The following is a 72,089-nucleotide window of genomic DNA, read 5'->3' as shown; positions in this document are numbered from 1 at the left end:
GCTCGACTGTTGGGGAAAATCAAATTTTTGGTAGTAATGTCACAAATTTGTTCCATCGATAAGCCTTTAACAACCAAACTAAATTGAAATCCACTTTCCACCATAGATTTTACTCTCTCTTTTCCAAGCACTTCATTTTCTTTGTCCTCTCTGCCTTGATCTTCATAAAGTTTCTCAATGCCATTTTCCAAGCATGTCGAGTCCAATACATGCTCTTGAGTTTCTTATGCCGGAGTTTTCTCATTTATGGGTGATGATGTACTATAGCATGTGAGAGAAACTATGACTTCGAGCATATAGTTATCATCATAAGATTTGGAATTCTCACGATAGTTTGGTGGAGGTTGATGGGGATTAGATTGGTCATGAGTATCAGGATGGGCTTTAGCAATTGGTTTTGTTATAGTAACACCTTGTTTCTCTTTTCGGTTGGGTTATTGACCGGTGGGAAGAATATTAGTCTCAGATGTGGTATTATTTGAATCGGATTGGAGAAAACATAAGGTAGTTGCCATTTGCTGAGTTAGTATTGTTTGTTGGGCCATTTCCTTGTAAAATTGGTTCGTGATAGATGGTGGAGTGGGATATGAATTTGATATGGATGGTGATGTGAATGGTAATGGGTTTTGGGTAAAACCGTCCTCTGACTGACCATGTGGATATATGAATGGTGGGTGCCTATTTGTGGTGGAACTCCATGAATTGTCGACATGACTGGAAAACTCTTGAGTGTATGGGGTACTAGGGAAGTTTGAAAATTGAAGTTCGTAATCATAAGGATTTCTCGTAGTATACTCGAATTCGGTATATAATGGACAATGAGATAACCAATGACAAGGACTACCGCAAAAAGAACAAGGTTCTGCGTTTTCATTGTAATTCCATGATGGTTGCGATGCATATTGATAAGACATGAATGCTCAATCAATGATGATGCACAACCAGTATAAATTCATTTTTTTTTTTTTGAAAATATTTGCTTGGGCGCGAGACTAGGATGGCTCTACTACACATCTTAAAAGAGTAGGCAGTCACTTCACCAAATCGTGTGCTAACAAGAATCTCACTCACGATGAATCTGGGGGAGGGGAGTGAAGAAGGTAGTTGGTCCACCGGAATCTGATGTTGATTACTCTAAATCCTCATGGCTATATTTTTGTCCTTTTCTGGAGGAGCGTGACTACTTTGGGCTCTAGTTGATTGATTTTAATGTATTTTTTTTGTCTAGGGCTTCAAGAAACAAGCAACGTCCGATTTACTTACATTGGGGAATGACTTCCCAATGGTTGTTATGTGGCTTGGGTTCAGCCTTATGCGTGATTGTTAATTGCAGTGCGGAAATTAAATTTCAAACAATTATGTAAGTATGCTTGAACACACAAGGTATCCTCTTACTTGGGCTTCGAGGAGGTTTAGAATTTACCTCTCAAGCTGTGCTTACACTCTGGAGGAGAAGGCGACGTCGGTTGGCGCGTGATGTGAGAATCAGGCCCAACTATTCAAGCTTTACCATGTTTTAGGTTACAATAAATGGTCACTAAAAAAAGCTCACAAGTTGGATTTTTGATAATTAAACAACTTTGCTTTCAAGGGCCCAAAACATAAAAGTAGACTAATACTAAAACTAATACTAAACTAATCTAATAGATTAACTAGTTTAGATTGATAATCTAGATTAACTAGAGTTAAATAGACTTAGAATGTTGATTACCAAGTTGATTCAAAGTGTGTAAGCTATGATTTACAACTTGCTTCACACACTTGAACTTCCCAAGGCAATGAAAACTCTAATCCCTTGGTAAGCATACAACTTCAATCAAGTTCAATTCATGTTCATCTACAAAAATCAATCAAAAACCATTTTTCCTAAATTTTTTTCGTTTTTCTTTTTATCTCTAACTATTACAAACAAGTTCCACTGATTTATCCTACTTTATTACAAAATTCGGGTCTGGAGTTCAAATAAACATCTCAAAACAACTGGAACTGGAAAAAATCAGGTGCTGGTGTGCTGACATGGGCCCGCGCAGCTAGGGCACAGTCTCTCATTCGGTTCTGGTAAACTTCCATCGGTTTTTGTCCACATCAGTAACTCCTCTCCAGCTTGTTGATCCCGAACCCTGATTTGCAAAAAAGTAAGTCAATAATGAAAAACAACGAAATAAAACAATGAAAAATTTAAAAAAAAGAAGAAAAAGAAATGCAAAGGTGAGAATGGTGCTTCCTCCTTAGATGCTCAACCAAGCACTCTTGCTCCTTCAATCCCCGGCAGCGGCACCATTTGAAGTTGTGATAGAGGTTTGTATCTTCAAAAGATTGTAAGAAGTGAGGTTCACCATAGATTGTTTAGATTTTGAATTGTTAGAATTTTGAAAAAAGGAAGGTAGGATCTTAGTTAGGACAAGTATTTGGTTTTATGTAATGAAGAACATTGAAAACTAAAGTTGTTTTAAAGATTGAAAAGACATAAACTTGAAAGCAAATAAAAGGAAATGATTGATTGAAGAACTAACAAAAAGAAATAAGATTGATTGATTGATTTAAAATGTAAAAACAGGAACAATATTGAATTGAAAAACAATAAAGTAAATGACTTAATTGAAAAACTAGACAAGAAAATAAATCCTACATGACACTAGATTAAGTCTAGGTGCATTCTTTACTCCTACAAACCAAATGGTTTGGACCCTAAATGCAATGGATGCCTTCTCTCTCCTTCACTTTTAGATTATATACCTATACTTTATGCCTTTTACTGATTTGCCCTTCTCTATTACATTTGAGACACTCTCACACTTCACTTTATGTTTTTGCTTTTCCATTTGTTTTTTGCTTTCTTCTTAACCAAGATAGGTTTTGGAAAATGTCATATTTTGAGATAAGGGCTTCCATCTTTGGTCTTCTGAGTTGAGGGCTTTGACCTTTGATTTTGACCGTTGACTTTGATTTTTTCAGCACTTTTTTATAGTAGCTTCTGGTTTTCATAATAAGCGTGATTAAGACGCCTTTTGGTGCTCAGACGCAGCTTTTATAATAAGTGGTCTAAAATTCTTTGTAACCTGAAAAAGGCAATAAAAGCTATGAGTTGTCTTTTCATTAAACGTAAGAAGGGTTGTAATGCAATAGTATAAAGGTAATAAAATGCACATTTGGGAGCTGATCAGTTGGCGGGCGGTCGCGAGCTGAATGGGGGCAGTCGCGAGTCGACTTTGGGTGGCTAGGGTTTGTGATAAGAGCCCAAAACTGTAGTTTCAACCCTTTAATAGTATTATATTTAGGACAATTATGTTTATAATAAATAAGAGTTAGTAATGTTTACATGTTTTTGTGTATTTCAGGTCTTTGAATCAATTATGTGAAGAAATACATCACTTTTGCAAGAGAAAAGAGTCAAATTACTTGCTAGAGAAATTATATGATTAAAGCCCAAGTTTCAAGAAAAAAAAGCCTTTTTAAAGCCTAGTCAAAACTAAAAAGTCAAAGTCAACGCGGGTAGAAAAAGAGCATAAAAGTCAACAGAACTTCCATAGGTCGTATCTTTGGACTCAGACCTCAGAATTAGGCCTATTATATTTCAAAACGACCGGCTCAGAAAGATATTTCTAATGGTCTAAGCTTTAACCCAATCAGAGTAGTAAAAGTGGACGAAAAGTGTGTTGGGGTAAATTCCCACACATAAACCCCATTTGGACTTAAGTAATTAGGTTTTGGGCTTGATTTAGTGGTCCAAAACATAGCTCCAAAGCCCATGCACGAAATTGTAAACCTAACCCTCTCCTATATAAAGAGGTTGAAGGCAAAACTCTATTATCCCTCCCTCCTATTAGTTAAAATAATCCAGCTCTCTCTCTTTTTTTTAGTTTAATATAGTTTAAGTAATTAGGGTTTATAATTGCTGTCTCCATAAAACCTCCATTAAAATACATTTAAGTTATTATTATTATTCAATTCAATTGTTTCTCTTTCTATTATGTCTTATTCTCATTATTTTATTCATGATAGTTCCATGAATCAAAACTAAACTCCTATTAGATGGAGTTTGAATGAAGCTTTGAGAGGACTTGATTTGTTAGTACATATTGTTATTTAGGGTTTCAAGTTTAGGTTTTTCTTGACTTAGAGATAAAAAAGAGTTTAATCTAAACTAGATAATAGTGAGTTTGTCATGAGAATGGGAAAAAGCTTTTTCTCATGCTAATTAGTTTATGACTAGAGATAATATAAAGTAATTAGGGATCATTAAAGGTCTAGTCTTTATATTTTAACCTTGTGTGAGAATATCTAAACTAGGGTTTTCTTTACAAATCTATGCTAGCATGTTAAGAAATTAAAAAGTGAATTTCAATCTCTTTCTATTCTTCTTCATATTTTATTCAAGTTATATTCAATTTCTTTAATTAAATTAGTATAAGTTAAATTCATATATTTAGTTTCGTAGTATAAATTCACATCCATATATATTGCTTTCACCATTGTTTTATTGTGTTTGATTAGTTGAATTCGTTTAAGTCTAGAGAGTTAAGAGTAGAGCGATTCCGTACTCTATATATTGTATGAGTATATATGTGAGAGTAGGAAATAAATAATTGATAATGTAAGAATAAGTTAGAGAAATCTAGCACTGTTTTTACGGTTTTATCAAATGGCGCCGCTGCTATCTTAAACTCACTCAAGACAAGAATTCAATTGGTTGAATCCAAGGGGCAATCCCCCATTCTCTACCCACCTACCCTTTTAATTTTTCAGTTTTGTTTCTCATATTTTCGTTACTGTTCAAGCTTGATATTCACTGTTTTAATCTAAGAGTGCGCCCGCCCTCCCTTTTGTCTTGCACAGAGCGCGCCCGCGCTCCCTTAAGACTGCAGACTCACAGTGAAGAATACTGCGGTAAAGGTATTTTTAAATTTATAATTGAGCGCGCCCGCTCCCCTTTGAAGAAAGCCTGATTTACATAGGTTAGTTACAATTCATATTTTCGTTGGAAATAATTGTTGGTTTAGTATTCCAAGCTTCTACAGGACACTGATATTCATATTAAAGACGTTATTCATAAGCGTAGCAAGGAGGCATTCAGGTTCTCCTCCTTTCTCCTCGTTTCTTCTTTCAGACAAGTTTAATTTTAGTATATCAGGCTTTTATTTGACTACTATTTGTATTTCTTTCATATTGGACATTTGAACTTAGCCTTGCATGAGATTAAGGTCTGGTAATATAAGAAAAAATCATCTAACGTTATATATCGTAAACATCAACACACACGCCTATCTAGAATATCACACACCACACCTGCAATAATGGCTAAAGAACCAGAGACTCCTCTCTCTAATTTTTACAAAGCCCTGATTGATGGACCTAACTTGTGCATCGTTCTTGCAAACCCAATGGGGGATTTTCAAATTCCCCCTAGTATACTTAACTTGTTACCAGTTTTCCATGGTTTAGACCACGAGAAACCTTATCAACACATGCGTAGGATAGAACAAGTTCTCACTACATTCCATCATCCTAGCATAAGTCCAGATCAAGTTAAACTTAGGGTGTTTCCATTCACCCTAGCCGACAAGGCGGCCGTCTTGGTTAACTGCCCAAACGCCAAACTCCGTGGACTTATAGGCTAAACTTGTTCAATTGTTCATGGAACATTTTTACCCACCACTGAAGATAGATGAAATGCTTCAAAAGATTCATTTCTTCCACCAGAATCCTCATGAATCTTTTTTAGAAGCCTGGAATCATTTCACTGATCTTCTCATTGAATGCCAACATCATAATCTTGTGAAAGACACGCTTGTTCGTGCCTTTTTCAAGGGGTTTTCACATCATCATAAGGAGGTTCTAGATATCATGAATGGGGGTAGTTTTCTTAGTAAAAGAGACTTGGAGGCTTATAAATTCATAGAAGATCAATCTAAGAGAAATAATAATTAGGGAGGTAACGATGTCCCTCACTCCACTCCTTCTTCTTTTGAGGTTAAACCTTATCCCGAGCTTAGAACTCTTATCGATGCCCTCACTAAAAAAGTAGATGATATCTCTGTTCAATAACAACCCATTTCAGTCATGAACATAAACTCTACTCGTTGTAATGTCTATTTTAGTCTTGAACATTTCGACTTCTATTGTCCTCTTGTCTATGAACAACCACCACCACAGCCAGAAAATGTCTGCGCTTTTAATAACAACCCTAACATACAATGAAGGCAAAACATTAATTATAATCCACAACACCAAGCTACACCTCCAAGTTATTAATTATCAAAATGTTAGGCCCACTACAGACTTCCACCAATTTAACCAACATCTAGGACAAGGAAACTTAGGTGACCAGAACAGAGGTTTAGTGCCCATGACCCAGAACTATCAACATCCAGACATGAATGCTCAACAAGCCTTAATTCAACTCACTCCTCCTATGACCACTCCACCAGTCAAACTATCTACAGACGAAGTAGTAGTGACCTTGTTGGAAAAACAAAATCAAATTATGCAACAAAACTCCAACTTGATGAAAGATCAGCATGATCAAAACTCTAACATGCTACAACAAATGAAGCAAATGATGCAGTCTTTGTGCCAAAAGGTTATTGACATGTTTCCTAACCAAAATAATAATCAAACAGGAGTGTTTCCAGGTCAAGCAGTGCTTAATACTAAGTCAACAAACACTGCCTTTGAAGTAAACAATATTTAGTGTAATGATAATATAAACCAAGGGGAACTACAGGCAATCACTACTCTTCGTTTAGGGAGAGTAGTTGATAATAAAGTGACTATGCCTGAAGATCTCCCGTAAGCGGACTCTGAAAATGAAACCATACCAAATACTTCCATAGAAACTGAATACCCTACAACTGTAGAAGTTCCCGTGCAACCACATACAAAAGGGAAAACCTTAGAAGACCCCATAATAGAAGTTGAAGAACCTACACCTGTAGAGGTTCCAATATGGAAACCTAGATGGAAAATAGCAAAAGAGAAAGACAAGGTTAATAATATTGTTGACCCTTATGCTAAATATAGAGATAAACCACCGTATCCCCAGAGACTAGTTATGTCTAAAAAGGCCAAGAATTTTGATGAGATTAGGGAAGTGTTTAAAAATTTGACTATAAACCTACCTTTTCTAGATGCTATAAAAAGTATACCTGGACACGCTACATTTCTAAAAGAATTGTGCACTAAGAAGAGGAAAACGAACATACCCAACGAAGCCTTTTTAACTGAACAATATCCCTCTTTATCTGAACATAACGGAATTGTTACATACAAAGACCTTGGTCGTTCTACTATACAATGCACCTTAGGAGATTACTTTATAACAACTGCTCTATTATACCTAGGGGCGAGTGTTAACTTACTACCTTTTTATTTATATAAACAACTAGGTCTAACAAAACTTCAACCAACCAAAATGACTTTGCAGTTAGCCGATCATTCTATTAAGTACCCCAAGGGCATAGTTGAAAACATTCTTGTTAAAGTTCAAGACTTTTACTATCCAGCCGACTTCGTTATTCTCGACACAGAAGTTGCTCATGATTCTATTCCCATCATCTTAGGGCGTCCTTTCTTGGCAACCGCAATGCCCAAATCAATTGTCGGGATGGCTCAATGACTCTTTCCTTCGGAAATCTTTTTGTGGAGGTTAACATGTTTAGACTAAAGCAGGGACAACTAGGTTTGCCTATAGAAGGAGAACTGAAGTACATTGAGAGTTTTGTATCTCACATTAGTGCGGCTGATGCTTTCATCCCCATACTAATAGATACCCTTCTTATGGAAGAAGACAAAGATCATAATTTTGACTCCTTAGACGAGATTGATAACTTTCTTAAAGATGCAGATGAATACTATAAATATATGGATGCGACCAAGCTAGATAAGGAATTCGATCTATGAGTTTCTAAGAGCCTGTGATGAACCACCCTCTCAAGCACTACCTAGAGCACCACCCAACCACCATCCACCTGAGCTAATCCCTTATAGAATCCAATCATTCTTCCCACCCTTTCCTTCTAACACTTATCCACATTCCAAGTATTTTCCACAACCATTCATTTTCTCATGATCATTTACTTGGAGACCCTTTCGTTGGAGGAAAAAGAAGAAAGTACACGCTCGATTAGGTTCTCGGTCCATCAGATCTTGCTCTCATTCCACTAAGTTGCGTCGTAGGAAGTTTTAGTGCTTGATTCTGTTTGAGGGTGATTTCCATGTTAATTATTTATGGAGAGACCCACAACTTTTTCGATTGTTGATATATGGTAAACTGCATGTTAATATATATATATATATATATATATATATATATTAGATAAATATATATATATATATATATATATATAAAGATAAACTCTGAGTACTATAAAAGACTCATTTTATTTTTCGGTATACTCCATTCCAATTTTATGTTATGGGAGTGCATCATTAAGGTAACCGGACCCTCCTTTTGGAGTGCGTGGTTGTAAGTACTGAATCCTTAGTTCACGTTTCATATGACTCACGCATTCATCTCTTGCACTTTTTCTCGTTGTTTGAGTAGTGTTTTTCTATGGAGTGAGTTTCATTTTTATTTCTTCATCATAATTTTTTTTCCAAAAAATAAACATATAAATTTTTAAAAAAAAAATTAAAACCATAAACATATATTAGTAAGTCTAGGATGACTTTAAAAGACCCAAGTTTTTGTACAATACCATCTTTATAGAGTATAGCCCACAAAAAATTTCAAACTTAAAAAGAGTTTTCAAATTTTGTTTGGGGGTGGCGTATTTTGGTATTTCTTTTCAAATCTTTTTGCCACCCTTTGCCTGTCATGTTTACTCTAGTAGAGTCCATGTTAGCTAGTACGTAATATTTTAATTATGTTTCATGTTATCATATCATCTTTATAATATTTCTGTTACAGGTACTGCAAATTTTTGCTACATTTCTATGGTAAATTCTTTCCTTATCTCTTTACACTTTGAGGACAAAGCGTTCGATTGTTTGGGTCGGGGTTGGGATAGAAACATTTGCAAAAATTAGGCAGTTTTAGGATGTAAATTACGCACTTTTCTTTTTAAAATATTAAAAATCATAAAAATTAGTTAGTTACGTAATTTAATTGTGTTGTTGAATTATTTCATGAACCCCCTTCTCCCAAATTGTTTGGGGGTGGTATATTTAATTTTAGCACATTGTACGTTCACGTATTAAAAGTATATGTATAAATATCAAAATATAGAATCCATAGGCCTTGTTGATTTTATTGGAATGCATAGTGTAATTAGGTACCTTAATTTCGTGAAATTCACTATTTCATGAAATTTCGGAAGCTAATCCGATAGGAGCCACGATAGGCGCATGCTTGATTTGTGAACGTATGATATTATTTTATTTCTATTAAAGTCCGCTTATGTCCCAAGTGCTATTTATTATTTCATGTTATCCCCATAACGGGTAGAACCCATATAAGAGTTACGTATGTTTTTATTTCTATATATTAGTATAGGTTAACATTCTTTTTCAAGTGCTCCCATTTACAAGTACGTTTATATGGTACTCTCTATCTTTTATTTTTATTTCATACTTTGGGGACAAAGCATAATTCTGTTTGGGGGTGTGGTATAGAAACACGTTGTAAATGTTTAAGCACATATTAGGTTGTATATTACGTATTATTTGTTTTATATAAATTAGAAAAAAAAAAATCAAAAATATAGTTTATGATATGCACTTAGTGATAATGGTATTGTTCCCTTCTTCATGATGATATTAGTCTATAAATCTTACGTAGTACTTGAATTAGAATTTAATTTTTGAAACTTAGATTAATATGTAGGTAATAGTCATTGTATCTTTTCATGAATATCTTGCATGAGCATCTATGATTGTACTTGGCCGTATTTTTTTGAGACTTAGGTTAGAGTACTTAATACATATCCTGTGAGCATCTAGCCAAAAAGTCCATATAAATTAATATCTGAGTGATGACACAAGGGAGAAGTCAATTCGAGTAGAGAAATCACACATCCACATGCTTGATCACCATACCATATCCTAAGCGAGAACTTATGCCCTCTTTGGATCGATATAGCCAGAAAATCACACCTATATGAAATTTATTATCCGCTAGTCGCCCCACTGAGCCGTTAATTAGCATTTTCACAAACCACAAATCATTTACCTAATAAAACAAAATAAAAAATAAAATTAGCCTACCTATCTGGATAAGTCTGAGAAATAGGATGAGTGAAGAAAAGAGAAGAGAAAAACCTGTATAAACAAAAATTAGTTAGTTGCTTCAAAAGAAAAAGAACAGAAAGTTTCCATCCAAAGAAAAGAAAAAAAAAAATAAAAATAAAATAAAAAGTTAAAACTCCAAAAATAGAATCAGAAGGAGTTAAAAACCAAAACAAAGGGGCTAAGAATGGAAACGAAGTATAAAAGAAAAATAAGAACAAGGTTTTCTTTAGTTACATAATATGAATACCCTATTTTCTCAGATTTGTGATAAATGTAAAAATGATAGTTTTACCTACTCTTAACTAGTTATGCTATGAATAAGTAAAACTAAATGATGTTTACGCTATATGATCAAAGTTCTACTCTCGTCAATCAGAATATAATTGGAGTAGAGAATTCGTTCCACTCCTAGCTCGTTTAGATGTAACGTTTTCTAGTTTATATAATTCTAACAAAATCGATGAGAGTAATGAAATGAAATTATGCTAAGATGGTGATTTAACTAATTTAGATGTTATGATTTAAACTACGACAATTCAATACTACGATGTGAATATAGGAAGGAATTAGGGGGATTTGATTTCACTTTGAATTCAACTTAATAAACTAGCATAAATTTGTTGTAATCCTAATCTTTATGTTTTCAAATAAAGATTAGGTTTTTCTAATCCCTAATTATTCATGGCAATCTCTGCCAACTAATAATTAGCATGTGAAGCAATTTAAACATATTCTCATGGCGAATTAACTACCTTCTAGAGTGGAATAGATTATTACGACTACTTCTATACTAAGACAATCAAGTTTTCATCAAAGCTTCCTCAAACCCCTCTAATGGAGGTTTTAGCTTCGATTCATCAAACCATCATTAATAAATGAATAAGAAGAAGACATCCTTGAAGAAATGTAAAATTACTTTATTAATCTAATGAAAAAGAGTCTAATGATTAACTGTATTAAAAACTAAATACTGACTAATTAATTAAGTCTAATCTATATTCTGAATCTAATCTAAGTTGTAAGAAGAGCTTGACCTTAGTCCTTTTTATATAGAAGAGGCTAGGTCTACAAATTCGTGCATGGGCTTTGGAGCCATGTTTTGGACCATAAAATTGAGCCCAAAACTTGATTACTTCGGTCTAAAAGGGGTTTCTCTATTGGAAATTACTGCAATAGACCATTAGAAATCTATTTTCGAGCCGGTCGTTTTGACATATGGTAGGCCCAATTCCGAAGTCTGAGTCTAAAGATACAGCATTCAGAAGTTCTGCTAACTTTTATGCACTATTTCTGCCTGCGTTGACTTTGACTTTTCAGCTTTGACCAGGCTTTAAAAAGGTTTTTTCTCTTTGAATCTTGGCCTTTAATCATAGAACTTCTTAACAACCAGCCTTTTCTCCTTTATCTCGCAAAAGGGATATATTTATGCACATAATTGACTTCAATGCCTGAAATACATAAAAGCACGTAAACAACACTAACTCTTATTTATTAATCACATAATTGGTCTAAAAGCAATATTGTTAAGGGGTTAAAACTACAGTTTTGGGCTCTTATCAAACCACCCCCAAACAGCATTTTGCTTGTCCTCAAGCAAATATGAGAAATTAAAATAAGTGACCAAAAATGGAGTTCTAACTAATCTCGTTCCGCCGAGTGCGATTGCATTGACCATATGCAACAAAGCCTTAAACCACTAGGAATTCCCTAGTGAACGAGTTATAGTCTCATGAGAGTTTTCCAGTGAAAGTACTCACAAACTTCATCTATACTACAACGACTAAGAAATAAAACTATTATTTCCTTACTTATTCTCAAATATCTATCCATCTCACTAGCAATGAATACAGAATAATCAAGTTGAAACCTAAGCTAATATATGCATAATAATCAATCATCTACAAATAAACATATATATAATGAACTATGTTATGAAATGCAATAACAGGTCCGTTTCTGAAACTTTGGAATAGCGTCCTTAAGTAGGTCCTCATATAAATGTCAAGACAAAAACCACTCTGATTTTTCCACTCAAGTTTCGCTCACTCCAGTGTGCAGTGGGCACACTTTACCTTACAATATCAATGACACACAAGGAAGTCGAAGTCGATCAAACACATCTGCCACTTACTATCACACTAACCTATTCCTAATTGAGCTAGAGGTCTTTATTAGGTGTTGCGGGGATTAGGTGATGGTTTAAGAATGAAGGAAATGGATATTCAAAAAGAACCAGTCTGAGATAATAAAGTCTTCATATTATGTTACTAGAGAAAACTTTGTTCTTTACTTTGCTTCTACATTTTGTTTCCATCCTTAGCCATTTTTTTTTTCTTTTTCTTTTGGCTTTTGACTTATTTGATTCTGTTTTTGGAGTTCTAATTATATATATATATATTCTTTTCTTTGGATGAAAACTTTCTTTTCTTATTTGAAGCAACTAACAAATTCTTGGTTTCACAAGTCTTTCTCTTTCCTATTCTTCATTTCATCTCTATTCTCATACTCATTCAAAAATGGGTAGGCTAATTTTTATTTTTATTTTGTTTTGTAAAAGGGTAAAGGATTTGCGGTTTATGAAAGGCTAAAGAAAGGCTCAGAGGGGCGACTAGCAAAAATAATTTCATATAGGTTTGAATTTCTGGCTATATCGATCCAAAGAGGGCATAAATTCTCGCTTAGGATATGATATAGTGATCAAGCAAGTGGACGTGTGATTTCTCTATTTGGAATTTACTTCTCTCTTGTGTCATTTCTCAAATATTTCACTCATATAAGGCTTTAGGCTATATTCTCACAGGATTTGTAGAATAAGTATACTAGCCTAGATTTCAAACACTTACTACCAATACAAACATAGATGCTCATGCAATTTATTTATAGAAAGATGCAAAGATTATTACCTACATATTAACCTAAGTTTCTAAAAACTATTCTAATGCAAAAACTAATGTGAAACTTCTAGACTATTACCATCATAGAAAAAAGAAACAATACCAGTATTCCTAAGTGTATAACATAAACTTTTTATTTATATTTTTAAATTTTAAATTTTTTTACTAGAAAACAAGTGCATATTGTACATATCTATATCCTAACAGGTGCCTTAAATTATGCGTGTTTCTATGCCACCCCCAAACAAGAACATGCTTTGTCCTCAAAGTATTAAAATAAGAAAGGTAGGAGAATACCATGGAAACGCGTGAAATTTTGGAACATCTATAAAACAAAGTTAAAACATACTAATATAGATAAATAAAAACAGATGCAACTTTATATGAGTTCCACCCGTTAGGGGGAAAACAAAGATCAAATTGCTTGAGACATAAGCATACACGAACAAAAATAAAAACTTACCTCATATCCAACATTTAGGCGTTGTCAACCTCTTCTATAAAGAAATGAGGTTCCTTCGCATCCTGCCACACCATGATGATTTGCCAGGCCTCACTCCATTTATCATCTACAATCGCTAGCCTGTTAAGCCCCACTTGGTCGGATGGGGTGTAGGGGGCAACCTAATGAGGTTGTAACCTCCACCCTGGCCAAGTCATTACATGGAAAGAACGAATAATGCAGTTGGTGGGTCTCACAATGTCAACCCCAACCCAATCCGTGAAACGGACACAAAATGCAGGAAAGAAACATAGCATGATATGACAAACTAAGACATGCATAAGAAGGTACTTATGCCTCATGCTCTGGGCTCATGCTAAACTAGACATTAATGTCTTGGGAAGGTCATATAGTAGACGTCCCTCAACTAGAGCAAGGAAAACGTCTCAAGTGGCGTCATTTGCAGAAGAAAAATGCCATTCCCCTAATATGTTTAGCATGATGAAGAACATCATCGTGCCCATGTTAAGGGACAAGCTACCGAGAGCTACGTTATATTTCCCTTGGTCCTCTACACAAAAAATTCCAACCCCATAAGTCTCATGCAAAAACTCATAGTTGTAAGTAGAGAAATTATCAACTGAATAGCCCCTTGAGTCTTGAATCTCAGCAGGCATAGGAAGGTCAACAGCAAAAGCCAACAAGAACTTGGTTATGTCCATTATTTCATTATTAATGGTGATAGAGAACACGTGTTCTCCATCCATCTGATAAAATAATTTACAATGTTCATAAAAATATGTTGTAAGTGCAGGAGAGTAAATTTCATCAGAACTTACCATTAGAGATTGCCATTCTGCTTGTATGATCACTTCGCGAAACCAAGATCCGTACGTGTCACTCGAGAACAAATCTTTGAAAGACTGCTCCGGTATGAGTGTTGGAGACTTCATATCAAACAACACACTCTAGAGCTGCTGGAAACAACCTCGGAAGAACCTACAAATAAAAATCATAAGTGGAAGTGCTACAAAGGCCAAGGCGCGGGGCGCGCTCAGGATTTGGCTTTGATGTGCATGGGGCACACTCTTGTCTTACTCGACTTCCAAGCACTTTAGCGCGGGGAACGCTTAGAATTTGCCTATGAACGGCGCGGGGTGGACTCTTGTCTTGCTCGATTTCCAGGCACTTTAGCGCGGGGCGCGCTTGGAATTTGCCTATGAAGGGGCGGGGCTCGCTCTGTGTACTTTAAGTGCTCTGAATTGAAAAGTGAAAAAGAAAAGTGAGAGATAACAATGAGAGGTGCAAGGTGAGAGGTGTGGTGTGGAGTGTAGAGTGAACCAAGTATTTATAGAGGTTTAGTTTCTTAATCGAGTTCCACAAGTTGCCCAGATTGTTAAGGCAACTTGATGGAAACAGAATATTTCTAAAACCAAAACAGAAACAGACCAAATTCAAAATTCCAAAAACAAACCTAATAGCTTAATGGTTTGAATTTAAAATAGCAACCTTCCAATTCCATTCCTTAACATTTTCACCACTACAACACTAGCTAATGCTAGCTATACCAAAATAGTAACATTCTCACATAGACATATTCTCACAAACTTGTAACAAATACTTCCAAAATGGTGGATAGAGTAAACAAAACAATACTGAACAATTAATGCCACCCCCAAACAAATCGGGAATGTGGGATTAATGGAAAAACAATAGCATGCTTGGACAAAAATTTAATTAAACTTAAAATTATACTGACAACCAAATATTCGACAACAATTACATAATTCAAAATGAACTACTTAACAAAACAACTAAAAAAAAATCTACTAAAAATAGGGAAAAAAATCCTAAACACAATACAACTAAACTACGAGCCACGAGATGAGGATGGTTCTAAGTCATCAGTCCTGCGTCGACGATGCTCATGCCTCTCAGACTTGTCAGAAGTAGAACTCTGATAGGGTGGCAAGCGTCGTAGAACTTCCACTTGGAACTTCCGCTAACTCTCTAGATATGTGTTCATGGATTCCTCGCGCTCCTTATCACGCTGGACTAAGGTCTCCATGGTAGCCTGGAGCTCTCGGTTACTAGCACTGAGCTCCTCAAAATTTTGATGGATGTTAATCTGCCTAGTCTGCAGATCCACACAAATGGTATTAAGAGAATGTATGCCACGATGAAGCAATGCCATGCGTTCTCCATCAGAGGTAGCCTTCTCCAAGGCATCGGCCTCAAAACATGTCGTATCTCCCTCATCATCATCCGAATCAACAACCCTATCCTCAGGCAACCGCCACGTCTTCTGAACACATTCCGAATAAATCTTTGCATTGGAATGCAACTTTAACATAATCTGATCAGTTTTTGGAACATCACCAAATTGCAACATTATCTTAGTAATCAAAATAGGGAAGGGTGCAAAATATTTTCCAACGCCTCTAAGCTCAGAAATCAAAAAGTCGAGGATGTATAACCGATACCTCTTCTCTTGAAGAACCCAAAGAATGTGTAGACAAGTCGAGCCGATGTCGCTGACCTTCGAGGTACCAATGATGTTCTTACCAATCCACTAAGCTACAGCCAGTTGGTTGGTTCTTAGAGATGACTGTTTAACACAATGCGATTTCGCATTGTACTATCCCTCCAATACAGTCTCTCTCATTGATACCTCGATCCCACCCCACTGCGATTCCTGCAATGTAACTATGGGGTGGTTGTTTGGTTCAATGCCTAGCAACCTAGACAACAAACCCGTACAAACTTCTCTCCTTGAACCATTTACCTTCACAAAAATCTTCCTACCCACAATTTCCATCTTCTTGTAAAAATACAAAACTAAATCCGGGTGGTAAAAATCATTCTCCTTATACCAAAACTTCTGCCATTTCCTACGCCTCATCTCATCACCATAAAAGGGGGAAAATTGATCAAAGGTGAAAACTTGTTTGGGAAGAATTTTGCAATTTTTAGCAGCCATTGAGGTTTTTGAATTCGAAAATGGGGTAATGAAACAAGAAAACGAAATTTGGTTTGAGTGGAGTGGGCACGCGATTTGTTTTTTTTTTTTTTTTTTTGTTTCGCTCGAACTGATGGAGGCGTGGAGTGAAGAAGATGAACGTGAAGGGTTTTTGGTTGTTTTGGAGACTCACATGCGAGGCACGTGACTACGAGGTTTTGGGCCCAAGCCCAAACAAATTCGAAAAATGCCCATTCTGTCCTTATGCGCACAAACTTAAAACTGAAATTTTCGATTCGTTAACGGACTAATTTTTACGAATGAGCTATTAAAACGATCAACAAAGATAGTACAATCCAATGATCCATAAAAAAAACTCAAATCCAACTGTGGTTGACATATAAGAAAAATGGAAAATGCCTCAAAGTGCGTGCATGACATAAGTTATGTGATCAAATGAAATCTAAATTTATAGATATTGTCAACCTGAATCAAAATACGACTAAACGGCATAAACAACAAGAATAGGATGTTGAAAGATCAAGAAAGGGAAAGACCAAACACCCCACCCCCAAACAAATTTTAAACAACATTGTTTAAAAAATTTGTTTAAAAACGTGGGTCTTTTAAAGTCAGATTCCCGAGACTTGCTAGATTACTACTTTTATGGTTTTAATATTTTTTACTTTTTATGAATACGGATTAATATAAGGGAAAACAATAAAGCAATAAAGACATAATTCACACCATAGAGAAACATGACTCAAAAACCGAGAAAACATGCAAGAGTGGAAAACGTGAATTATGTTAAACGTGGACTTAGGATCCGGTACTTACAGCCACACACTCCAGAGGGAGGGCCCGGTTACCTGAATGGTGCACTTACCATTATATGGAAGTGACAGGAAGTACACCAAACATCAAAGGTTAGTCTTCATAGACAGGGTCCTGTAAAAGGACATCCTCCACATCAGGGGACATTAACTCGTGAAAATGTTTTAACCATTGGCCATTGACTTGAAAGGTACTGTTATCCTTGGGATTTTACCAAGGTGATTGCCCCGTAAGGGGTGACTTCAGTAACCAGAAAAGTACAAGACCAACGGGTTTTTAATTTCCCTAGGAAAATATGCAAACAGGAGTTGTAAAGCAAGACCTTTTGACCAACTACAAACTCTTTACGCAAAATTTGTTTCTCATGAACACTTTTCATGTTAGCTTTATAATCCTTTGCGAAGTCATAAGAATCGCTACGGATTTCTTCAAGCTCGTTTAATTGCAATTTGCGCTTGACACTCGCCTCATCAAAATTGAAGTTAAGGCTTTTTAAAGCCCACATAGCACGGTGTTCCAATTCAACGGGCAAGTGACAAGTTTTCCAAATGCAACTCTAAAGGGAGACATACCTAGAGGAGTTTTAAAAGCAGTCTTATACGCCCATAAGGCATCAGTTAGACGCTTAGACCAATCTTTCCTATCAGGATTTATTGTTGTTTCTAATATTTTTTTAATTTCCCTATTAGAGACTTCTACTTGGCCACTAGTTTGTGGATGATAAGGAGTTGCCACCTTATGGGTAACTCCATACTTTTTAACTAGAGAAGCAACAACTTTGTTGCAAAAATATGTTTTTCCATCACTAATGATGGCTTTAGGAATGCCAAACTAACATAAATGTATTCCTTAACAAAAAACACAGCTGCCTTATAGTCATTGCCACGGCAAGCCATGGCCTCTATCCATTTAGACACGTAGTCCACGGCAACAAGAATATAAATAAAACCGTGGGAAACAGGAAAATGACCCATGAAATCAAATCCCCCTAATTCCTTCCCATATTCACATCATAGTATTGAATTGTCGTAGTTTAAATCATAACATCTAAATTAGTTAAATCACCATCTTAGCATAATTTTATTTCCTTACTCTCATCGATTTTGTTAGAATTACATAAACTAGGAAACGTTATATCTAAATGAGCTAGGAGTGGAACGAATTCTCTACTCTAATTATATTCTGATTCACGAGAGTAGAACTTTGATCATATAGCGTAAACATCATTTAGTTTTACTTATTAATAGCATAACTAGGTAAGAGTAGGTAAAACTATCGTTTTTACATTTATCAAATGGCGCCGCTGCCATATTAGTTCTTTTTAGCTTCATTTCGTTTAGTAGTGTTAATCCTACCAAAATCCCATTAAACTCACCCACCCTTGTTTGATTCTAATTGTGTTTGTTTGGTTCAGAAACTGATATTTTTAGCAGAAATACAAGAGCGCGCGCCGTGCCCATTTCATACCAATTTGAAGCGTGTCTCACGCCAAAGTGCCTGGACATCATCCAAGGCAAGAGCACGCCCCGTGCCCGTTTCAGACTAATTTTAAGCGCCCCACGCCAAAGTGCCTGGACATCATCTAAAGCAAGAGCGCGCCTCGCGCCCTGCTTAGGCTAATTCCAAGCGCGCCACGCGCCCTCTTCTGAATAAACCCGATTTCACAGGTTAGTTCAAACTTTCATTTGTTCAAGTTATTCAGTGTTGCTATCTTCTTGAATACACTAAAATTGCTTATACAAGACGCTATTCAAACGTGTAGCAAGGAGACATTCAAGTACTCCTTCTTCCACTCCTCGCCTCTCCTGTTAGAGGATTTATTCTAACATATCAGGGTTGTTTTGACTGTTGTTGTGTGATGATTTTTCCTAATCTAAAAACACAAATATTTTGTTGATGATTAAAGAACAATGAGAAGTATTAGATCAAGAAGAAGAAAAGATGTAGAAGATGATGAGTTGAACCACGTTCTTTAATGGCTGCCTACGTATCCTGTGTATAGGAATCAAACTCAAAGCGTAGTTCAACTATTCTATTTATAAGAATAGATGAGATTTCCCAATTAGTGTTTAACTAGGAAACCGTCTCTTGTTAAGTATCATCTTGATGAATAGATGAGATTTCCCAATTAGTGTTTAACTAGGAGACCGTTTCTTGTTAAGTCTCATCTTGACTCTTCTAGAAACCCCATGTTTCCCAAGTCAAATAGGTCTCCTTTATTGACTTAAACAACAGAAAAACATGTTTAGGTTCGGAGTAGTAGTTAGAGCTCCGAGCCTAGTAGTTGAGCTCCGGATTTGGAGTTCATAGTTAGGAGTTGGTTCTCCGAGTCTACTATTCCGGCCAACCAGTTCCGAACCTTCAGTTCTCCGAGCCTACTCCAACCAATTCCGAACATCATCTTCTTATTTCACTCCCGAACATAGGAGGTGAGTTAGTCAGGACCTGGACTTAAAGTGTGTTCTGGTACTTCCTACCCACACTAAGACCATACTCGAGCGTTAAGAAAATGTTGTCACGTGTCACATATTTATTTGCTAAAATATGTACACACAGTTGTCATGTTTCTTTAACATTGGACTTAGCCTTGCATGAGATTAAGGTCAGGTAAGGAAAAAACATCTAACGTAATCTATCGTGAAACACACACACCTATCTAGTATACCACACATTACACCTGAATCAATGGCTGAAGAAAGAGAGACTCCTCTCTCTGACTTTTACAAAGCCCTGAACTATAGCCCTAAGTCTTGCATCATTCTTACAGGCCCAGTGGGGGATTTCCAAATCCCCCCAAATATATTTAATTTGTTACCAATTTTTCATGGATTAGACCGTGAGAAGCCTTATCAGCATATGTGTAGGATTGAACAAGTCCTTACCACATTCCATCATCCTACGGTAGGCGCGAAAGAAATTAAACTGAGGGTGTTTCCTTTCACCTTAGCCGATAAGGCGGCATCTTGGTTAACTACCCAAACGTTTAATTCTGTGGACTCATGGGCTAAACTTATTCAATTGTTTATGGAACAGTTTCACCCACCACTGAAGACAGATGAAATGTTTTACAAGATTCATTTTTTCAGCCAGAATCCTTATGAATCCTTTCCAGAGGCCTGGAATCGTTTCACTGATCTTTTTATAGAGTGTCCACATCATAACCTTGCGAAAGACACGTTAGTTCATGCCTTTTTCAAGGGACTTTTACACCATCATAAAGAGGTTTTTGATATAATGAATGGGGGTAGTTTCCTCAGTAAAGGAGCCTCAGAGGCTTATAGGTTTTTAGAAGATCAAACAAAGTGTAATAATAATTGGGGGGTAGTGATGATATCCCCCGCTCTGCTAATTCTTCTTCAATAGTTAAGGCTGCCAGTACGTTTGAGGTTAAATCTGATCCTGATCTTAAAACTCTAATTGAATCCCTCACTAAAAAGGTAGAAGCTATTTATGTTCAACAAAAGCCTACCCCTGTCATGAATGTCAACTCTATTCCATGTAATTTATATTTGAGTCCTGAGCATCCCTACTCCTATTGTCCTCTCGCCTATGAACAACAACCATCACAACCAGATAATGTTTGCTCCATTAATAGATATCCAATTCCTAATGCCCCTTGGAGACAAAATCCCAACTTCAGTTGGAGAAATAATCAACAAGTTACACCTCCAGTGTATAATAATCAAAATGTTAAGCCAGCAAACAATTACAACCAAGCTCCACCACGACAAGGACAAGGATAAGGTAATTATAATAATTATAACAATAATAATTATAATGCTAATAGAGGTATTGTTCTGGTTAACTAGAGGGAGTTCTTGTTCTTCTTGTTCTATTATGTCTCTGTGTTGTGCTTCGACAACAATAGATCTGACCATAACTTCTAATTCCTCTACCAAAACCACCTCTGCTTCTTGTACTTCATTAGCTTGTTCAGTATCTTGATTCTCAACTATATCAACATTCTCATCATTCACACCTGATTCACTAGTGCCTGAATTAACATTAGCATTACCAACCATAACATTACCACTAACAATCACCTCGCCCGTATCAGTTCTAAGGCAACTACTTTCTGGCTGTATAGAAGTCGTATCAACCACTACTTCTCTCTCTATTCATCTGGACCTCAGGAATGCTCGTCTTCCTTATACAATCTGCAGTAAGATGCCCAAAAAAATTACAGTTCCCACACATCTTAGGAATCCAACCATATTCCACAGAAATTCTTTGTATGTCATCCTTCCCCATTTCAACATCAAAGAAAGTTGGGAGTTCAGCAATAATCTCAACCTTCACACTTACTCGGGCATATTTCAATCTTTTCTTCTGTGCAGTAGCTTCATCCATACTTACTGGAATTCCAATGTGACTAGCCAGAAAACTCAAACCATCCCCCATCCATAATTCCTTGGGTACATTGTACAAATTAACCCAAATGGGAATTAGTTGTACTGAATTTCTCCTTCGTTCAATATCTTGAGACCACTTCGATTGATAGAGTTATATACTAAAAGCATTACTTTTGTATTAACTCTAATTCTTTATATTTTGAATGAGAATCATATGGGCAAATGTTATGCATATTATATATGTTATTAGTTATATGCATGTGTCTAATACTTTATGTTGTAGATGATATGGTGTGAACATAACGTAAGATCATATCATCGAGTACCTCATAAAGTATAAGTAATCGTTCACAACCTAGATGGATTTGGACAAACCATTGGTACGGTTGTAGTATAATCTGGTATTAGTCTATCTTGACTATAGGATTACACTAGTACACTTTGTGTGTATTGAACAGGACCAAGTGAGGTTGTTTCTCTTTATACTGACTGTATAAGAGAACAAACGCCTCTGTTATTATGGATGCTTGTCCTCCTAATCTGGATATAATAATGGGCACTTACATGCATTGTACATTGCTTTAAATTATCAATGAGTGAGATTCATTTGTGAATCAACAAACTCGATAGTTTGGGTAATGACATTGTATGTAAGGTGTGCTATTGATTATAGAAGGAATCCGTGTCCCGCAAGAAGTCGGGTTGATGATGTCCCCTTGAGGAGCTCAAAAAGATTGTCATGTAAACCAAACAACTGGATTTATTCTGACATGACAATGAGTTTGAGTGGTACTACTCAAGGACATAAGAAGTTGATTAATGTAGTTGTCAGTAACTTGACTTAATCAACGAACATTTGATATATTAAACACGGGGAGATCCACAAGCATATAATATGGAGCCCATAAACGCTGACACGTAATTTGGGATTAGGGCGGTAGTGCAACAATGGCCTTTAGTGGAATAAGCCATTTGTTGACGGACTTAGGCCGTGTGTTCTGGGCGAACATGGGAAGCCCAAGCCCGTCAGGAGGCCCAACCCTAATTTCTCCTCATGGTCCCTGTTGTAGCCTATAAATAGAATACTTTCTCTCTGGCCAAAATTGACTATTCACTGGTTCTGAAAAAGAGGCAAGAAAAGTAGATCTGAATTCGTTTCTGATCTTGAGAGAAAGAAGGGGGTTGATATATTGAAATGAATAGTCTTACCTACGAAATAAAGCGATGAACTCTAAACGCAAGTAAAACTAAACTTTTCGTATCAGTCTATATTTATCAAAGATTCTATTCTCAAGTCTATGAGATATAGTGGAGTAGAGTGATTCGTTCCACTCCTAGTCCTTCCGCATGCTTGTTATCGCGTGTAATTACTCTACTTAAGGTCTAATGAGAGATTTACGAAAAAGGCAACTAGACTACGATGCAACTACCCACGAAATGCAACTAGTCGACGATGGGAATAACTAAGGGAATGCTACGTTGATTCGATGATAAGGAGTTAGAGGGGAATTGATTCCACCTTAACTCGACTTAATCCCATTAACTACAAATCGTCAGTAATCCGAATTGAATCGCCACAGAACAATTGGTTCTTCCTAATCCCTAATTACACATGGCATTTCTACCAATTAATAACTAGCATGTGAACGATTAAACCCATTCTCATGGTGAACTAAACGTTTTCTAGAGTGGAAAGGAAATTACGGCGAATCCACGTTAATCGAATCAAGCTTTCATCAAGGCTTCTCAACCCCCTCTAATGGAGGTTTAGCCGAGAATCATTACGCAATCATTTCCGATTAAATTTAAACTAAACATGATATAAAGAATTCAAATTTACTTAATTAAACAATAATAAAATCTAATTTAATGACTCAAATGAAATAAGGACAGGAATTGAAATTAGATCTAGAAATGGAAATGACAAAATCGAAATTGATAAAAATACTACTTTATTGATCTAATCAAAATGAAGAACAAGATTCAAAGGTTTAATCTAATGCAATAATTGAAATGGAACTAAACTTAATTAATCTACATGAAAAACTAGATCTAGAAGCTATTTTAATGGCTACTTTCTATTCTAAGCTACCTTTATTTTCTAACCTAAAAATCTACTATTCTTTTCTAAAAAATCCCCTACTAACAAAGAGCTAAGCTTTTGTTTTTATACATTCAGATCCAAAAATCGTGCATGGGCTTGGAGCCATGTTTTGGGCCAGAGAATCAGGCCCAAAACCCAAGTCTTTCAGTCCAAAAAGGCCTCTTCAGCTGCAGTTGGCTTCAATAGACTTTCCGTCCACTTCTGCTCCTCTGATTGGATCAAGGCTTAGACCATTGGAAATCTCTTTCCGAGCTGGTCGTTTTGACATAAGGTAGGCCCCATTCCGAGGTCTGAGTCCAAAGATATGGCCTTCGGAAGTTCTGCTGACTTTGTGTGTTGTTTCTGCCCGCGTCGACTTTTCAACTTTTGACCGGGCTTTTGGAAAGGCTTTGTCTTCTAGAAACTTGGCCTTTAATCACGGAACTCCTTAGTAACCGACCTCTGCTTCTTTATCTCGCTAAAGTGGCACATTTCTGCACATAATGGACTTTGAAGCCTGAAATACATAAAAACACGTAATCAGTGTTAACTTTTAATTATTACTCACATAATTGGTCTAAAGGTATGTCTGTTACAGGGTTAAAACTACAGTTTTGGGCTCTTATCAGGGGTTGGTAGATCGTTGTCCACACAACGTCCAATCTATTCTAAAGAAATATAACAAAAGATCAAGGGGTTGATTGTTGATTTCGGATTTGATAAAGCTTGGATTCTCAGAGTTATCTAAATCGGATTCAAAGGTATGTTTTCTCAATCACAAATCGTGGACACCCATTAATTCCGCTGCGCATGGTGTTCGCGGTTTGTAGAAATAGTCATTCTGAAATAACGGTTCCTACATTTGATATCACGAAGCATCGACCAGAGATATATGGACTGATCCAGTTTCTAAAACCTCTTCTTGTCTTCGTCATTAGAGAACTTGAAATAGTAAATTTCTTCATCTGCAACCATCTCAAAATATCCTTTCAAATTCCATCATTTTCTCAAGAGATTTCTCATCGATAGGAAAGGAAGTCTGCATTCTAGGAAGAAACCTACCACATATTCATCCCATTCAGTAACGCCTTTCATCACTAAATCCAAAGGTATGTGAGTAATACCATTGACTATTTCCAGATCAAATTTATGCAATGAAGTGCTTAAATTGCTAAAAGATGGGGGCTTTGAAGCTTGAAACAAAGCACTCCAAGCAGGGGGGCATGGTTGAGTTGAGAGAATCTCTCTTTCCTCAATGTTGGTTGGAACAGACTCTCTTACAGCAGATTGAAGGGGAGGGAAATTTTGGTTGTTAACAGATAGAGTAGCCATGACTATGGTTCAATAGATCAAGACGAGAGAAACAAGGATGTAAAAAAAGGGGGAGCTTGTTTAGAACCTGGACTTAGTCAACGCAGTCAAGAAAGTTGAAACTTGCTAGAAAAGGAAGCTTTTTTTGTAATAGCCCAGCTTAAATGATGAAGATTACTAAACTTAGCATAAAAGAAAAGTTAAAATGGGACTCTTTAACAAAATAAAACATGAATTCTAAATTATTCTCCTATTCCACGTCATCTCCTGTTGAAAAGGAAAAATGTAAAAATCTAGCACTTCTAATTAAAACAAGAATCTTTCTCCTGTTAAAATGGGAATCACATTTCTAAATTACGTCAAATATTAAAACGGAATCCCTCCCCCAGTTAAAAAATGGGGTTTTAAAATTTAATTAAAACAATTTATTAGGAAATCAAAACGGGACGAGAATCTTTTTCCCCCATTAGAACGATTTATTATAAATTTTCTATATATATAGTTATGATCATTAATTAAGCAAGTTTGCAAAAGAGCCTGTGTGCGTATACTTTTCAAGTTACTTAATGAAGAAATACTTTGAGATTAAGAAACAAACAATTATATTCTTAATTATTGTTGATAAAAGCTCGCGTATTTTCTCTCTCCTCACCATATTGTTTAATTTTTCAAACCCTGCGATATTAGAGACTCCTAAAAAACAAAGGGAGGTGCTAATAATTACAAACACCTCCCTGTATTTGTTTAATTCTCCTTGTTCTATTCTTAAATTACTGTCATTACCTCCTCAAATTTTAATCGAGTGAGCGGAAACGATCTTGGCGGGGGTATGGGTATGGACAAAAGCCAAGTTGGTTGGTTTTACATGTCATGCGTCCTCAACTTCTCTCTCATTTTTTATTCGCCCCCAATACCCTTTCTCCTTCACCCAACTCTCTCTCTCCCCGCAGCTCCGCTCACTCCCCACTGCCATGCAGTATACTAGTTTAATTTAATCTAGATATATATATACTAACACAGTAGCACTCACCAAAGCAAGCACAACATAAGTAGCAAAAAACCAAAAATAAACTCCGAACATCATCAGTAACCTGAAATGCTTTCAATCAAAGTTTGAATCCAAGTTGGTGCACAAACGTATTTTGTTTTGCAACTCACCACAATCAATCGGTTGTTGTCATCTAAAAAAAAGAAAGAAAGATGGAAGTTTCTATACTGAGTTTCGGTGTAGTTACTCATCCTTCTTTCAATCCAAGTTCCTGTCTATTTTATCAATCTCATTGTTTAGGCATTTACCAATTTTTGTTTCAAATGGTTGAGGATAGAATATCCAATCCACAAATTCTAATAAATTGATCGAAGAAAACACAATCGCCAAATCCAACAGGTATTCTCCTAGCTTTTGCTTTACTCAATTCTTAAATCAACTTTATTTTATGCAACTATGACTCAAAGCCCCGATTGGACTTAGAATTGTGTTGATTTCCTTTAAATGGTTTTAATTGTTCAAATCGCTGAAGCTATATATTTTTTCATATTACTTCTCTGTTTACTGGATGCTATCATACCCTTTAGAATTTTTTCTTTGAGTTTTTGTTAAAAGCGACATTATTTTTGTAGTTTTGATAGTTCCCTTATGGATATCCCTTTTTTAGTTGTTTCGAGCTTGAGACAACTACTTCATGTTCGTGCTTTGAAGTTTTGAAACTTATTATTCTATTTTTGTTACTTTTTAAATTTATACACCTTTGATCTTCCTTTTTGCGCCATTATACAGGTTGGTTGAACCTTGATGGCGTTGTTGCATTGCTTCTAACTAATTGGAGAATTTGATGTATGTGTATTAAGATTCATAAGCTCATATGATATAAATCTGTTAAGTAGGTACTCGTGATTGTTCATTCAATTCATTTGAGAATGTGATTCATGGAGACTAACTTGGCTGTATTTACTGGAAAAGACTCCCAAGTAGATGGCATTATGCAAGAAAGAACCATAGGTCTCAGGTACACTCGAGTTTTCTTATTTGTCGTACTAGCCAAATAAATCAAAATTCATATTTTGTCTACTTTGTTGTTGCTTGACGTCAATTTGAAGTTTTTAAACTGTACATATATCTCGTGATTAATTATTGACTATAGGAAACATCGATTAGCAACAGGTGTGTATTCGTCTATTAATAAAAGGAGTTGAGTTTCCTTTGAGCCCTCAATTAGCAACAGGTGCGTATTCTCAAGCCAAAGTGCTTAACTTTAATTGTTCAATTTATTTTTATTTATTTATTGGTAACAACATGTTACTAATAGCCATTATGAATTTTAGGGTTCTCACTTAGGGAGTTAATCCATTATGACTCCCATTGTGCTTAAGAACGTAGGAATTTACAATTTATTGTGGTGCTTTTAGTAATTAGTTGTTTTTAGCTGGAAGATAATTAATTTTTTATGTGTTTTTTGGAACAACAATATTTTTGTTAGAAATATATTTTTGAATTTCCGTCAAAAATACTTTCTTAGCATGCAAGTAGTTGTATGGATGACAAGCAATACTTTTTCTTTTCGATTGAGGTGTTCACTATGTTGATTAATGGGGAAGAAGCTCACTCAATTGATCATTTAAAGAACTTGATGTTTTTCTACTTATTTTCTTTTCCTCTCAGAATCACTCTTTTGCAAAATATCGTGCAAACCAATGACTCGATTCAATTATTTTTCAATTTTTGAATTGATAGTTTGGAATTTCTTGATTTGGATTGGTGTTGATATAGTTTGGGGTGTAATCAATAAAAGTAGTCGTATAATTGGTAATTGGTGTTTAATAATTTGGGATTTGGAGATCCTACAGATATCATACCAATAATACTAAAGATTCAATGATTTGAGGAATTAGTCAAATAAATTTATATTTGGCGTTGAAAAGAATGGCTATATTTTGTTCCTTCGCTTAGGGTGTATTTAGATTGTACATTCCTACCTCCATCAAAGTACAAAACACAGGGTAAACACTTGAACCAACAATAACAGTTAATCTGAAGTAGTATTATTTTAGATTATGAATCTTTAGCGTAGTCATGTCATCTGTAAGTCTGTATTAGCAGGCTAGCTTTGACTGTGTTTGCAACAAGTACAAAGTTTGACACTATTCAAAATAGACAATTTAATATTGATATATAGCATGCGACAGTTTATTAATTATCTTAGAAGATTAGTAGGATTACGCATTTGGAGTTTAGAATTTTGATACTCAGGTGTGACAACAATTGCTAGAAGGATATCCATTTCAGTGGCTATAAACCTCCTCTGGTTATACAAGCAACATATCTTGCACTTCCCCAACCATTCGGGCTAGTCATCAAGTCGAGTTGTTTGTGAGTAAGTAACTCGAGCTCGGCTCATCGAAGGCTCGACTCAAACTCGCTCATTCAATAATATGAGTTGAGTTTGAGCACATTTTAAAACTCTAGCTCGAACTCGAGACGCTCGCGAGCTACTTGTAATTCGCACTTTACATAGTTATGCTAACGCTTATTTGGGATAATTATTTATGTTAGTGTGTTAGATTATAATTACTCAACACATATTGATTGTATTATTTATAATGTGCACACCTTGAAATAGTTGTTTGATAGTGGCTATTGTGGTATTAGTGAATTATAGTTGCATTTTAGTATTTTATTTAGATGAGTTTAACAAGTTATTTTGGTCTTGAGGTAAAATTTAGAGTCCATTTGTGCTCAATTATCTCTAGTTTGTGGTTGAAATTGAGCATATACATAATACAAGTCAAATCAAACTCTAGAGCTGATGATCGAATTCAAATTTGTAGTCTAGAAAAATAGGAATCTAGACTCATTGAGATGCTCGAATACTTGATGAGTCGAGCACTCGAGCTTGAGCACGAAATAAAACTCGAACAAAATTTGAGCTCGACTCAAGAGATACATGAGCAGAGCTTGAGCACCCTAGTACTCGACACAAGTAGCTCAATGACCAGCCCAACCAACCATGTTGTGGCACTGTTAATGTTTTACATATTTCTAATTAAATACTTAGTTACATGCTCTTAGCTTCTCTCTTTTGATTAGGATCTTTAGCTCAATGGAAGAGAACTTAAGTGTGGAAGTACATCTCAAGAGATCGATGGTGGTTCAAATCCTCCAAGTTCCTATCTATTATTGATTTGAGCTATCTCTTCATTTTTATAAACTATTGTAGGAGTTTCTTTTCTACCCAAGTTATGGTTTGGGTGTTATTATGTGAAATAGCACTTTTATTTTAAAAAATTCAAACTTTGTTGCTTATATTGTCATAATAACAATTGACTTTTACATGGAAGTAGTTGGGAAGGGCACAATCGTTCACTTCAAAGTTTTTATATGAACTGATTAAGGATAGGAGAATTCAAGCGTTGCATTTGAGTGGTCTAAACTTCCTGTGGAAAAAAGTATGGAACAAAAGAGTCCCTACAAAGGTTTGTTTCTTTGTTTAGGCTCTCTATATTAGGGTAGGACTTTCACTTCAGATAATCTAAGAATGAGGGGTAAGATTCTTGTTAACAGGTGTATAATGTGCATGAAGGATGAGGAAACAATTCAGCATTTATTTTTGGATTGTGAAATGGTGCAAGTGGTATGGCATTAGTTCATGCAGTCTCTCAAGTGTCATGATGATCTATCACAAGGGCTTATGGGTAGATTCAATTGTCAGGGTCAGATTTCAAGGACGGGTCATCTCCTTTCTATGATTATTGCTCATGCAGTCACTTGGTCGTTATGGCTTGAGCGAAATCGTAGAACTTTTGATAACCAGTCTAGGGATGTCCATCATCTCATAGCTAAATGCAAGTTACTTATGTGGGATTGGGTGTGGTATTTACCGATGTGTAAGCGATTAAAATTGGAAGATCTTGTATTTAGATGGGATGCCATGATTGAGTCTTAGCTTTTGTATGCTTGTAACTTGGGTAGTGTAAATCTCTCACACTACATCACTATTATTATTAATAGAATATTATTTTGCTAATAAAAAAAATAAAATAACAATGAACTCTTGCCTCTGGATCTTTCTCTCTCTGACTTGAAAACTGTGAATAGAATTTGTATATATCTCTAACTGTTTTGTATCTATTTTTTAGGTGTGCTTTTAGCAGGAGAAAATATTGCAAAGGAAACTTTAATCAATTTGAAGGGATTAAAGTGTGGTTATGGCCTTGGTTCAAAAGAACTAAATTGATCAACTATTAAACTATGTTTGTGCTTTGGTAAAGAAGAAAAATAAAGTATGGTTATGCTATGGCACAATTGGTCATATATTTGAAGTTTGGGTGTGAGAGGAAATTGGTTTAAGTATATGTTGTTTGCTACCGGATTGATCTCTTCCTGATACTATTATTCCTCATTTTTGTTTGTTAAGCAAAAGTGAACATAATACTTCACTATTCACTTTTTAATCTCTTTGATGTTGTTGATATTTTATGTGTTTGTAATTGCTTTAATTTGATATGATGATCAAGATTAATTTGTAGAAACTCTGTAACTGAGATAATGTTATACACACATTGATTTCGATTTCAACTAATTTCACTGGAGACGGTTGTGCGGTAAAGAGTGGTAGTAGGATCTATGTTATTAATATCGGTTATATCGGTCGATTAATCGCGTATTGCTTGTAACCCGATTAATTTTTAATGATTTTTATACTTTTCTCACTGAATCGATTTAATCACTAAATTGACCGATTAATCAGTCGAGATGACCAATTTCTCACTAAACTGAGAAAAAAATTTATTGAAAATATCGGTTCGATCTCCACCCAAAAAAATACGTAAAATTAACAAATTGGAATTCACTTCATGATCATAATGTACAACGTACTTTACATCTTTTTGCAATTTAGATATTTTATTTTTTGTTTTTGCACTGCAGGACTCTATACAATGATTTTTCTTTCAGGTAATGACCATGGGCCAAATTATAGTAAAAAAATGCTGACATGCCATATTTTTTGCTACTGTGGCGTCATATCACTGTTTGGTATGCCACAACAGCTGAAAACATCACATGAAAGGCACATGTCCCATTTTACTCTCCTTCCCCATTTTTTTCGCGCCCATTTAACTTTGTTTGAAAATTAAAAATGGATATGGCTGAAAAGACATCAACTAACAAGTGTCAACACCTAATAAACCATGCATAAATGTTGTCTTGTAAATTGAAATTATTTGAAATTTGAATATGTGTGAGGAATGAGAATCGGATTAATCAGTTGGATGTATTTATTGGCTTAAATTGCTATAAAAACTCAAACAGACTTTTTTTTTTTTGGGTAAGAACTTAAACAGACTATAGTTAGGTTTATTTAGTGAAAACAAATAATGATGAAGGGAAATGTATTTGAAATTCAGGGAGATAGTAAACAATTTGAGAAATCAGTTGAAGCAGTTCGAAAAATAATAAAAACAAATAATGGTAGGAGGATATTTATGGAGATTACAATGGAATATGATGAGATATGTTTGAGAGTTTGTACTGACTATGGCAGAATTTGTTGTATTGAAATGATGGAGGAGAATGGAGAGGGAAGTGAAGCTTGACGAGAACGATAACCAAGTCCAGAAGTTCCACCAGGATTTGAGAGACGCCTTAGAAGATCAGCCAGGCTAGCAGAAGCAACAGCAGTATCACCATCAACACAATCAGCAACACCAATAATACCAACAACAGCAAGTTAAAGAGATTGTGTTGGATCTACATGTTGCTAGTGTATACATGACGAGCATGACGAAGAAGAGGTTGTGTTGATTGAAGTGTTGTTGTGGTGTTTGAAGTTAGGCTTGGATTTGTGTCATGTTCTTTGTTCTAGGTTTAGTTTTTGTGTGTTAAGTTTGTTTCAATTTCACAGTCAAGTGTGTCATGCTTTAGGTTTAGTTTTTGTGTGTTAAGTTTGTTTCAATTTCACAGTCAAGTGTGTCATGCTTTAGGTTTAGTTTTTGTGTTTTACGTTTGCTTGATTCATTTATGCAATAGGGTTTATGTGAACTGGCTTCGTAGAGAAGAAGAAGTTGTGAATTTGGTATTTAATTTCTTTTTTCAGTTTTTAAGGGAAAAAAACATGTTTCTCACGTGCTTTATTAATGCCACCTAATGAAATGAACGGACACGTTGTGTATTCCGGTGGCCACATCAGCATTGACCGACTAGAATTGAGTCATAGTTTAAAAGTGCAAAAAAGCTAATTGTACAGAGTACTGCAGTGCAAAAAAAAAAGTAAATTATCTAAATTGCAAAAACATGTATAGTACGTTGTACATTATACCCGTTAGTGAATTGGAATTTTAAACCGTATTAATAATAATAGAAGCTAATAAACACACAAAGCTAAGGTTTACTTATTTTCTTCTCTTAACATGTTAAATATATAAATTATTGTACTATCTTTCTAATATATATTATCTCTTCTCTCTCTCCTTATTCCTTTAAATATTTAGTATAATTGTTGTGTTTGGCATCTCTGTAGTACTCTAAAATTGAGTTAATTAGATATGATTATGAAAATTTGATATTTTTTATTGCATCTTGGATAACTACTTAAAAATATCTTGTATGATTATATTATTATATATTTTGAAAATGTCAAATATATACATCCGATTAAATCGCCAATTAATCACCAATTAATTGCATATCGCTTCTCGACCGATTAGTTTCAAAAACCGATTTTAAATGCTTAGAGTAGAATGGATTGACTAAAGATATAAGATGATTTGTAAGCAAGTGATGAGAACCCAAAAACTACCATACTTAACCGTGTTTGGTCGTCTTTAGAACTTCGTAGTTTCACAGTTCGCATACATGCTCTGCATTCTTACTAAATCTACATCAAATCATCTTTTTAAAAAATATACACACTTTAATATAATAAAACACGGCACCCGTTCACTGAACGGGTACGAAATCTAGTGAGTATATATATTTATCCAACATCTAACAACCAATTACGGGACGACACGTGAAAGGCAAGCCAGCAACACACCAAATCAAATCATCAGCACAAGTATACTTGATACTGCTCTACCAACGGAAGATATCTTACTCAGTCGCCCGAACTATGACTCAAACAATGCGCCCTACACTCCAAAACCGTCTCACCCGTAAACACCGCTCTCACCCAACCGACTTACATATACCGAACGACCTAAAATCAAATCCATAACACTTTCCCATTCCACACGCATCAAGTACTGAGCACCACCTACTATCTATCTCTGCATCACAACACCATTGTCTCACCAACTACGATCATCATCATCTTTCCTACCAAACTGTAGCAACCATGCTTCTCCACCAAATACAAAGTTTAGCCATACCAAGCTATACTATTTGTAGGGGAGTGATATTCTCTATCCAGCACGCGCTTAACATGGTGGAACTAATGCACCGACCTATGGTCCCAGTGCATCCATGAGCCAACATCGGCGCCACGGGGCGGATCGCAACATCATGCGAACTTCGCCAGAGCAATGACACTGACCCCTATCCGTAAGCAATCATGGTGACTGAAGGTGTACTTGCACTCATCTATCCTAATCCGGGTCACTAGTCACGCCGCAGCTTCTGGCGCGCATCGCCACTCCCTCATCATCCGCAGACCGGACCTATGTAGATATTTCTCACGTGCCCCATGATCCACACCCCACGTTGGTGACATCCTTTACACGTGGAGGGTGAGGATACACTTTCAATCTCTATAAATACCACTCCTATGAACTACGCCAGACCTGATTCTACTCTGACCCCGAGAACCAGAGTAAGATACGTAGGCAGTTCGCTCCAAAAGCCGAACTCGGTCTCACCCATCCATCCATATCAGTCCTCCAAAGACTGTTTGTAGAGGAATAACACATCACACCTTTACATTGGCGCCGTCTGTGGTCTCGATTACTTGAGAAACCAAACCACTTTCACACTAATCAGTAACAAAAAACCAAACCAAAAAGATTCTCAAGCCCACGAAGCATGGTAAGCCTCGAAGCTCAATTCAACACTTTGGCCGGCCAGCTAGGAACAATGAACGAACAAATTGCTAACTTCGGGCAAGAAAGCGCCGCGTTACGTGCACAAGTAGATACACAAAGCCCACTCGGCTGGCACCGCAGATGCTGGCGTCATCAGCGTCGATCAACGGATCACCGAAGCTAAACCAAAGGCTCGACAAGAATGCGGTCAGAAGGATTCCACCATGATAGTGCAGAAAATGTTGAAAACCTATGGCGCATCTCCATTTCTTTGCCGAAGTACTTCACAAAGGTCTCCCCTCGGACTTTGTCAACCACGGTTCCCAATTATATGGCGGTCGCACATGCCCGGCCAACATATAGCACGATATGCTCAAAGCCTTGCACTATCTGGCCCGAAGTTCGACCATCTACGATGCGAGGCTCTTTCCGGCAAGCTTGAAGGGCGGCCCGCTCGATTGGTTTTCTCCTCGAACCGGACTCCATAAGAAGCTTGAACAGCTTACCGACTGTTAAAGCGAGCGAAGATTATACAAAAGGCGCCAAGAAGGGTGATCTCAATTCACTCTTCCAACTCACTTGGGCAGGAGGAAACCTACAGCTCTTCTTAAGCCGGTTCAAAACAGAACTCTTGGACATGGAAAGCGGCCTCAAGGAATCATTCGGCCGCGGTGGCTTTCCACAACCGCCGCGCCACGTAAAACCGACCCTAACCAGTGCTTTTGAAAGACCAGCCCGAAGCGTTGGCCGGTATGCGCTTCGGCGTGGATAAGTACATCAAGCTGCAAGAGGCTTTGCTAAAGCGAGAAAAAGAAGAAGAAGAAGCGTGAGAAGGGAGAGGGTTTACAGTAGCAGCACCCTCTAGGAAACGACCCCGACAACAAGGGCAACCCTCCCGACCCAAACCAAGAAATGATCGGGAATTCGCCACGCTCACCAGATCTCCCAGTTACATACTAGAAAAGATCAAGCGTCTTTGCATTCTGAACCGAGAGATAAGCGGCCAGCGGTCGCCCGGACCGAGGGCCTACTGCGCTTTCCACCGCGCCAATTGCCACGAGACCGACGTATGCTGGGGGCTCAAGCATTACTTACAAGATCTGGTCGAAGCCGGCCACATCAAGCAGTACACTAGTATACCCGACGGCGACCTGCGCGCCAAAGGCGATGGCCCCGAACAAGCGCAGGTCCCCACCCGCGAAGGAGCCATCGAGGCCTCAAAGCCGCCCTCACAGCCGAGGGCGTTCCAGAACGGCGTTTATCGGGGATCGCCGCCAACCATCGAGAGGTCGCGACCAAGATGAGAACCATCCACACGATCACCATCCAAGATGATTCCGTCTCAAGTTCGCGGGAAAAAGAAGGCGGCGTAGGTGCCCTCCATGAAGTATACAATTTCTCCTCACGAAAGCTGCAGCGTGCCGCGCGAGTTCTGGTATGAAACGAGGAGACATCACCTTCTCGAGGCCGACCTCAACAAAGGTGCGCCTCCCACATAACTGATGCTCACCGTGGTCCACGTCAAAATCGGTGGCCCTGGACCGTCAGCGAGTTACGATAGACCTGGCAGCTCTTGCGATATTACCGTTCTACCACACAATCCAAGAGATGAACTTACCAAAGTCGGTCTTCATAGACCCCATTGCACCCTGCCCGGGATTCAAGCGGCTCGAGCCGACCCAATAGGAGATATCATCTCCCGGTCACCGGTGGGATCCGGGAAGACAAAGTCGGCTTCACGCCAGCTTTGGCGTCTGGATACCAAGTCGTCTACAACGCAATTCTAGGGCGGCGTTGGATACATCAAATGCAGGGCCGTACCTTCCCGCTACATCAGGTCATCCGTTTTCAGGCGAGGGGAATGATGGAACGAAGCAATCATTTCGAGGCCCATCATTGTAACGAGATCATCGCAGCAAGCAAGGTCATTTGAACCTCCCATCACCATCCCCTACTGAACCCACAAGTTATACAATGGCTAAAGATTTGAGTGGGCGAGGTGAGGCGAAGCACAAAAGCAGGTAACGTGGGGGATCCAACAAAGAGTTTCCACTTTCGGCGACCCGATCTCGACCACTACCAAAGCAGCGGCACCAGCTAACGCATTTAATCATGGAGGTCGCCCATTTGGAAGGCATCACGAACAAGCAAAGTCTCATTGACACCACCACCGCCTCCTCTCGAACGAGAAGAAAGGGGGGAACGCGGTCCTCTGTTGTCACGCCTTCCAGATCCGTCGACCCCGTTGTCGTGAACCACGAGGAGGGCGCCCGGTTCCTCGGCGACTCAACAACCAGCCTAGCACTTACCGCACTCTACAAAGAACAATCCTCCGTAGCGAAGCGCGCTGAGAGCCAAGCACCGACTCAAGACAAGCAAAGCAAGTGAACACGGAACCGGGCGACCCTAAACTTCGTCTATGTAGAACTGACCTCGACCCCACACTTAAGGCTCAACTTGTAAAGTTTCGTCCATGAATAAAGATGTGTTAAGCAGTAGGTATATTGATGTGCTCGGTATAGACCCTAGTGTGCATGCCTTAGGTTAAGCGTCAACCACGGTGCCAAACCCGGTTCGACAACGTCTAGGCGATTGTCACTACGCTTTCAAAAAGCAATCAGCGGCGAGGTAGATAAGCTCAAACAAGTCGGTTTCATCCATGGTCGACTACCAGAGTGGATCGCCAACATAGTGGCGGTCGAAAAAGAATGGCCGCGATCCGTTTGTCGTCGACTTCACCGCGTCAATCAAGAAACTCCAAAAGGCGGCTTCCCCTACCAAGAATACCCGGCTAGTCGGCCGGACTTGTGGGGCACGAGTCGCTATCATTCATGGACAGCGTATAAGCGGGGTACAATCGAGATACCACTAGTCGAAGAAGATCGGAGAAAACATCATTCATCACCCGAACAAAGGAACTTACTGTTACATAACGTTCTCCCATTCGGACTAAAGAAGCGGGGGCGACTATCAATAACTAGTAACTAACATGTTCCGGGACATGTTAGGTGATACCATGGAGGTCTACATTGGCGACGCATGGTTGTCAAAAACAAAAAAGCAGCCGACCACCTCACCCGCTCGAGCAAAGCGTTCTCCGGACTGACGACGAACGGAATGAAACTGAACCGGAGAAGTGTCTTTTGGTGCGTCCTCCGAAAAAATTTTCGGATATCGGTCTCGTGGCGAGGTATGAAGCAAATCAGGACCAAATTGGCGTTCGCCGACATGCCGACCAAAACAAAAAGCGAGATACAAAAGTTGTCGGTATGGTGGCTGCACTCCGGCCGATTCATATCGAGCATCGGACAAGTGCCGACCATTCTTACAAATACTCGAAAGGCGAAAGCAATTCTCATGGAGCGATCAATGCCACAAGCATTAGCCACCCTCAAAGAATACCTCGATAACACCTCCGTCCTCATGAAACCAACCGAGGAGAAACGGGGCTCTATCGGCTAAATTTATCCGATTTCGCCCATCAGTTGATCTGTTCAAGGGCGAACACAGTCGAAAAGGCCGATCTACTTCACAAGCAAGACAGACACTCCTCCGGTAGAAAAATTACTCTTATATAGAAAAAGCGGTCCTTGCTTTGTTATACTCGGCAAAGAAAATTCAGGCCGTATTTCGGGCTCATCCAATCAAAGTCTTGGCGATCTCCAGAAAATACCATCAGATATGAAGTAAGGCTGTCCAGCAGCGACAGGGCGTCCTTTTTACCAGGAATGTCATCCAAGAGTCCCATACTTGCCAATATTAGAGCAAATGCGAGATTATCCCACATAAACCCAATCTGTCTTCATCTTTATCCCTATTCTGAGCGTGTACAGACTAACTTTGCAAGTGAGACTATCCTAGGGAAGTGCCTCTCTTCACCTGGACCATAGATAGCAGCAGGGCGTATGGCACATGTATAAAGGCAAGTGCCATTTTTTCCTCCTGCGAGCCAACAAAACATGGAAGCATCCAGAGCACCAATAGGCTACTCCAGTTGGCTATGTGTCGGCGGGAACGAAAGTGAAGAGGCTGTTTTCTGTGGCGATATAGATTGTGATCTGCGATAATAGTATTATGAAATGACTCTAATAAACATATCAGAGCTAAGAACACAGAAAAAAGGGAAATGTCCTGGTCTATTTATATAGCGGTAGTTACCACATGCCACCAATGACAGTATACTGTTGTTTTTCCATTACTGAAAAATGTATAACACATTATTATATCCCAATTCTGTGATATTGTTCAAAAGAGACACTGCAAAAACTCATCATAAATACAAACACGATAAAGGTGATGCACAAACGGATTCATCCCACTGGTTAGGTGCCTAAACCAAAAGTGTAAGATAGGGCCCATCCACTCTAAAAAGTCAAATTGTATGCGAGCCCAAAGGCATAGGAAACTTATAAGTTGGACTTCCTTTTCATAGACAAAAGTTTATAAGATCCATACATTTGGAACTAAAACAACAGGTACCCCGTTTGGGGGTGGGGAGGGAGAGGAGGAGGAAAGGCCGTATTCCACTAAGTCATGAATTACTATCTATTAGCGGAAAATAAATAAATAAAAGGACTCCACACCTCTCCCCTTAGGAAGATTAATAAAGGAAATTTCCTGCGGTTTTGGGAGGTTAATACTGTTGCATATTGAGCGGAGGTAACTAGAAATGTAGATGGGTTCCAGAGCAAAGTCCAATTGGGTGCTATATGGGCTGCTAAAGGCAAATATAGCACCCTAACTATCAAAATGTATTTCCAATGGGGTACTAAAGGCTCCTAAATTTGGAAAGAGCTATAAACCCAATAAAAGTTAAGACCTTCGCAGCTGCCATAATAAATTTCAGGAGCCGAGGACGACATAGTTTCTACCGTTGTTGGTAATTTGTAGACGAAGCCCAGCTTTATCGCCCTGGTCACCCATTTTAATTAAATGGGCGACGGCATAAATTTTTCCATCGTACTGGCTAGAAGAAAATTGTGTGTTTTAGCGTCTGGACTATCTGGATGGTAGAGTTTCGCCACCGTATCCCGATTTTAATAGCGACTAAAAAGTCCCATTGGACTAGTTTTTGGATTTTCGGTGGCAAATTTGATTGGGGCTGCAAAAAGGCCTATGTGACACCTTTTAGCAGCCCATTATAGCAGCCCTCTGTTGGACCTGCTCTCAAGACTTCAAATACACAAAATGTGAAGGTCAATATCCACATGTTTCACCTAGTTATACACTTCCTAGCATTCCCAATGCATGCAAGTCAATATTTTTCACCTCCACGTAGGCTCAATTTTCCCTCTTTGTTACCGTTTTGGTGAAAAGTAGGCGAGGTTTGGCCAATCGAGAGGTGACTTTGAATCTCGGCGGAATGTTTGATTCCATCCGAATGTAAAAATCGAAAAACGCCTGACGTAATTAAATATCCGGTCGAAAAAAAAAAAAAGCGGAAAAAAGAAAAGTCGAAAAACACGCGACCGAATGAGAAACGAAAAATATAAAAACACCGCGAGAGGCGGAATAAAAAAATTCCGTCCGAAGCTCCACAACTTCGGTAACTATCTCGGTACCAACTGCTATTCTCGCTTTTGACTTTAGTGACAAGTGACCGACTTTGTCACCCTTGCATTGAACAAGGGTTTTGATTAAAAAGGTGAAAATTCTCAATTTCCCTCAATACTAACTTGCATTGGGAATGCTCTCAAGAACCTAGAAATGAAGTGGAAGGGGCCTACTATTGAGCGGGCGGAATTTAGTCCCAACATATTTACCCCACGATTTTGGACTTGGCAAAATCAGAATATAAAAATCGTAAAAAAAAGAGATGGTTGGTGTCATGTACACCACATAAGTCAGTAATGAAAATCAAACATTCGGTTTCAGAAAAGAATACATACTTGGAAGGGCGACCGCTTTGCTTTTGAGAACCAACTGTTCAGCAATAGATTTGCTCCAACCATATGGATCCACATGGTCATCTATAGGAAAATAAGGCAATGCTTCATTGCCATTAATAATCTCCTTACCCCCCAAACACAACATTGTATGTGCTCACATACACAACCTCTTAATCCCAAACTCAAGACAAGCATCCAACACATGACATGTACCATTAATATTGACATTGTCTATACGCCCAGTTTGCATCATCTCCTTTCCTGACATGCCATACGACGCAAGATGGAAAACACAATCGGCACCTTTCAATGCTTTTCCAACATCTTTCTTTTACTCACATCCCCTGTGCATATAAACGTTTTAAGTAAAACAGGCAGGTATATATCAAGAGCATGGTCCATGCTGTCTAATTAAGCTCGAAATTTGTATGATTTGCATTGGATGAATCGTAAGTACCTTGAATGAAACGAACACGACCGATGTTTTTAGATGGTCGGACCATGGAGATGAGGCGCGAGGATCCAAGGTCCGAACCTCGTGAGCACCTCTTCTTGATAGTTCAGAACATAGAGAGCTGAGCCTACAAAACCGAGCCACCCGTCACCACAAACGTTATTTTTTTTCTATCCCCTCGTTCTCGCTCAAATGCATCTTTCCTTTTTCTTCTCTCTCTCTCCCCACTTGAGTTTTGTACCATTTTTTCAGCGGCACGTTTCCTTTTCAGTTTCACTTATACGATTTTACCATAAGTAATTTAATTCTGCTACTGTTTTGGGCATATGGTCCAGCAATGCTTTTGGTAAACATCACAAACTAGATCATGCCATCTTCAGACTATCAGACTAGATAACTGCAAACAGTGGGGGCATGAGCAGAGGGAGAAAGAATGAGCGAGATTGAGAACAGCCAAAACCAACCAAATAACATTTTATCCACTTACCATTGTCGACCAAAGATCGTTTCGCTCGCTCACTTGATTAAACATCACAACTTCTAAAATAAAAAGTAAAGCTAAAAATACGTCACACACTCACAACAATGAAAAGAATTCTATGTATAGGAATAGGAATATGGAAATAATAAATCAAACTTCGCCTCTTCATTTCATTGTCTTGATGAACATATATTTATAAAGGAAACAAAAAAAGTAAAATTGGAAGCACAAAAATAAGTGCTAGTGGACAAATTATTGAACGACTAGAAAAAGTTAAAGTTATGGATTCTCATGATTCCAGAGCTTCCACTGGCATAAGCATGAAAGATGTCATTGTGTGCAGACCAAAACTCTGCTTTAAGTCCAGCTCTTCTCACTGCTTTTAGTATCTTGTTCTTATGTGCATATCCAGTTACCACAACTTTTTTTGACTGCTTGCATCCACTTCCACCTTCTCAATACCTGGAAAATCAATTACTTAGTTAACAATCAAATCCCCAATATAAGATTGGCTAAGATTAATATGATTGATGTAAAGATGGATGGAAGATAGAGAGGAGTAGAGGGCACTGCAAATCTTACCCTTTATTTTGGATATGCTTTTCCTGAGTCTCTTTCATGTAGCCCCACCATTTCAACCTTCATTTCAACAGACTACATTGCAAATAAGACATGCATATTAAAGAGGGTTGAAACAAAACAAAGATTCAATTCAGTTATTTATCACTGTCAAAATCATAACTCATTGATCAAGATCCTCCATGAAAATTGACATTAAAAAGAATAGAAAAAAAAAAAAATCGGACATGAACACCAAATTAACAACAATGCTGCATGGTAATAAAGTATTAGAGTGTGGGTGATGTATTAGAATCATCAACTTTTCGATAAATACGATTCCTGAAGTGAACACTAGATTTTACAAAACATGTTGTAAAATAATTGTATTATTCTATATGCTCGCTAAAAATGGAACGGTGCCACACACATTTGCAACATGTACGAAAAGATTATATACATAGGATAAACATCAGTGGCCGGAATTCGTTTTTCTTGAGTATTCAGATCATTCTCAAAAAATAAAAATTTTAATACACATCTAACCGTGCTCTACTCGCTCTATGTTGGCATAGCCTCGACGATGCTAAGTCCATACAAATATACATGAGCTCATGAAAAAACATAGCTAACATAAGAATCCTTCAAGGATTTGATATATCTACCATTCTACCTCCATGAAGAGCGACCCAACTGGAAAACGATGATAATAGATGTGATGAAGAACAGCAATGAGTGATTAGAATTTCAGTACAATTGGAAAAATGAACAGATCGAGAAGGGGAATGTTGGTTTATATATACAGTAACCACATAAAAACAGATGGAACTAAGGTGGTGGTGCTTTGCTTTGAGCCTTTGATTCGCTTTACTTTGCTTTATCAAAGAGAAGCAAGAACCATACCGCGGGATGCTGAGGTCAAGCGTCAGCAGTACCTTGAGACCAAAGCAATCGGAGTCTCTAAGTTAGTAATAAAATGATGGGCTTTGACTGGTCCAACTTAACTTTTTCGAATCTTTGGATTTATAAAGAAACAGTTGAAATGGGCTTCTAAAAGACTAAAACACATTAATTTAATCAAATTTTAGTTTTCTGATTTGATTACCATCGTTTGCCTGAATTGGGGAGGTTGGAGAAATAAAACCCCAAAACAAGATTGAATATTAATTCTCTCTTTTTGAGGTTGTTAAACTTGTCGATGGATTCTCCTCTTTCTTTACTGATACAATTTTTTTTTGAACATAGCATTCTGTTAAGCCCTTATAGAACAGGTTCACACTATTGACTAACCTTGCAGGCTAACAACACTATGGAAAACAACACTTTATGAGTAGAACATTTGGGGTAATTTCTAGTGTTTTTGTTGAAGAGTTATAATTAAGTTTGAATTTAAGTAGAACATGTGCAAACAAGATTTCAAAACAACAGAAAGTGAAATAGCTGAAACCTTTTATTCAGTGCTCGCTCAAAAATTGTCTATATCAAAATTTCTTAACTTAGAAAGGCAAACCATTAACAGGACTGCATGATACAATTTCATATGAGGCACTTCACGACTGAACATCCATGAATGAATGATCTTTATCCCGAACCAGAATTTCTCTTCTACCAGCCCAAAATATAAATACAAAAAGTGATCTCAATTGAAACTTCAGTAACTGCTTTCCAGGAAAGAAAATGGAGAAAGATAAAAAGGGTCACTACTCACTACTCAAAATGCAAAACATTTTTCTGAACAAGGGGCACAATATTACCTCTAACTTAAGCTGCTTGAGCCACATCATCAGCCCCACTCAATGTCTCATCCCTGAAGTTCACCGCAGTATTAAGTATCTAACATATATGCATGAAACAGTATGAAAATTTTATCTACATATATGGAAATACATTCAGTTCTTAGAGAAACCAATACAAACTAACATGAGCCATTAGAATCTTGTTTACTTCATTACTGAAAATCAGAAGCAACATGGATGGGGACCAGGATTGAGAAATTGTCAAATTGGGACCAGAAGGATCATGGAGAGTACAATGTACAAGGTTTTGAAAAAAGTATTGAGGCTTAAGCGTCAAGGAGTGCCTTAAAGCCATTTTACGGCTTTAGCACTTTGAGGCCAGCCTTACAAGTTTCTATTATTATTTTTTTACTTTTTTCCCAATTTTTTTAATTTTTTTGGCTACTTAACCACTCATAACTTCTTTTAAAAGATTAAAAAACTCCCTATTAGGTTATGTTTTTGACTTTTGAGCATCAAAACACCTCATTCTAATATCACAAACTTCCATTTTTCCTCATTCTCTTTCTTTCTTCTACTATTGAAGCTCAAGCCTCAAGAGACAGAGCCTTGAGGATTTGATGCGTTTTTTTAAACACTGACAATATGCTTAAAAAGGTATTAGGCGCAGGCAACAGGTAGCACAAATTCTCTTACTGGATCTTTTAATAGGTAGAGATCATCAGAACTCAACCTCCAAAGTCCAAAAAACAAATTCAAAAACAAAAAGAGATAACAGTTTTCTTTTTTTCTAAGCCAGCCTAGCTACCTATTCCCTTTCTTTCTCCCGGTTCCTCCAGCCCTTTTTCTCTGTATCGGCATTCTATATGATAACTTGAACATAATATATCTTAGGGTAATAATGTAAAAAAACCCTATGGAATAAATATGAAGTAGGGGTAGTTGTGGCTTTCTACTTCCTCTCTAAAAATGAAACTGATAGGAAAGCTCTTTTAAGACTATAATCAGTGTTCAGTTTGAGTTTTGATTTCAGATATGAACTTAGGAAGGATCTGCTTTTGTTCATGTTCACCAACGCATGGAAATACTTGGTGTTTTGATCCCCCTCTGAGTCCCACTCTCTTCGTCAATGGAAGTGGACGGTTTTGGTATTGGATTCCTTCTTCCTGACTTCATCTTCAAATCTGTCTCCTTGTCATGAACAAACTACTTTCTCTACATTAGAGTGCAAGGTGCTTAGAAGATTCATTTAGGTAAGCACACTAGAAGGAAAGGACTTGTCTTGTCTGGACTTCCTATGTCTTGCTGCCTCCGGGCTTGACTCAGGAGGAGAGCATTCTTCTACAAAAAGAAGAAAACGATTATTGTGAATAATGAGACGCTACCCTTGCCTTGAGGAAGATCTGCGAACCGCGATCGAGGGAAGGCTTTTCTTCTTTCCTCGGCTTTCCTCACTTTATCACACTCGATGAAACAGAGAGCAAAAGAACCTTTACTTTAGCAAACTAAGAGACAAGAAAGGACGGGAAGCTACTCGCCCTCGGTCGGTAGAACCCTAGTGAGGGAAGAGCACCCGCTTCTCTTAGGCACACTACTCTAGGAACAATAGCCAGCCGACTAGTCTCTTACACAATCCTTTGTGGACTCGCACGCGTAGGTCCCCCTCTTCTTTCTTTTCTAGTGTACCTCGGGTTTCGTTTCTTCTTTATTAATGGGTGGGCGTGAGAGTGCTCGACTGACTTTCTGTCCAAACAAAAAGGCTACGTAGTACAGCTTGGGGAAGCCCTGGTCCAGTAAAGTTAGGGGAGGGGCAGTCGTCCAGTAGCGGAGGATAGTGGATCGATTAGCCCTACGCTGCAAGCAGCACGACGCTTGTTCCTACCCCTTAACCTACCTTATCTTAGGGGAGTCTTTAGTCGCTTTCCATTAAGATCTTTATTGCTTTTGCCGGCCCTAAGAGAAAGAGATCGTTAAAACTCAAGCAGGAGGAAGAGAATCCTTCTTCTAGAGCTGCTTTCAAAGATCCCTTTACTAAGTAGCTTTCACGCTCCCCAGCCTTCTGACCTGCTCCATTTCATCTTTAATAATGAAAATAACAGACTAACTTAGACCTTAAGGGGGCAACACCTAATACCCACCGATTGGACAAAACAAGACCTGGGTTGACATCCACGGGCAATTCAAGTAAACAAGAGGGTTGGCCACTTTCGGGGTAGACTTGGTTCCTCAGTGACTCAGAAATGCACCACCTCTTAGCTCAGCTTGGATGAGCTGACCCTTCTCTTACAATACTGGGATTTCCGCTTTTGCTCTTGCATTCCATAATGGGAAGAACCTCTTCGCCTATTCTCTTCAAGGTTAGTAGCAACCTGCAGGCTCGAGAGACCTGTGGAAGAGGAAGAGAAGCACCACTCTCTTATACAAGTAGGGAACAGAGCTTCACCCTAGTAGTTATGTTATGTTATGTTATAATATGGGTAGTTATGTTATAATAAAACTTGTTTCTACGATATGTATTACCTTTGAATTCCTTCTCCAACTTCCATTCTAAAAAATTTGCCAACCTTCACTGGAAATCCCACTCCTTTGATAGATCATCTATCAGTTTCTGCAATAGTTGCAATAATAAGATTAGCAGTGCAAAATGGGAACAACCCTAGATCTAATCTTTTACGCCATGGTATTCTCCGATGACCATGATATGAGTATATGACCATAACGACCTCCTAATCATATATGGAAAGTAAAGCACCTTGACATTAATAGCATCATTTACAATAAACTTTTGCTCCAAGAGAACTACTTCTTCCATGTATTTCCGCGATACTGACCCTCCACCATTTTCTCTATGGCAATTTTTGGTTTCCTGTACTTTCTGCCTGGCGGAAAAAAAAAAAAATCAAATGAACAAAAGATAAGTTTAAACAGAAAATATGCTAGCTATTGGAATTGCCAAATTCAGATGATACAGGCTCTTTTGCTCTGTGGAGGTTTGCAAAGTTTAAAAAAAAACATGGATTGCAGTTTTCAAGCAGTTAAATGTTTATATACTGCTACTGTGTATATAAAACTGAATGTTTATACTGCTATTACACAGCTAGACACACTCAAATATCTGTGGTAATTTGTGTCAACCAAAATCACTGCTGTAATATATCTCTGTGACGCCTTGAGCAAGCATTTGGTAACATTTGGTACCATATGGATGTCTTCCAACCATAATAATGACAGACGACTTCAAATTGTAAAATGGAAGATTGAGTATACTCCATAACTCAAATACAAAGCAATGGACAAGAGCTGAGTTTACAGTTTATGCAATCCAAAGTTTGTCTTGGCTATTGGCTCAACCGCCTTTAGTAGTGGGCACCTAGGCTTGCTCCCTGAACTCACTAGGCTCAAAGAAAAAGGACGGGGAAGGTGCTATTACGTCTCAAAACTAAACGCGTATAAAATGTTCCAACTTCCAAAGTACCTGAGATTTAAGGATATCACGTTCTCTCTCAAGTTACCTCGAAGAAACAAGTTCCCTCGATAAGAATTGTGGCTTTGCTGCGACGGCGTGCATTGCCAATTCAGAACCAACTCGAAGAAGGGCATCCAGTGGAACTTTCTTGTCTTCTGATTCCAGAGTCACAATACCAGCAAGACGCCCCAAACCTGCACTCATAAGGTAATTATTCCTCACAGATATCAGCATTCGTATGTACCTCGCGCTTTGTCATTCCCATTAAAATATATAGAATATAGTAAGAAAATATTGCATTACCTGGTTGAGGACTCCTTATGGAGGTATGAAGAAACAACACCATGTGAAGATGTTGACACTGTATAACCCTTCGAGCTTCACATTCTCCCCAACCATTGCCGCCACTTCTGTAATTGCTTTGAACCGTTGTTTCCCCTTAGTTTTGGATGATCTAGATTTATCTTCAATTCCTGTACAAGAAAATATATCAAAACTCTACAAAGGAAATAGATCACTTTGAAAGTGAGGAAACTTTCAATGAGTTTCAAGTTACATAAAAGGTATCCGGTTGTATTCTAAGTAAACATAAAATGTATATAATTAGGAAAATAATAGCAATAAAGATCCACACTTTTTTAATATCATTGTGATCAGAAAAAAAAGTTTCTAACCCATAGAAATGATCATAATAACAGGCTGTAAGACTATACAAAGAGATAAAAATATCTAGGGCAATCAACAAAACAAACTCTATCAGATGTAAGATGTCTCACCTCCAAGTAGTCTGGACCCAAGAGAAAAGGCCGTGAAACCTGCTCGAGAACTTTCAACTGACAAAGCAAGCTTTGCCAGAGATAAGGCCTGAAAAAAAAAGAAAAATAATTAGAATATGGAACATAGGCAGAGACTAAAATTGTATTCTATTGGAAGTTTCAAAATGTTTTAAGAGTTTGGCATCAAATAAATTGGCTTGTTAAACGTGTGCATACAGAACCTAATGAAAGCATCACTTCAGATTAACTAAACAATAACAGAAGAAGGATATATTACATGTCAGAGACAAATTCATAATAAATCTGCAAGATTCAGGCATGATCATCCGGTCTGGGTAAAGGCATGATCATTTGCAGAACAATCAAAGCTTAAACAACTAGGGGCCAATCCAGACTTTTATGTATCGTGAACCTAGACATGGATTATGTAGAAGTGTAGAACAGACTCAAGATCCACTCTCAAAACATATAGGCAATAATTTATTTTCTCGAACTTCAAAAAAACTCTACAGATATATGTATCTCAAATAGTTTTCTAAGGACCAATGCATCAATTGACTCAGTAATCAGTGTCGTTACTAATGACTACACGAACAGATGACATAGTACACTTATCAAAGACTATAACTCCATACTCACCAAATACTGAAATATTTCATTTCTCGAAACAAAATCAGTCTCGCAGTTAAGTTCAATAAGTGCAGCTTTGCTCTCATTTTGTGCTAAAGCAAGTAAACCCTCAGTAGCAGTCCTCGAGGACTTCTTTGATGCTAAAACAATACCTCTTTTCCTCAGCTCTGTCTGTGCATTCTCTGCATTAAGTAGATATTACTATGAGACATGTCTTAATATTCTAAAAAACATAATTCTCCAACTCAAAGAGCCTTACCAATATCCCAATTGCAATTGACTAGAGCAGACTTGACCTCTTTTATAGGTGCACTTGTCCTTTCCCTTAACAACTTGATGAGATTCAATTGGTCTGAAGAAGAAACTTGAGCACTGAACGATCTCAAAAACAGTTGCCTCCCCAAAGAAAGTTCATTACTGGAATTAAACAAGGTACCAGTTTGGTTGATTTTCGCAATTTGAGGCGCGAGACAAGTATATCCATGCAGAGATTGCCTAGAACTACCCAAGTGGTTGAAGAGAATTCGAAAACTCATTTTAAAACAGAATTAATCCTTGGCAAAAACAAAACAAAATAAATAAGAAGTAATCATTTAGAAATACGAGATATATATAAGACGAATGAAAAAAGTAAAACCATAAACCCTAGTTCATGCAAAGAGGCTTTTCAATCTTACTTTGAGACGCAAATTTCGAGGAGTTCTCGATGGCAAAATTTTAATCAATCTTCTTATATTAAATCTCTTTACAATTGTTCAAAATCGATAAATAAATTTGTTTATTTCATTTTTAAATAACTAATACTCTTAAAATGTGTTATTTTATTATAAATTAAATTATTAAATTATTGTTTAAAAATAGGATTTTTTAGAATTTTCTTTATACGTTACCTGCCTGGTCAGCTAAGTTTGACTCTCATTCACCTTGACCATTAATCTAGGTTTTCTATTTTATTCTAATAAAATAATAATAGTAATAATCTAAAACTCCCATTATAAAATGTCGAGTATGCCTTCAATGGTAAGATTTTCTATTTTCTTCTAATAAAAAAAAAATAATAATTTAAAACTCTCACGTGATGAAATGCCAATATATCTTCAATGGTCATCAAATATATGAATTAAAATTTAAAACACCCATTGAGTACATTCATCGGTTCATGCTTGTTAAATAATATAATATAAATACTTTATTTAAAATAGCAAATTGCATACGAAATAGAAATCACTGAAGGCATATTCAGCATTTCATCATCGGAGTTTTATATTTTTTATATATATTTTTTTTTATTTGAAGAAAATAAAAAACATAGACTAACGGTCAATGAGAGTCAAATCTAGTTAACCAGCATCCAACGTTAAATTTGGAGGGAGTGGGGTATGTCTAAAGAAATCTAAAATTAAAAACCTTTAAAAATATATGTACCAGAGGTAAAATAGTCAAAACAATCAGAGGTTGGTCATTCTAACATAAAACAAACATGTTTTTGGAGTTCAGCATTCATAGCAGACCCCAAACTTCAAGGGAAGGACTATCTACAAACCCCGAATCTCTCAAGGCAGACCCCAAACTTAAAATTGTCCTTGGGCACACCCTCTTGGGCCTAATTATATTTTGACAGCTTTGATCAAGGATTTTTTATATTCCAATTCAACCAACTAAAGCAGGAAATGTTAGCCTAGTTAGAACGTCTTTTCTCTTTAAGTTAGTTCAGTTAAACCGATCTTAATGCAGGACCAGCAAAATCTAATTTAAGTGTAAGACATTCCAATTCAACCAACAGAGACATAAAAAGATAGTCTAACTTAAATATCCTTATGCTGGACCTATACATCTTGTTTATGTGCAAAATGGTTCAGTCCAACCAATTAAGACATAAAAATATAGCTTAATATGAACATTTTTTATTTTTCAAGTTAGTGCAATTAAATTGTTCCTAGTGCAGGACCGGTACATCTCATCTATGCATAAGACGGTCTATTTTTGGGTTAGTTAGACTTACCCCCAATTGCAAGATCCAACGGCTACGAGATGATTTTTTTTTTTTTTTTTAGGATGAAGAAATCAACCGTTGGATCTTTACAAATGGGGATATCACTAATATTTTTTGAAAATGGGGAGTAACACTAATTGGCAACTAGTAATGGGGGGGTAAGTCTATGTAACCCTCTATTTTAACCAACAAAAGGAGGCATATAATAGTCCAATTTGAACATCTACTCTTTTTAAGTTAGTTAAATTGAACCATTCTTACTGTAAGATCAACACATATCTCTTCATTTGATATTTGAAAATTTTAGTTTAAAGTTTTAAACTTAAATTTGAAATTTTGATAAAATATTTCGGTCCAACTTACTAAAGTTGTGCAGTTTAAGTGCTAATCGGGAGCAAGTCATTCAAAGAGCTTATAGCGATTAATCCTATTAATCACAATTAATCAGAATTAATCGTCTTAGTTAATCTATAAAACATATGTCGCATAATCTTAATACAACCAAGTGAATAGCTCGTAAACCGTTTAATGTATCAAATATCAAGTTGTTGGACAAGATAATTTTGTTCACTTTTTCCAATTATCAAATATTTGGACAAACTTAGTTTGTTGATTTTGTTCCCCTTCGTTAAGCATGCCACTTAATGAATTTATACTGCATGATAAATATCATTGACACAGGAATTTTATCCCATAAAATAAACTGATATCATAGCCTTTGCATGATCCCGCTTCCTAACATGAGAACTGTGAGAGTTTATCATTAGATGAGAGATTAATTATGCATGATCCCCATCCGCTTTTAATATGGATTAGGTGGGTTTTTCTATTTTGGGCTTTTTTGTGGAGTTGAATTTAAAAAACAAACATACAAAACTGGGGTAGAACCATTAAGCGGCGTTTTTGTTATGCCAATTTATTGGAAATCAGCCGATTAAGCGGAACAAAGCACCTGATTTGTGGCACCCGCTCAGACCTCTAATTTTTTTTGGTTCAGATCGGTCGAGTGCCGCATAGCGCTCATGCACCGATTAATAGGTGCTTAAACTACCCATACTGAAGTTCATAATGTTAGCTCTATTAGGCCAACACGAACGTCAAATATTAGCCCAAAAATATCGTTTTCCGTGTTCAATTTCAAATTTCAGATTCAAAATTTGGGCAGGATTTGAGATTTCACTAAAAATTAAAATCCAATTTGAAATTTGAAATTTTGAGCAAGAAATTTCAATTCAAATTTTGTTTTTTGAATTTCAAATTGGTTTTGTATTATCACTAACTCCAATTTCAATTCAATTCACGTTTTCATATTATATTGAACATGAAATGAAGAATACCAACCAAATTACCAAAATATTGTGTTCGAAATTTCACTAAAATTTAAAATTCAGGTCTAGAAATTTCATACCTCAAACTATAAACTCAAAACATATTCAAGACTTCGTATGAAACAAAAAAAAATAAGCCTCTACAAATCAATTGACCAAAATTTTTGAATCAAAGTTTCCTTCACTATATGCTTTGAACCAAAAACCCAAAACTGAGTCGTGTATTTAAATTCCAAAAATAATTTTGTGAGCCAAAATTCAATAATCAATTTTGAATTAAATAAAAAATGTTGTTCAAATTCAATTTTAATCACATCTCTATAAAGTACAAAACCTTGTTCATAAATCTTAAACTCTAAACTTATATGTACACCTATAGTGTAGTGGGAAAAACCATAAAATAAATATGTAACATTTTAGGTGTACTAACAATGGTTAGTAATGTTTTTTTTTTAATTATTATCTTAAAATCAATATTGTGTCAACCATTGTGGACCAAATTTTAGTGAATTACTAAAAATTAACCAATTTTGACCAACTAAACGGTTTATAACCATAAACCCTAAACTAAGTTGTGTATTTAAATTCCAACAATAATTTTGTGAGCCAAAATTCAATAATCAATTTTAAAATAAATAAAAATGTTGTTCAAATTCAATTTCATTCACATCTCTATAAAAGTACAAAACCTTACTCATAAACCTTAAACCCTTAACTCATATGTACACCTATAATATAATTGAGAAACCATAAAATAAATATGTAACATTTAGGTGTATAAACAATGGTTAGCGATGGTTTTTAATTATTCTATTAAAATCAAGATTTTGTTAGCCAATGTAGACCAAATTTTTAGTGAATTACTAAAATTGACCAATTTTTGACCAACTAAACGGTTCATATCAGTTATCCAAAAGCAAAATAGGTTAGTGCAGTGAATTGTATGTATTTGAAATGGTTGGTGAAATTGAATTTTGGTCCACCCATCCAATGCAGACAAAAGTTAGCCTAATATGAATGTATTTTCTTTTAAAGTTGGTTCCAATAAACTGTTCTTAATGCATGACCAATACAATTTCCTCTCTTTATAAGACGATAAAGTCCAACCATCCAATGCAAACAAATTTAACCTAATCTGAACGTCTTTTCTTTTAAAGTTTGTTATAATAAACCGTTCTTAATACAAAACCAACACAATCTCCTCTCTTTATAAGACGATCCAATCCAACCAAAGGTAGTCAAAGGCAAAAGAGGCGCTTTGAAAGGCGAAGACACACTTTAGTGCCTCGCCTTGACCAAGGCGCAGGAGCTAACATAAGGCATGCGCCTTTTTGTGTTTTTTGTTGAGGCGCAAAGAGCACAAGACGCGCGCCTTATCAACATTTACAGTTTGTTTGTATGTTTTTTTACAATTTTTGCTATCGTGACACATTTTACACACTCGATCCAATTGTTGTATGGTACAAGAAATTGTACAAATTTAATTGGTTTCATCTTGGAGTACACTCTAAGTTTTATTTTGACTAGTTTTTGTTAAGTTGTATGGACTAAGAAAATACACAAAGATGGATTAAATGAAGTTTTATGGGATTCCAAATTTTGAATCATGTGTTCTATTTCGTAAAGAACTCCTTTGGCTCAATTTGATTGATTCACTTTTTTAGTTTATTGAAGTTGAGCTAAATTGTATTGAGATATACGAGTTTTATTTTGCTATTTACTTATTGTTTTAGATTTTTATTTTAAATGACTACAATAGTATGGAAATAACTCGTGGATTTTATGGGTGTTGCTCAATGGTTTCATGTTTACAATTACATAAAATTAATTTTAATGTTTGGCTAAACAAATCAATGATAATTCATGTCATATTTAATATTTATTTTATTTTTTATTTGTTATATATATTTTTTTGTTACTCCGCCCCTCATTTTAATCCGGTGTGCGCCACGCCTCACACCTTGTGCCTAAGGCACAAAGAGGGTGTTGCGCCTTAGGTGCGTCTTAACACCTTGACTACACTGAGTCCAACCATCCAATGCAGACAAAGTTAGTTTAAAAGGACAATTCATATTTTTGTTCGGTCTTTCCCATTTGCTTATACCTTTTTTGATGAGATCAATCAATTCACCACCAAATCACATATCAAAATAAGTCTAGGAGCATTCCCACCAGTTGCATTTTGAGATTTCCCAGTGATGACAATAGCTCCCACTTTATTTCCTTTATGTTGTGTCCAATCAATCAAATATTGATGACTATCAAATACCTATAAATCAATTTAAGTATTAATTAATCTATGAGTAAGAAAATATTAATTCAAATAAGTGAGTTTCAAAGCGTATATTAAATAATACATACCATGTTGGTGTTAAAATATTTGGTTTGATCTATGTAGTGTCCCTCTGAAAATGCATTTGAATTTTGTGAAGTCCGGTGAATCAATTGGTACCTCATTGTGATGGTATAAATGATCATATAACATTTACAATTAATTATGATGTTAGCTAAAATTTGTCACGAGAAAAATGTCTATCAAAATAACTAAAGCGACGACCAAGTTAGGACTGTCTAATGTTTCATATAGGTCGCTCCAGTTTGGGGCGCCAGAGTCTTAAGAAGTTAGTTGGCATGGGACATCTTGAACGTAAGGCTACTATTTCCCAACACTCACTATTAAAATAAACCATAAATGGAAGAGGTCGTCCTCATAGACTGAGTTTGTATAAATACTTTGTAATCACATTTTGTACAAGTAGTCTTCATAATGATCTCATAATAATTGATATTGGAATCATTACGAACAATAATTGTGTATGGAGTTATCTTGTCTTGGTGGCCATCTTGGTCACTTGATTGAAATTTTATTAAATACAAAACTTGAGTCAAAAGGCAAAAATTGAAATTTGGGTGTTTTCGCTCTAAGTGAGTCTGTCATGAGAGATTATATGGGGACATGTCCTCTATTTGAATTTTTTAAAATAGGGTCGACCCCGGAGAGATTCGGAGTCTGTATATAGCAATCCACAACTTCAAAGCTCTCACGAACGCGGTGTTTTTTAACAACTCAGCTCGTTTAATACGCAACTTGCTCGTTTAATACGCAACTTTCATTTGGCATTGGAGGTACGAGAGCATGAGAATTTGTCATTTTCCACTTGGGGATGCTCCAGTATAATGGAAACATGGAAGTCTTATTTCTCCACATGTTAACCACAATGCAAAAAAAAAGAGGGATTTGATTTTTGCTAGGACTCGTAAAACAAGTCGAGCTTAGGTCCTAGTCAACCCGCTCAAGCTCAATTGGTGTTACAAACTTACAATATCAGCCAAATATCAAACCCCCTCCTATGACTTGCTTTGAGCTCATTCCTATTGCCATTTAAGGAGGGCTGAAATGTATTTGAAGGCTAACATAAATAGGCTTTGAATCAGGGAAAGTAACAGATCTAGCTCAGTCTCTGAAGTAATTTGGGTAAAAAGCCTGGGCATTTTTCGGCTGAAAAATATGCTGTAACGAGATGCAAGCTGTAGCCTGTAGCAAACCATTTAGTCAAACCTATTTAAACTGAACGATATAGCCCACGATGAGTACAAACTAAACTAAAAATCTTACCGAATTCATTTTGCAATGGAATTTTGGTGCTGAATGCCTGGAGATTCAACTGAACTCTGTAAAATACGAATGAACAAATGTCCCTGTGTATGGAGTTGAACCTAGCTATAACAAAATTGGATGGTAAAACTGTTAAAACTATAACGCAAAATTCAAAACCTATCCAAGAATATATGAGATGGATCAACCATATATCATACTATGATATCTTTTAATGGGACATGAGAACCGATGTTCATTTTGGCTGTGTTGCTATGGAGAAGGATGTTCTTGTTGCTTTGCTGTGGTTGTAGAGTTTGTTGTTGCCTCTCTTGAATCTGCAATCAATGCTAGTATTTTCAGTTGGGGTATTGATGTTGTTGCTGCTGCTACTGTAAAGCGTCTTTGTTTCTTGATCAAGAGTCCCTTCTCTATAAACGTAAAAAAGCACGTCTTCTTCTGCTCATGCAGCGGAAATTCTTATCAAAAGGGTCTGTCATGGACGCGATGCAATGGCATTCCCCTGTAAAGTACATTAAGAAGCATCAAAATAGCAACTTCACTGAACGAAATTTGATAGATATGTCTATATAAACATATAATTGTAAGTCTGTGATAGATCATTACATGTATTCATCCCACAGTGATGATATTCTTCTGATTTCAATATATTAACTAAAACCAATAATGCAATATTTAAGAAATATATGTGCAGAGTTAACCAGGCTATAAGACTGCAATCCTTTGACACAGACCTACAGCATCCCATTCTCATATATTTGTCTCTCAATTAAGTATGAACAACACAATAAACCTAACCATTGGAGATGATCATATATACGTTTTTGGCTAGTTATCATTAACAAACATTGTTGCTCAACAAAATATTATAAAAGTTCATCCCAAATCATTTTAATGCAACACATATATTGTACAATGCCCCAATTGAGCTCCACAAACAAGATAGCCTTAACTTCACGAACCTAATAGCATGAAATCAAGTATTTTCCATTAGATCACCTATATATAGTTTGTATTTGTGAACTGTTACTTTAAAGTTTAAACCCGGTTCGCAACAATCTAAAAGGCATAACAACGACTACCTGGACAATCTAAAAGTTTAGTCAATTAGACCCATCTTACTTTTCTATTCAGACAAATTTGTAGTAAAAACTACGGTGTGAAATTAACTATGCTTAATTATAACAAAAATTCGCTCTGTAGGAGAAACTTTTATAGTATATATTTTGACTTGGGTGTTGGCTAGGTGCTTAATACCCAAAGTGGCCGTCATCAGGCCATGTACACACCACACTTAACAGCCTATGTTCCTAATAAGTTTGTATTTTTGTGCCTGTGATGACTGATGAGTGTGTTGTCATGTTTCCAGTCTACTTCATGATTTTTTTTTATGCAAAATTTTCTAAGAGAACTATATCTACTGTTTTTATGCCTTGAAACAAGGGCATGTTTTAGCTTTTGGTTTAATATTGAAGAAGAAAAAAAAAGAGCCCGCTACAGTTCTCCAGTTTTTAGAGATAAAATGTTCCACGTGAATCAAGGTACCATGCGCCATGCGGTAAACATCATAAAATTAAAACAGAAAAATTAAAAAGGAAAAACTAAAACCAGCAGAAAAATATCTTATCATCAAGCATGAATGCTGGCCAGCAAGCACCCCTTGAATAGGCATATGCGTGCATGCAGTACAGGTACCACTGTACCAGACTAACCTACCAAAACAGGTTCACCTACTACCTACATAGCTGGTGTTTCCTATTTGACTCCAGGACTTGTGCTTTTGATGAAAGATTCCCATTCGTCATCTCTGACTTTTTTCATTTCTATTTTATTTAAAAAAAAAACTTTTTTAACGAAGCTCAATAAAAGAGGATATATTAAAAAAGATTAAATGATGAAAAAAAGTACAACCTATATTGCTATAGCCTTTTTTTTTGTCGACAATTCAATCCATCACAAATTCAGAACTCAGTAAATTTCTGGCCACTGGTTAAGTAAGGTAAGGATTGAAGGGCAGCAAAGGGTTTGGTACTTTGGTTTGGGGGAGAAGTAGCCTGCTTCAGTGGCAAGTATGTAATTATGTATCTGCTTTTCAGTTAAAAACAATTTGCCAAAAGAAACAAAAATAAAAAAAAAAACAAAATAAATTGCTGGATTCCTTGCATAGAAGGTAGAACCACAACTGTACACTTTTGAAGTACTTTTCCGTGGTGAGTAAGCCTAAGATTGACTGGTCCCACCGATTGGAACCCTCAGGTCTCCAATCAAATTGAATTTTTAAAGAATCCGTCCCAACTACTCAACATAATCACCAACATAAACAATCAAATTGACTTTTTGCCCCAAATAGAGAGAGACAATTTGAATGATATGAGGTATAAGCATGGGCAAATAAATAAAAAAAAAATTAAACAAATAAAAAAAAAACACAAATAAGAAAGTGATAAAAATAGTAAATTACCTCACGTGGAGGTGATCGGGAAATTCACGTTCCCCGATGTAAAAGGCAACGGCATCGCAGAAGGCACGATACGTGTATTGATGCAGACCGTCTATCCTTGGGTAAGGTAACCTTGGACGGGGAAGAGGGATAGTCTCAGTTTCAGTCTCATTCTCATTCTCAGTAATGGATATACGATCACATGCTCCGCCGTTAAAACCATACTCTTTCAAACTGCGCCACTTGTGTTGGTGGTTGGTGGGTACCCAAAGAAACCCAAAGTCGACACAATGGGCTCTAGTTCTTCGTGCGTCATGATGGGCTTGAAAGTCTTTGTGTGCCATAGAGCTAGCTTCCGAACATAGTCCTCCATGAGTGTGTGTGTGATGAGTTCCAAAGAAAGAGTGAATGTGTTTCACAGAAACGAGAGGGGCAAGTTCTGATGACAAAAAGAAATCTCGGTGCTTCAAAATAGGAGAATGAGGCTAATCCTTTATTTTCAATAAAGAATTTCTTTATTTGTGAAAGAGAGATTCCGTTTTTGGGACCAAATATAATATTTTCAATATATATATTTATATAATCCAGTTGGCAGTCATATATCGCGCGCTTTACAGGTTGGCAAAGGCGGTTGTACGAATCCAAAACCCCGCGAAATAGGAAAATCTCCATATCTTATCTTTGCACACCCTTCACTTCCCAATTCCAGATCTAATCTAATAAGTGAGTGATAGAATTGTGTAGAGAAAATAATGGCATCGTCCTCTTCCCAGCTTCGTCTTATGTCTGATCTCAAATCAATTGTAAACGAGCCTCCAGAGGTCAATTTTATGTTATGTTCTCTACTCAGAATTCAAAATCAGTAGTAAAAAAATATAATAAATATAATTTTGCATGTATCAGGGATGCAGCGCGAGTCCATTATCAGACGAGAATCTGTTCGTGTGGAGTGCAACCATATTTGGTCCAGACGAAACACCCTGGGAAGGTAACACATCTACTGCTTTTGCCAATTATATACAAAGCTTAAATTTAATCCGTCTTAGTCTATAATTCTATAATTCAGGTGGCGTGTTCGGATTAAGATTGATTTTTGGAGATAATTATCCCGAAAAACCGCCTCGTGTTCGATTTACTTCTGAAATTTTTCATCCCAATGGTTAGTTTTAAGCTTTAACTATCGATTGCCTTAAGTTTTGGTTCCTTGTTACTTTGAACTATCGATTATGCTACTTCACTCTTGTGTCTTCATATAATGTTCTTCTGTTAAGTTATCTAGTACATTACTATACCACACAATTTAGGATGCTTTTTCATCTGCTAGTTCCTATATAAAACATGCTAGGCAATTGCAGGATCACTCAAAATTCAACTTTCGTTAGACCATCTGGATGGATCTGATTCAGTTTGTGTCTTTACTTGTTTTTCAACTTTTTAAAATCGCGAATAAGTATATAAATCTGTGTGATTTCACAAATCAAAAACTCAAAGTATGTTCTTTTGTAAGTTTACATCATATCATGTTTTGATGACTTGTAAATATTATTGCGTCGTTGCGACGCCTTTAGTCCTGAGTGAATCATCGGCAATGTGGTGGACTTGTAGTCAGAAACTCATCTTATGATGGAGGAACTTTACCCTATGTGTTTTGTTATTTGGTATGTGATCTCCAAGGTGGTTAATTATACATGTATGAAACCTAGGTAGATGGCTAGGTGCACTCACCAAGTTTCCATGACATTACATTTTAAGTTTCCTATACTACGAAATTTCCATGAGTTAGCGTTGTCCTGATAATTCATTCCTTATTCAATACAGTCATGACCTTTTAGGTTTATCATAAAAGGAATAAGAAAAATGGGAGTCAAAACAGTGGGGGAAAGGACATTAGGGAAGTTTCTCCACATGGTGAAGCCAAAGTTAATTCAAACGCTTAACCTTGTGTATCTTTAGTTATTGTTAAGCGTGGAGGCATTAGTGAAGATTTAACATACAGAGTTTGAGCTGTTCACAGTTGTGATGCAAATATTAACCAACTAAGAGAAACTCAACTTTTAGCATGTGAAGTGACCACTTATCAGTAAGTGTTTAGGTTTGTTCTCGACCACAAGTCCTGCAGACAAATTTACGCAATCGATACCTTTAGTACTAACTCGTTTACTTCACCTTGCACTTCGAGGTACTTGCTTCTTATTTTACTTTATGAGCTACTACTAACCACCCATATTTCTCAGAGTGCTCCATATGATTTGTTAGGATGCGAACATTTTGACTTAGTATGACGACTTGTTTTCTTAAGCAAACCATCTAGGTGTAAATATGATTACATAAAAATGAATTTTATCACCAAACTAGGTGTGCATGAATTTCATTTGAAAACTTAAAGAAGGTAGCGGAGGCTTTATGCTCCATAATATCATATTATGACATTATGCAGTGCATTTCCTTCAAAATTCTGCACGTTCTCTGAAAATCATGATCAAGAGATATACGCTATTTATACTTGCATTAGAACTCTTTTTCAGGTTTCCTCACTTCTCTTCCTACTTTAAAAACGAAATTTAGTAATAATTTGTAAAACAATTATGTCCATTTAATCCTTGGATCAAGTTTTTATTAGAAACTTCTTTAAATCATTTAATGGAATCTTCAAGCAGCACTCAACCGATTCCTTACGTGCAATTACCATTGCATGTTTAATAGCTTATACCAAATTATATGTGGCCGAGAACTTTGATCACTATGTTGCCCACTAGATCTTCAATGTGCTTTTGTTATCATTTTTGATGCCCTCTTTAGGAAGTTTGGCGTCTTTATTTTCTTACGACTCCTGCAGTTTATCGTGATGGCACACTTTGCATGGACATCATTCAAGATGCGTGGTCACCTTGTCACAGTGTCTGTACAATTTTGACGTCAGTTCAGGTAAGTCGTCCATCGCCTCATGTTACACTTTAGTTACAATCAATAAGTGAAGTGTGTTGTATCAACCTTCATGTGTTGCAGTCACTTCTGATGGATCCAAATCCAGCTAGTCCTGCGAACCCTGAGGCTGCTCAGATGTATCAACAAGATAGCCAGGCCTATAACAGGTTAATGTGTTTCTAGTAAAATCGTTTCCATGCATTTACCTGTGTAGTATTTGGGTTAGTGGGGGAAGGTGGGGGAAGGTAATGTGGTACAGAGCAATGCTTTGAATAGCTAGCTTTTCTGTGTACTCCAGTTGTGTTGCAGTTTTTGCATGGGTGTGTAGAAGGACCTTCTGATTGAAGCCATTGACATGTTTTGACTGTCTCTGACCTCATTGTTGCAGGAGAGTGCGTCGATGTGCTTTCAATTAGATCCACTGAATCATTCTGAGAAACCGTCTCCATTGTCCTTGTTGGTGATCCTCCAAGTTGAAAAAAGAGCTTCTCTTGGTGTTGAAATGTGGAATATCTCTCTCCTTTCACTTTGGACTCCAAATTATGATTTGTACGTATTCACTGTCACAAATTCTGTTACATGTAAATACTAAAAGCAAAACTTTGTTATTGAAACTTTGATTGTAACTTTTGCAACTCTGACACTCGTGCATACCAAGACAAAATATACATGACATTCCTGCTCCCCAACTGTGGGGACATTTAGATTTGTAACCATGAGAGAAATTACAATAGCTTCTTGCGCAAGATTTGCACATAATGGTCAACATGCCTGAAAGAATTATAGAAGCAAAAGCAGTCCAACAAGTTCAGAATTCCAAATGCAGCCTAAAAGATGAATATGCTCTCACTTCTCAATGTTTCCGATTCACAAGTCATCCCAGCATGGGCTGTACACTTCTGATGTTACTGACTAAGTTCATGTTTACGTAAATCTATCTAAATCTATCGTAAGATCAGGCATAATGTACCATACTAGGGTATGCCCGTGCCGTACGGCACTTATGAACTCTATGCGCAATCAGCACTATCTAACATAAATTGGACACTGTGCTATCTCCTCTACCAGCCCAATTAGTCATTATCCATAAGCCCAATAGTATTAATTGGGCAAACCCTATATGCAGTACCATGTTAAATTTGGAGGCCCAACAGTTTATAAAATTTGCCAGTGCTTATAAATTCTAAATAATTGTTGACTTTTTGAAAATTTTTAGATAGATCAGCGTGGATGTTGATTTGGTTTAAGAAAATTACACAAACCCCAAAATCATTTGGATTTGCCATGTCATATTTTGTGAGGAAGATTTGTAGCCGGATGGGCCCTTTTAGGCCTCACACCGCTTTTTGTTAGATAGATATGGAAGGTAAGTGGTGAAGATAGTTTGAACAAGTTAATTCCATATAGGGTTGATTAACTCGATTTGAATTCCCAGGTACATAATTCTACCAAAAATATTGAAGCAGACCAAAAGATGATCTTGGTTATAGAACATTGGCCATGTTAACGGTACATACTGATTCTCTGGTTAGCTTGCCATCAACCTCTCCGTCTAAGTTGTGGGCTGTGTAGACTGATTGGCTGTGAGCTGGGGCTCGGAGTGTTTGTCTGGAAGGTCGGGTTATTTATAGCTACAATGTTCGACAACTAGAATAGATAGGTATCGTACTGACTGCTGAATTTGTTTGCCAGCGAAGTTCTAGTGTCCTAAAAACCATGCCTTTATTCACCGTAAAAATTGTTTTCAGTATCTCTCAATCTCTAGGGGGAAGTTGTTTCTCTTTCTTGCATTCTTATGTGGTTTTCTTTCATCTTATAAGCCATCAAGGAAAAAAGATCGAAGATTTTTACTATGTTGTTTCTCAAATTGATTGCTCAATCAATTACTTCCTAGCAAATAGCAATTATGTAAGAGATTCTGCTGGCGTCTGGCACCAATATGTGAGTTTATCCTAAGATGAAGCTGGTCTGAACATGGAATGTACTTTTAGCCGTTTTACAATTAGACTTAAGATAGAGCATAAACAGCGAGCCACATTCAGTCAAAAGGGGAAGGTTGTCAGACCAAATTATTCTAAAAAGTAATGAAGCCAAATCTTTGTTTGCTTTCTCAACTTTTTGCTCTTCGGTAGAAAGGACCCTCAAGAGAAAGCCTATGTGCTTACACAGCTTGCTTCAAGTTGCTACATTATACAAAGCGCCTTAGAAAGCGTACATTGTGTCACATAAACTACAGCAACAGAGTCACATAAACTACAGCAACATAGTCAAGGGAGCACAACTGAGAATGGTGTTTGATTGGAATATTAAGTATGTATGGTTGATTGAATTAAATTAGGAATGATCCTCTCAACCAGAACTATGTTTGCATGGGTAGCTATAGCTAGGCAATGTGTTTTGGTGCAAGTTGAACTATATTGGCTCAAACCTTTACTCTGCCTATTTTGTGCCTGGGAATTGAAGGAACATTTGAAGATGTGGATCCCTGCTGTTTTTCCCGACTGGGGATGCTTTAAGTGACAATTTATAGGTTGAAACATCAAGACACAGACTGTTTACAACGAGAACCACAAGAGAGTGTATGTTCGTCATTAAGTTACGTCACTAAGTAATCATGTGCTAATAGTGACGGAAAGTGAGATGCTTGCTTACTCATGATCGAAGTTTGATACATTATGCAGATGAGTCAACATATATGGCTGACTTCTCCAGTTACTAATCCCTAAGACACTCCAAATGAAAACTAAACTTAGTTTCTAAGCTTGATCGACTCATAGTTATTGAGTGTTGATTATTAAGAATTATGGCAGCCATTTGAAAATCCTTCCAAACTTTTTTTTTTATAATGATATAACAACGCAAGAGGAAGAGTTTTGGAATCATCCTGAGAAGGACGGCAATCTAAACTACAATATCCAGAGTCTACCACCCCAACATTCCTTTGCTTCCTTCTAAAGGCATTCTTCAGCAAACCTTCCTTGCTTCTCTTTACAATCTTCAATAGACTCAGCATGCAATCATTATATAAACCGCAACTACTCCATCTCTCTCAGTACTTATATGTAGGATTAATTCAAATAATAACATAGGAACCATGATCAGGAATAACGAGGTCATTGTCATTATTGGTTTTCTAATAGCGAATTTCATACAGGTTTCATATTCTTCTGTTGTATCCGTGGGGACTTCAACAAGGATTTCTTCGTAACATGGGCCCCTACTCATATAAACACTTCAGCCGATGGGCACGAGAGAAGCTTAAAGCTTGATGAAGAGTCAGGTATCATGGAAGAACGAAGAGAATCTGATCATTTAGTTGTCTTTCGTTATTCTAAACCGTATTACTGAAATTAATGTTCATGGTACATTGGTACATGCTAAAAATAAAAGTTCAAATTTGTCATTTTCATATTATGAATTTCGTGCACAAATACATCCTCTTTGTAAAATTGATGACTGAATGCACAATGGTGGGGAGAATTTTTTTCTTATACTACTTACATTTCATGCTTGAATTTTAGTTTTAACACTGATAAATGAACAAGCATTGCATTTCTTCTTGTTTTCGATATAGGTGCTGGTTTCGCTTCAAATGAGATGTTCTTGTTTGGGGAAATCGATATGCAGATCAAACTTGTACCAGGCCATTCAGCAGGCACTGTCGTCGCCTATTATGTGAGTACTCCTTCCATTTCTTGTGCCTAGCTCTTCTTGGCATCCATTAGAAAATTATTAAGATTGACACTATGATTATGTTTCCTGTGTTTACTTGTCTGCTGATGCATTGTTTTCGGACTAGAAAAATATAAACATTTTTGAGATATTTGCCCGGCTGACGGTTATATACATTTTCCGGTCATATGCGATGCAGTTAACCTCTGATCAACCAAACAGAGATGAAATAGATTTTGAATTTCTTGGCAATGTGGCCGGGAAGCCATATATTCTTCAAACAAACGTGTTTGCTGATGGATTTGATAACAGAGAAGAGAGGATAAATTTATGGTTTGATCCAACACTGGACTTCCATACTTACACAATCCTATGGAACCTTCATCAAATTGTGTAAGTCTAGTTTATCAAACGTTATGTTCTGTACCAGAAAATTGTACATGTGGCGGACATACAAGTAAACTGGTACATATCATAACCTGATGATTTTTCTGTGTGTTCAGATTTATGGTGGATTGGGTTCCAATTAGAGTATACAGAAACCATGCAGACAAAGGGAGTGGCTTTTCCAAGATGGCAACCAATGAGTATCAAAATCAGCCTGTGGAACGGGGACAGCTGGGCTACGAACGGTGGAAAAGACAAGATTGATTGGTCCAAAGGTCCCTTTATAGCCTCATTTAGGAATCACAAGGTTGATGCTTGTATTTGGAGAGGTAATGCAAGGTTTTGTAGGGCGGATAGTGATACCAATTGGTGGAACAAAGACAGATTTAGCACACTAACTGGACCACAGCGAAAGTTGTTCAAATGGGTTAGGAAGTACCATGTTATCTACGACTACTGCCAAGATAACAAGAGATTCAACAACAATCTGCCAAAGGAGTGTTCTCTCCCCAAGTACTAATTCAAGAGGAATATATATTCGATGCAATAATTTTATCCAATTGTTTGTCCTTACAAAAGTTTTTTAGTTTGAATATTCAATTGAAACCCGTGTCTCCGTTGTTCGAAGGCAAGTTATTCTGTTTCTTCCAATTTTTTGGAGAAGAACAGCATTTTTATAACTAGCACTTGAAAATATGGGACATCTCTAAAGTGGTCAATCCAAAGTTCCAAACTTGCGAAATGAGCTCGACCCAGGTTATCCCAGAACTCGAGCCAAAGTGTGAAGTGGATAAAGATTGATATGAGAAGCTAATCAGACTTTTTAATACTTGTACAGTTGTACTCGGTTCTCACATTGAACTTGAACTGTTAAGTCTGAGAGCATTTCTAGGTGATGAATGCATCAATTGTCATGTTTAAGACTAAAATTTGAGGGCAAACATCCTCAAACAATAACCAACTCTAGAGGGTAGAAGCAATATAAAATAATAGTAAGACTCAATTTTATTTTAAATATTTTTTTTTTTAAAAGTGGATCCCAAGTTAGTTTTTAAATTATTAAAACATCGTTTTGTTTGTGGGGAGAGTTGCCCAAAAAAAACACTCATGTGAAAGTGGGGAGTGCCATGCCACATCCATATCCAAAATAAGAATTTGCCTCCTTGGATGCGGCTGGACACTTAATGCCTCTATATTTATCTCCACTTAGAGATGGTTTTGTTGAAATTCAGAATGGTTAAGATAAATTGACACTTGATGCCTCCACCTAGAGTTGCTCTTAAGGCCTTAGACTAATAATCTGCAAACTCCCAAACGTAGAATCTGGTCATAGTCATGTACACAGTGTTCTAAAAAATATTAGGCGGTAGTCGGGAGGCGTAGTCATGTACACTAACATCTATACCCGCGCTTCGGGCCCAAGTTGCCATAATTGTACGATCAGTGGCCCAACTTTAGTAAACTTCGACTGGGCTTCATCAATTATTGTATCATAAAACGCCGTAAATTAACTATGGCCCATTTTCAATTTTTCATATTATCTTGTTCTTGTTCGAACCTCCTCTTAATGGTTAGGTACACGGATAAGACGACGACTCCTATTCCAATCTTTTATGCATCAAAACGTGACCATTCATTTCTCAGCTCTATACCTGTACAACTTTTTATTCCAATCCCTCACTCAGTTCCATTTCAAGTCACATTCTACCCAGTTAATATGACATAGATGTCATAACAGTTATCGAACTGGTACCAACTAATATATCCAAACTTTTTGAATTATATTGTACCTGCACACAAGTGTGTGCATCAGTCTCGCCTAGCTTCATGTAATATTGGACTTATGGTCAATGTTATTAGTATATACCTGAGTGGTGGTCGAGAGTCGAGAACTTAACGCTTTATACATGTCAACAGAAATACTGGATTCTCGAGAAATGTTAAGTGTATAACTGTATATATATATATATATATAAAGGTGAATTGAAAATGTAATAGCGTGGTCTATTATTATCAGTTACATATCAATATCGGGTGAACCAGAAGCAGAAATATTCTGTTGAATTTTTATGTTTTGACCCATGCTGAAGGAGTGAAGGTAAACTTATTATGGTAATGGTGAATTGAGTAATCAAGTTGACAACATTTACAAATTCGGTATTTGTCACGCCAATGATACAAACATGTAACTACATATGGACATATGGTAGTGTTTTTGTGTGAAAATGAGAGGAGAAAGCTGTACGTGCAAGAGTGATTGCGTGAACTTCCAGTGTATCCCTAATTCAATATTATCCCTGAATGACTGGACCTAATTAATTGCTTCTTTCCCTATCACAACTTTAGTGATGTCGATTTATGTTGTAGGCTTGTAGCCATCTGTAGCTTATTATAGTTACTAGCTAATGCATTTTTTTAAAATGAATATTGATTATGGATAAAAAAGGTCAATAGGAAATTTGTTACACGGGCTTTCCTCTCCAGAATCACACGTGAACCGTGAACCTAAGACCAAAAAAATATAAAGTAATCGTATGGAGAGTTCAAAGTGCGTCAGCTGCGACCTTACGTAATCCGAATTCTAACTTTTCTTCGTCTTCTTTTGCCACAAAGGGTAATTGTTCATGAAAATTCTAAGAAGTTGATAAAAGATAAATTATACTAAGAAATGAATTATACTCGATTCCAGCTAATTAGCAGTTTGCGTCTCATTATCGACATGGATGATTGGCTGTCGAAAGCTCAAAAGGTTCTGCTTATCAAAAGTAAGTATCATCGTGTCCAATGCGTTTGAGATGACAGCAAATTACAAAAGGAGTATAATTTCATGAGGAATAAATCGGTTCATATTACATACAAAGAAAAAAAAATTGTACATCCGCGAACTAATTCTTAATAAAGAGAGTAATTATAGTTTCTGTTAGTCTGTTAGGGAAAAGTTTTTTAAGCTAAACGTGCGAACGTCGGTTGTTGAAATGTCCCTGGAGGACTTTCCCACTTATTCAGTTATATTTGTCGACTTGTCGTTCTTGGGCTCTATATACGTACCTTTCCTCGCTATAGAATATAGATTTCGAAAAAGCAATTTATTTGTTTTCTAGCGAGCCACATATTAATCAGCTCTGGGACAAAAAAATCACATTCAAAATCATGTTTTGTTAATTACTCACAAGAACCAGATAGATGCAAAGTTGTCAAGTATGCTATGGACACTGAAATAAAAACGGCTTGAGTAGTTAAAAGGTCAAGTATACTCTTGACTCCAAATAATAAAAACAATGCCCCTAATTGAAATGACCCCGTATATATAGTATGAACAATCATTGTTAATATCTATTTGGAAAGATAAATAATAATTGTTATACCACAACATAATATATGATAAAAGAAAAACACCTATTGAAAGATAAAACAATAATTGTTCATACCTCAACATAATATATAATCAGTAAGAACACTTATTGGAGTATAAACAATAATTGTTCATACCTCAATATAATATATGATCAGTAAGAATACATATTAGAATATAAATCATAATACAAAATATCGTGATATATATCAAAATTTGAGCAAAATATATAAATATATCTAGAATACGAATTTGATCATTTCAAAGGTCAAAATTGTAATCCACGAGATATCATCAAATATCACGATATTGTATTGATATATTGATAATTTGAAAATATCGTGATATATATATACTAAAACTTTTGTATGAGAGAGTTTGTTTAGATGATTAAGGTAGTTGCTTAACAAATTTGATGTTCCATCTTCTCTCTTTTTGTTCTTTTTCTTTGGATCTAGATCTGATGAATGTATACTAATTTTTTTTAAGCCCTATAATTCCAATTTTGACCCAATCAAATATAATATTTATATTTTTCTTTATAAAAAAAAAAACTCAATCATCAATTTCATTTCCTTCTTAGTTTTTTTCCTTTTCTTCTTGCAATTTCCTTTTCTTTTTTTGAATCTCCTTTTATGAATCAATCTAATTTAAAGAAAATTAAATAAGAATTAAGAATATTTTGTTTCTACATTTAGATAGGTTATAACATATCCTTTTGTTCACAATCAACGGAAATTAAGAATATTTGAATCTAGAATTGAAATTAAAAAGCAAATATAATCCCATTAATGATTTAAGTCCATTATTTAATAGAAGAAAGTTGAGATATTTATGATATTTTATGTATTTTAACATATGCCCACATGTAGAATATCAACACGAGAGCGATATATTTTGATGATATATATCAAGATTTGGGGGTGGATATATCCCAATAATACTGGGATATTTCGTTCTATACTAGTATGAATAATGATCTATTTGGGGTATGAACAATCACTATTCATACATCAACAAAGTTCATACTTCAATATGAGTTATGGTCAATCACTATTCATATATCAACATAATGTATGATCATTGATCAATAATAACACCTATCGAAGTCATACCTCAACATTTTTTCCCTATCAAATAATGTATGATCAATAGTTACACCTATTGAGTCATACCTCAACATATGAGTATATGAGGGTATGTTCACATATTTGATCTGAACAATCATTGTTTATATATCAACATAAGTTCCAAAACGTATAAATAGTATAATTGGGAAAAATTATTTCAAATAATCCGAGGCTATTTGTCTTTAAATGTTATTTTCACCGAGAAAATTGTCTCTATGAGTGATTTTGAAAAAGATTGTTCTAGCTAGCTTAGACCGTGATTTTGGCCTGAAATTAGTTCTCTAGACTATTTTCTTGCATACTAATCTAGGAAAGAAAGAGATGAGATATTTTGGTTGGAGTTTTAAAACATATTATTCTCTTTTTTAAGCATCAATTAAATATACATATTAAAAAATTTTTTTTGGCAAAGATTAGACAATAGGAAATTTTGGTTGGTGTACAAAGCAAGGTAGAAAATTTCCATATCGGGTTATATATATCGCTTTTACCCAAAAAAATCGAGATATATCGGAAAATATTAGAGATATATATCTTTTTGGTGAACCGGTCAAATTATCACTATATATCATAATTATTGCCGATATATATCGTAAATATCGGTCAAACAATCAAAAAGTCAGGTCAAACAATCAAACAATATATATCGATATATAATATATAAATCGGAAAATGGGATATATATCGGTCGAAAAACCTACAATATTCTTCGTGGAGATATATCAATATTTCCATATCGAAAGTACCCAGAAAAATATATATATTGGCAATATTTTAGACCTTAGTACAAAGATCCATGAGTCATCTATGAAATCTTAACTATTTTAAAAATTCCGACTCCCACCTATAATACTCGCAATAGTACTATAATATTTTTTTTTTACGTGACTTTTGGTCTATTTTTTGTGATGATTGTAGGGAGGATATGATATTCTCTATCGCCGCTTTTTAGCATAGTGGAACTAAGGCACCGACACTGCGATATCGTAATCGCATCCACGGCCAACAACGCCACAAGACGGATCGCACCATCACATTTAACTACATCGCGACACATACTCTATCCATAAGCAATCATGACCGACGGAGTACTCGCACTAATCCCCGACGATCCGCCACATGACTACGGCCTGGTTGCTCCTCCTCATCATCACAAAGACCTATGTAGATATTTCTCACATGCTCCCATGATCCACACCCCACGTTGGTGATATCCTCTCGTGGAGGGTGAGGATACACTCCGGATCTCTATAAAATACCACTCCATGAACTCGCCCGGACGATTCTCTACCAAAGCCAGAGTAAGATCGTGGCGATTAGCTCAAAAGCGAACTTCGGTCTCACCCATTTATTCATATCGGTCCCCAAAGACGTTTGTAGAGAATAACACATCACACCTTTACATTGAGCGCCGTCAGGTCTCGATTACTTGAGAAGCCAAACCACCTTTTACACTAATCATTAAAAAAACCAAACCAAAAAGATTCTCAAGCCCACGAAGCATGGTAAGCCTCGCTCAATTGAACTTTTGGCGGCCCGCTAGGAACCATGAGCGAACAAATTGCCCGAACTCGGGCAAAAAAACGTCACCTTATGTGCACAAGTAGATACACAAAGCCCACTACTGGCGGCGCGGATGACGTACGCGTTATCAACGTCGACCAACAAATCACCGAGCTAAATCAAAGGCTCGACAAGAATCGCGGTCAAGAAAGATTCCACCAAATAGTCGCGAGAAAATGTTGAAAACCTATCGCCCTCTCTCCATTTCTTGCCGGTCCTTCACAAGGTCTCCCTCCGGACTTTGTCGAACCATCGTTTTCCATCATATGACGGTCGTTACATGCCCAGCCCAACATATATAGCACGATATGCTCAAAGCCTTGCACTACAGGTAGCCCGAGAGTTCGACCATCTCCGATCGCGGGCTCTTTCCGCCAAAGCTTGAAGGACGCGGCCCACTCGATTGGTTTTCTCCCTCGAACCGGACTCCATAAGAAGCTTCAAGCGACAGACGCACGTTAGCGAACGAAGACGTTACCACAATGAGGCGCGAAGAAGGGTGATCTCGATTCACTCTTCCAACTCACTCTGGCAGGGAGGAAACCTACAAACTCCTTCTTAAGCCGTTCAAAATGTAACTCTTGGACATGGAAAAGCGGCCTCAAGGAATCATTTGCCGCAGTGGCTTTCCAACCGCCGCTCGCCGCTCACGTAAAACCGACCTAACACGTTCGCTCTTGAAAAGACCAACGAACGCGTTGGCGGTACATGCGGCTTTCAGTGGATAAATACATCAAAAGCTGCAAGAGGCTTTGCTAAAGCGAAAAAGAAGAAGAAGAAGCGGAAGAAGAGGAGAGGTTCTACGAAGTCGCATCATCATCTAGGAAACGACCCGACAACAAAGGCAACCCTCCGGACCCAAACCAAGAAATGATCGAAATTACGCCGCGCTTTCACCGATCTCCTAGTTACATACTAGAAAATCAAGCGTCTTTGCATTCTGGACCGCCGAGATAAGACGACCCCAGGTCGCCCGGACCGAACTCCTGCGCTTTTCACCGCGCCAATTGCCATGAGGCCAGACCGCGTCTTTGGGGCTCAAGCATTACTTACAAGATCCGGTCGGTTCGGCCACATCAAACAAGCGATACACTAACATCCCCGACGGCGACTGCGCCACAAACTCATGGCCCGCAATTCGGCGGTCCCCACCACGAAGGAGCCATCGAGGTCTCAAAGCCGCCTCATGCGGTAGGACGCTCCCGAAGAACGCCATCGGGATATCGCCGCCAACCATCGAGAATTCGCGACGAAACGCAAGACGAGAACCATCCACATGATCACCATCCAAGATGATTCCGTCCTCGAGTTCAGGGGGGAAAAAGGCGCCGTAGGTGCCCTCCATGAAGTATACAATTTCTCTTCACGAGCTGCAGCCATGCCGCGCAGTTCGTAGAAGAAGGGAGATATCACCTTCTCCGAGGCCGACTTCCTCGACAAGGTCTCCCATGCCCGATGATGCTCGTGGTCCACGTCAAAATCGCTGGATTTGGACCGTCCGGCGCGAAGTTTTGATCGACCACGGTAGACTCTTGCGATATTTTGTTCTACCACACGATCCAAGAGATGAACTTACCAAA

The 72,089-nt window shown here is 36.9% G+C and overlaps 3 protein-coding genes, 1 long non-coding RNA gene and 2 pseudogenes across 5 annotated transcripts; 3 read left to right on the top strand and 3 right to left on the bottom strand.

Moving 5' to 3' along the window:
- The first annotated feature begins 26,162 nt into the window (after positions 1 to 26,162).
- On the top strand, positions 26,163 to 30,613 carry LOC147503673 (uncharacterized). The gene is made up of 4 exons (XR_015220232.1): positions 26,163 to 26,489; positions 26,880 to 27,108; positions 27,258 to 27,324; positions 30,236 to 30,613. It is a non-coding gene; the product is annotated as an uncharacterized LOC147503673 (long non-coding RNA).
- Positions 30,614 to 37,758: 7,145 nt separating this feature from the next.
- On the bottom strand, positions 37,759 to 40,654 carry LOC147503672 (uncharacterized; annotated as a pseudogene).
- Positions 40,655 to 41,184: 530 nt separating this feature from the next.
- LOC147503671 (elongation factor Ts, mitochondrial-like) lies at positions 41,185 to 48,929 on the bottom strand (annotated as a pseudogene). Its single transcript, XR_015192791.1, has 11 exons — positions 48,781 to 48,929; positions 48,363 to 48,657; positions 48,113 to 48,285; positions 47,474 to 47,561; positions 47,001 to 47,170; positions 46,707 to 46,891; positions 45,984 to 46,110; positions 45,752 to 45,839; positions 43,250 to 43,302; positions 41,520 to 41,591; positions 41,185 to 41,399 (listed from the first exon to the last, which is right to left on the bottom strand). The product of XR_015192791.1 is annotated as an elongation factor Ts, mitochondrial-like (transcript).
- Positions 48,930 to 53,546: 4,617 nt separating this feature from the next.
- On the bottom strand, positions 53,547 to 57,978 carry LOC147503670 (tubulin-tyrosine ligase). Its single transcript, XM_086604927.1, is given in 3 exon segments — positions 53,547 to 53,693; positions 57,507 to 57,635; positions 57,683 to 57,978. Coding segments are annotated over 3 exon segments (447 nt in total). The 5' UTR covers positions 57,854 to 57,978.
- A 108-nt stretch (positions 57,979 to 58,086) lies between these two features.
- LOC147503669 (ubiquitin-conjugating enzyme E2 1-like) lies at positions 58,087 to 61,044 on the top strand. Its single transcript, XM_086556915.1, has 6 exons — positions 58,087 to 58,301; positions 58,384 to 58,468; positions 58,547 to 58,639; positions 60,317 to 60,405; positions 60,487 to 60,572; positions 60,794 to 61,044. The coding sequence occupies exons 1-6, from the start codon at positions 58,233 to 58,235 to the stop codon at positions 60,819 to 60,821; spliced, it is 450 nt and encodes a 149-aa protein (XP_086413041.1). The 5' UTR covers positions 58,087 to 58,232; the 3' UTR covers positions 60,822 to 61,044.
- A 2,440-nt stretch (positions 61,045 to 63,484) lies between these two features.
- LOC147503668 (putative xyloglucan endotransglucosylase/hydrolase protein 10) lies at positions 63,485 to 65,076 on the top strand. Its single transcript, XM_086556914.1, is given in 6 exon segments — positions 63,485 to 63,581; positions 63,584 to 63,685; positions 63,980 to 64,080; positions 64,277 to 64,470; positions 64,581 to 64,629; positions 64,631 to 65,076. Coding segments are annotated over 6 exon segments (882 nt in total). The 5' UTR covers positions 63,485 to 63,499; the 3' UTR covers positions 64,985 to 65,076.
- The last annotated feature ends 7,013 nt before the right edge of the window (positions 65,077 to 72,089 follow it).

The sequence above is a fragment of the Coptis chinensis genome, chromosome 4, assembly GCF_015680905.1.
Source record: "Coptis chinensis isolate HL-2020 chromosome 4, ASM1568090v1, whole genome shotgun sequence".
NCBI lineage: Eukaryota > Viridiplantae > Streptophyta > Magnoliopsida > Ranunculales > Ranunculaceae > Coptis > Coptis chinensis.
This window is presented reverse-complemented; position numbering and strand designations above follow the sequence as displayed.

Bases quoted from the DNA above. Each gene is read 5' to 3' on its own strand.
- LOC147503669 (XM_086556915.1), top strand. From the start codon at position 58,233: ATGGCATCGTCCTCTTCCCAGCTTCGTCTTATGTCTGATCTCAAATCA. The intron at 58,469-58,546 runs GTAACACATCTA...TCTATAATTCAG, and splicing joins AGACGAAACACCCTGGGAAG to GTGGCGTGTTCGGATTAAGA. The intron at 60,406-60,486 runs GTAAGTCGTCCA...CATGTGTTGCAG, and splicing joins CAATTTTGACGTCAGTTCAG to TCACTTCTGATGGATCCAAA.